The 60948-nt window shown below is 43.5% G+C and overlaps 1 pseudogene; it reads left to right on the top strand.

Annotated features, from left to right (window-relative positions):
* The first annotated feature begins 24548 nt into the window (after nt 1–24548).
* Nucleotides 24549–24666, top strand: LOC133363503 (5S ribosomal RNA; annotated as a pseudogene).
* The last annotated feature ends 36282 nt before the right edge of the window (nt 24667–60948 follow it).

Here is a 60948-nt window from a genome sequence, read left to right as displayed (position 1 = left end):
ATTTACATGTTACAATTTAATTTAAATGATTTATATGCAGGCAAACTTTATAAAGTAATGCAGATCCACATAATACATTTAAAGCACATGCCTTTTCCCAAAGAATCCTGGGATGTGTAGTTTCCCCCTCACGGTTATAGTTCCCACCTCTCTTAACAAACTACAGTTCCCAGGATTCTGTGGTGGGATTCATGTGCTTCAAATGTATGTTGAATGTGCTTTAAATGCATGGTGTAGATCTGCCCTGCTATGCTGTGCATTTCTTAGTGAATTGAAAATAACAATTTTAAAAGATACTTTTTTAAACGGCTGTAGCTCCATAGTACGGCACATGCTTTGCATGCAAAGGTCCAACATTCAATTTCTGGAAGAGACTATTGCCTGGAATCATGGAGAGCCAATGCTAGTCCAAGTCATCAGGACTGAACTAGATGGTACCAAATATCCTGACTCAGGATGAAAGAGAAAAGTAACCCAAGGGCCAAAGTGACTTCAAAATTTATTTATTTATTTCAAATCAAATCAAATTTTATTATGCAGTCAATGACCCACAATACAAGTGATTTAAACAATTTTCCCAACAAGTTAAAACTCAATACAATATCAACAATAATGCTTTGTTTAAAAATTCGAACTAGCACCGAGTTTCCTTTTTCGTAAAATCTGACCTATACAAAGAAACTTCGCGACTGATTCAGTAATGGCCTTATCCTTGTCGGATAGAAAATATATTTATTTATGTATTGTATTTAATGCTTTATTGTAAAAAACCTCAAAGAGGTTTATAGAAGGAATTAAAACAATAAAATTATTGGCAAAAACAGTTAGACGGGTATTTAAAACATTAAAAATAATAAAGCCAACAATGAGTTAAAAACAGTGAAAAACATAATATCTTCTATATGCCTGGGTAAACTTGCTTAAACAAAAATGTTTTTAGCAGGTGCCAAAATGAGTACAATGAGGGTGACTGCCTAATTTAAATAGGCAGGGAGTTCCAAAGCTGCCTCCCTAAAGGAACAATTTCTTACAAGAGCAGAGCAAGTACTGTGTGGAACCTGTAACGTGGAAAGCACATCTTGAACTTGGCCTGTTAGCAAATTGGCAACAGTGCAGATTTCAGAGCAGAGGTATTATGTGCTGATAGGGGCTCACTCATGCCAGCAATCGTGTCACAGCATTCTGCACTAACTGCAGCTCCTGGGTCAGATTGTGCTGCATGGGGATTTCTGTGACCTTGGCTGACTGGCTGCCAGGATTGTTTTAGTTTTGGTTAGGAACTCTGACTGGTTGTGGGATGCTGAGTTTTCTGTCTTACTCATAGGAATCTTGTTCTGGTTGGCATGGTATTGCATTTAGGAAATCATCACTGTCTTTTGTTTTCCTTTTTCTATTTGCATTTCATTTACTCTGACCTAACTCCCTTACATCCATAAAAGCAACAACAGTGGTTCCATGTGGTCAGCTCAACCCCCTTAAACCCACTGCTGATGCACCTTGCTATTTACATGATGATTTGTTTCTTGTCCAATAGCGGTAAAAGAAAATTCACATACTGGGAAGTGTGGCTTCAATTGCTGTTGTTCCCAGTCTACTGCCTGTGAAGTTAGACCAAAATATGTGTGTTTTCTCTCTGTCAATTATTACACACTGGAATTGGGTTGGCTGTCAAAATGAGTTTATCGCAGTCCACAGAGTAGGCAGGAAGAAATGGAGAATCTTCTTAACTCTTACTCATTTCTCAAACCTCTCTCTGAAGTGAAGGGTCAAGTCTGTAAAGAGGTTTAGAGCAGCCACATTAAAAGGCAGGCAGGGCATTCCAGGCAGGGGGTTGCCAACCTTGCTTTGATAGGGATATCTTTGCGGAGGATCCCTAGTCAAGTCTTACAAAACCACAGTCCTAACAGTATCTATTCAGAAGTAAGTCCTGTTGAGTTATATGGGGCTTAGTCCCTTAGTAAGTGTGTTAGAACTGCAGCCTTCAGGGGCATCCATCTTTACTCCTGAGTGTTCCCATCTAACATCTCCACAACATTAGGCTCCCTTCTTCCTACAATGGCTTTCTGGTGACTGGTGTGGCCTGAGGGCACTTAAGCCCTTCTTGCCAGAAGCAAGTAGGCTAGATTAAATGTTCCTTACCCTAAACTTTCTAAGCAGGTGACAGGAAATGATCCCTTCGCTTCAGCTGGACCTGGAAACACCCTCATTTAGCTAAGATTGCTATCTTAATTATCAGTCAGAGAAAATGTTTTGTTTGAGTGGTATGCTCCAAGCAACTGTTGTTGATGCTTAATGTATCATGCTTTATGACATCACTAGGGCCTGCCCCATGACAGTACTAGGGCCTGCCCCCTGAAATCTCAGGGTTTGGGATGCTTCTTACATGGCAACCCTAATCAGGGCCCAGGTGGGTCATTGGCAAATAGCATTGTTCAGTCAGGCCATTGGTCAGTGTTAGGAGCAGCCAGGCAAGAAGGCTGATGGCATGGTCTTCAGATGGGCTGGTGGTCAGATTTCAGTGCGGACAGATAAAGGGGAGACGTGGAGATGAATCTGTTCAACACCTTCCCTCAAAAACAAGATATCCAGCCTGAGAGCAACCCTGGTGATACAGGGATTAAGTCTGGGATTTTCTGCCAGTTTCTCCCCATTGCCTTACACTACCTCAGAGACAGCCTCTCCCTCATACACGCCTAGGTGCCATTTATGTTCTGCAGGGTGGTCTCTGCTTGGTGTGCTTACAACACATGAAGTTAAGTCCATCAGCATCAAGAAGCACACCCATTACCACGATTGTTGTAAGAGGACGGGCTAAATACTGTACCTTTCTTGGTGTTTCCACAGTGCCTGGAAAAGCTACCTATTCTGTAAAGACTATGGATGTTGAGTAGTCATTCTGATCCTGTAATAATGCTGCTATATAGAACACACACTTTTATTACTGTTTATGAGATTGATATTTTAAATTGGGTTTATTGTTATTGGCATTTGTGATGAAACCTATATGCTGAACAGACTAATAGTGCCCCCTAGAACATCTGTGATCAGATCACTGTGGAAGTCTCAGTGGTGTACCTAGCGTATTTGACACCCAGAGCGGATCGTTTTTTAACACCCCCCTCCTCTATACGACAAAATCATTTTCAGTAATAATCATGAAATGAAACAAATCATAATAATGGCCAGAAAAGAAACGCAGACAGTGAACATTTTCTTTTATTGAACTTCGTATATATAATCATGCCAGTAATAAAATAAAATAAAATAAATATTACAGTACAAAAAAAGAAAAAAGTAATGGATTAATACTTTTTAATTACATTAATGTATTTTTTGAAAAAATGGAAAAAAAACTTATACCTACATATTGGTCTGTCGCAGTAATGAAGAATAACATTAGTTTCTGTTTTCGAGCCTTAACTTCTGCAAATTTGTCAATGAGTTCGTCAAAATTGATCTTCGTATATTCATGTTCAATAGACAGTATAGCCAGATTTGTTAATCTAACTCCGCTCATAGTTGATCAAAGAACACTTTTTATTAATTTTAATTTTGAAAAGTTTCTTTCACATGAAGCAACAGATATACAAATAGTTAGGAAAAGTCTTAAAGATAAGGATAAGTTTGGCAGAGATTCATAAAAATCTCACTTCACAATAAATTCCAGAAATTGCAATACTGTCCATGTCTTTGTTTCTTCGGGATCGATTCTAGTGGCTTTCAAATGTCTCCACAGTCAAAAAATTTCCACTAAAATATCTTCACCAGAAAATTCACCATAAATTTCTATTATATTTGGCAAAAACTTCCAAAGTTTTTCTTCTGCAAAAATCAGAGAAAATGGCTGAATGACAGCAAACATTGACGTTATTCGATCCATTGCTTTAGAACGAGTGTCCAGTTCTTGGTGAATATGTTCAAGGCATTCAAACATTGCCCTTTTGATTTCTTCTGGCAATGTAAGACCAGCATCTTTTGTCGTTTCTCCTGACATTCTTCTTCGAAATTTGATTCTTTTTTCTATGTAAAGGTCCATTTCCTTACATTTTGTTGTTGCATAGTTAATGGCCTTAAGCTGCCTTTTGGTGATATTTCTAATTTAATGATTCCACCCCAATTTGGTGTAATGGTTGGACTTGTGTGGTTTTTTTTGTTGGGGGGGAGATATTCCTTTTAGCATTCAAACTCTGTTGCCAATCTGTTGTCTCTTCCAAATTTATGGTGCCAGCTATAAAAGAGCTTGCATACAGGGATGCTAACTTTTTCCCCAACATCCAAGCCAAGATATTTCACATCTGTCCACATGTGAAAATGGAAATTAAGCCATTTTTTATCATATTCTCACTTTCAAGTCCCCAGACTATCGTTATTTTGCAGAACGGATTCAATCGCATGCCAGCAAATGTGAGCATTAAAGGTGGTTTGGCACTGTTGTGCCACAAACCTGTTCCCTCCCCCCCCAAAAAATCACACCTTTTACAGTAAGGAAAGTGATGGAAAAATGCACTACAAAAGTGTGGGTTAACACTTGCTAGTTGCAACATCATATAACCTGGTCCCAGGATATGGTCTAAAGGCACATTAGGCCACCACCTTGCTGAAGCTAAGCAGATCTGGGTCTGGTCAGTTCCTGGATGGGAGACCACCTGGGAACTGTGAGGCGTCTTTCCCTGGCTCTCCCTGTCAGGTTCCTACCTGCGCGTGGCTACTGCCTGTCACTAGGCACCACCAGGGACTCCACCAGTCCGGACTGTCCTTTTTTATTGTTTCTTTCCCCGCTCTAGCACAGATCTCAACAGATCCCCCTGCTAGGCAACCACCAGTCACGTCCTAATACTAGTATTCCCAGAGACTCTGAATACTGGTATTGTTATTCTCTTCACCGCTGCCACCATTTGTTACAGTTTCCCTTCAGCCTTGGTCATTACCTTACCCTCCCTTCTGGTCTGTGAAACCCCAGCCAAGGATCAGGCCTTTGGTAAACCAAATTAAGTATTTATTCAAGATAACAAAGCTAACAAGATTAACAAGATTTCTTCTTAAGGCACATAAGCATATGGTTTTACTCAATACTAATCCGAACTCCACCTCCCTCCTGGCAAACAACTCTCTAAACCCCACCAAGCAACCCACTCAGTTCTCTTCTCCCCCCCAGATTCCACTCTCACTCTTCCTTTTATACATTCAGCCATTTTAAACACTCAGCCAATCATCTCGCATTCTACTGCCCATTCACTCCCCCTCTTTCACTCCACTTACCATGTATCTTCTAAACAACCAACACTTACCATATATACATTAATATAGGAACATCACATTTCCCCCCCTTAAACAACAGCAGAGTATTATTCCTGTTCCAGGATTTATACGTCACATTAACAAATAAAAGTCTCTATGGGGAAAATGTCTTTCTTTGTTCCTCTGTCTGGTCACGTCACTGCAGTCCCAGCCACTTGCCTGGAAAGTCCATCGGCCAGTACATTGTCCTTGCCTTTTATGAACTGGAAGTCCACCTGATAGTCCTGTAGGGCCCAGGACCACATCTGCAGCATAGTGTTATGGTTTTTCATAGTCTGCAACCATAACAAGGCCTGATGATCTGTAGTCACTGTGAATCTTCGTCCCCACACGTATGGGCGCAACTTGTTCAGTCCCCACACGACCGCTAGGCACTCCTTCTGGACCGACGAATAGTTTTTCTCCCTCAGCGTCAGCTTGCGACTCAGGTACGCCACTGGATGTCTGGTGCCTTCTCTCTCCTGTAGCAAGACGACTCCCAGCGACAGGTCCGACGCATCTGTAGCCACGATGAATGGTTTCTCATAGTCTGGTGCTATTAATATGGGTCCTTGGCACAAGGCTTGCTTCAGTAGATCAAAAGCCTTCTGACATTCATCCGTCCATACCACATGCTCAGAACACTTCTTCTTTGTTAATTCATGCAAGGGGGTTGCTATTTCCCCAAAATTTCTCACAAACTTCCTATAAAATCCAGCCACACCCAGAAATGCCCTTACTTGTTTTTTGGTTAAGGGGATCGGCCACGCTTGTATTGCCTCCACCTTGCTCCATAAGGGGGTGATTTTCCCACTCCCCACCTAAATAGATTACTTCCTTTAGTCCAAACTGGCATTTCTTAGCTTTTATTGTGAGGCCTGCTTTTCTTAAGGCCTCCAATACTGTTGTCAGGTGTTGGACATGCTCAGGCACCGACTTGCTAAAAATGGCCACGTCATCGATATAGGCCACTGCAAAATCTGACATGCCTCGCAACACAGTATTGATTAGCCTCTGAAATGAACTTGGTGAGTTCCTTAGTCCCATGGGTAAGGTCACAAACTCATATAACCCATCTGGTGTACTGAAGGCAGTTTTGGCTCTGGATTGCTCGTCTAGTTCCATTTGCCAAAATCCTTTACAGAGATCTAGTGTAGAGATAATGGTTGCTGCCCCCAATAATTCTAACATTGCGTCTACCCTAGGCATAGGATACGCATCTGGGACAGTAATTTTATTGATTAGCCGATAATCAATGCAAAACCTTGTCGTTCCATCTTTTTTCGGAACCAGGACAATACTTGAGGCCCAGGGACTGATGGATTCCCTGATCACTCCTAATTCCAGCATATCTTCCACCTCCTTTTTGATCTCATTCAAAACTTTCCCATTCACATGGTACGGAACAGATCTGATTGGGGCATGATCTCCAGTATCAATGGAATGTATAACTATACTGGTTCGGCCAGGTTTGTTGCTAAAGAGATTCCTATAGGTTTTCAAAACTCTCAGAATCTCCTCTTTTACTTCCTCCTTCACCTCCTCTGACCATTCCACTTGATCTACCCCTCCTTTGTCTTTGCTTTCCTGTACCAAATCTGGAAGTTCAGGCCCACTTCCCTCAGGGAATAAGGTAACTTGCAACACCTGTGCATCCCTGGTATGGTAAGGCTTCAACATATTTACATGAACCACTTTGCTTTTGTTTAATTGGTCTGTGGTAATTACATACGTCACTGTCAGGCCCAGGATGTGACTCAGGAACCAGACCAACGGCTGTAGTTAATTCGTGTTTTATTAGGGTAATGTTCAAACAAAGACTGCGTTTTCTCATGAAGCAATACAGGGATACAGGTCCTGCGGCATTGGGAGAAAGTTGACAGAGCAAGGGACTTCTTCCCGCCTGTTCTTTAAGAAGGGGCCAAACGGGCGCGCAATCTTTCGCTCCTCCTTAACTGCCCCTCAGGTACTGCCCGCCTTCCCCCCCTTCTCTCCTGTCTTTTCAGCTGTCTGTGTGTGCGCGGTGAGGGGGGAAGCGTCACCCCCTCCTGTTCTGAAGTTTCCGATTCCAGGATGGGGGATAGGGGAGGGGCTGATGGTAAACTGCCTCCCCGCTTTTCGGCTGTGAGCAGCCCTCCCTCTTTCCCCTCTTGCTCTGAGCCTGAAAGAGGGGGAGGCGTGAGAATGTCCAGGGAGGGCTCAGGCTCCCCGTCGCTAAGTGACCTTATCACTGGCAGTTCCTCTGTTTCGTCTTCGCTCCAAAGGGGGGAAGTTCCTCCCCCTTCCCTCTGCCATCCATCCGAATACTCTTCTCCCAACTCTCCGGGATCCAGCTCCCCGGGATTGGGACCCCAGCTCTGCCTTCCGACACCATCCCCCCTCCCAGGCTGTGCCCCCCTCCCCTTGTCTGGCTTGGGACGGTGGGGAAAACGTTGATGGAAAAGTTTTACCAATTCTGGAGCATGCACATCAGCTGCATCTTCCCGTGATCTGTCAGCCACCCCATAGCCTTTCCAGTGAATCAAGTACTGCAGCTTGTGGCGTCTGATCCTGGAATCTAAGATCTCCTCAACTTCAAACTCAAGCTGCTCATTTACCAGGAGTGGAGCTCTGGGAGGTTCCTCCGGCCGTAACTCACTGGGAGGGGCGGCTTTCGTTAAGAGGGATCGATGGAACACAGGATGTATTTTAAAAGTGTCAGGCAGCTTCAGTCGGTACGCCACGGGATTGATTTGAGTTTCTATTTCGAAAGGACCCACCCTCTTGTCTTGTAATTTTCTACATTTGCCCGGCATCTGGAGGAAGCGGGTGGACAGCCATACCTGGTCTCCCGGTTGAAGGGGGGGGGCTCCTTCCTGTGCAGGTCAGCAACTCGCTTGTACTCCGTTTTGGCTTCGTTTAACTGCTGTTTCAGTGTCTGTTGCGCCGCTTGCAATTCCTTAAGGAAGTTCTCAGCTGCCGGTACCAGCATTCCTTCTGAGCTGCTTGGAAAGACTTTAGGATGGAATCCATAATTAGTGAAGAACGGGGTTTGTTGAGTGCTGGAGTGCAGAGAATTGTTGTAGGCGAACTCTGCAAAATGCAAATATGATACCCAGTCAGTCTGTTGATAGGACACATAACTTCGTAAATATCTTTCCAAAACAGCGTTCAAGCGTTCCGTCTGCCCATCTGTCTGGGGGTGATGGGCGGAGGAGAGTTTTAATTCCGTCTGCAACTGTTTCCACATTGCTCTCCAAAATTTGGCTGTGAACTGAGTTCCTCGCTCTGAGACTACGCTGTTTGGCAATCCATGCAGCCGGTAGACTTCTTTTATGAATAACTTGGCCGTTTCTTTAGCCTCTAAGGCCCCTGCACAAGGAAGAAAGTGCCATTTTGGTAAGTAGATCCACCACTACTAAGATGGCTGTCATTCCTTGGGACTTGGGTAGATCAGTTATAAAATCCATGGAGAGGTCCTTCCAGGGTTCGTGTGGGACAGGCAACGGTTGTAACAGTCCTGCTGGTGTCCCTGTTTGTGTTTTTGTCTGCAGACAGACAGAGCAGGACTTTACGTAACTCTCAATATCCCGACACATTTTAGGCCACCAGAAGTCCTTGGCCACGTTCTGAATGGTCTTGTAAATCCCAAAGTGTCCCGCTGTGATGGAATCATGACACTGGCGTAGGATTCTGAGCCTTAATTCCCCTTCTGGCACATATCTGGCGGTTTTGAACCATAACAGTCCATTTCTCCAGTGAAAGGTTACTTCTGAGTCTTGACCTTGTCCCGTCTCCTGCTGATATTTTAGCATGTCTGCATCTTCTTGTTGTGCCTTTTTGAGTTCCTCTTCCCATGAAGGCTGGCATACTCTCAACGTTAATTTCTCTGGCGGGATTACGTACTGAGGCTGGTCCTCGGATTCACTTTCTTTGTATTGTGGCTGTCTGGATAAGGCATCCGCTCTGTGGTTTTTGGCTTGGGCGTGGTAAGTAATCTGGAAGTTAAACCTAGTGAAGAACTGGGACCATCTTATCTGTCTCTGGTTCAGCTTTCTGGCTGTTTGGAGGCTTTCAAGATTCTTGTGGTCGGAGCGCACTTCAATTCGATGAGAGGTCCCCTCTAGGTATTGTCTCCAGTTTTCAAAAGAGTCCTTGATGGCCAGCAGCTCCTTCTCCCAAACTGTGTAGTTCTTCTCTGCAGGCTTTAACTTCCGAGAGAAGTACGCACAGGGGTGCAGCTCCTTCCCTTCTTGGTCTAATTGTAGCAGGACCCCCCCGATGGCAAAATCTGAAGCATCTGCTTCCACTACGAAAGGGCGGTTCAGATCAGCAAAGCACAGAATGGGCTCAGTAGCAAACCTTCTCTTCAGCTCCTCAAAGGCCTCGGTGGCGTTCTTTGTCCATTGAAACTTTTTCTTCCCCCTTAAGCAGTCAGTCAGAGGAGCTGTTAATTTGGAAAACCCTGGAATGAACTTTCTGTAATAATTGGCAAACCCCAAAAACCGTTGTACATCCTTTTTGGTGACAGGTTGGCCCCAGTCCAATATGCAGCTTACTTTTCCTGGGTCCATCTCCACGCCTTCCGCTGAGATTCGATATCCAAGGAAGTCTAGAGACTTGAGGTCAAATCCACATTTCTCTAATTTAGCATACAGGTGATTTTCTCTCAGTCTCTTCAACACCGTCTTCACATGCTGGTCGTGGTCTTCCTGGTTCTTTGAGAACACCAGGATATCATCTAAGTAACAGATTACATACGTGTCCAACAAGTCTCTAAACACGTCGTTCATGAATTTTTGAAAAATTCCTGGACTTCCACAAAGCCCGAACGGCATGACCAGGTATTCATACTGTCCGTAAGCGGTCAAGAATCCTGTTTTCCATTCATCTCCCTCCTTCATTCTGATCAGATTGTACGCTCCTCTCAAATCCAACTTCGTGAAGATTTTTGCAGAGCGCAGTCGGTCCAGCAACTCTGAGATCAGGGGCAGCGGGTAGCTGTTGGGGATGGTGATCTGGTTCAATGCGCGATAGTCGTTACAGGGTCTGAGTTCCCCCGCCTTCTTTTTCACAAACAATAGTGGCGCTCCAGCAGGGGATTGTGAGGGGCGTATGAATCCTCGCCTCAGGTTTTTATCCAGGAATTCCTTCAGGGCCTCCCTCTCATTCTCTGTGAGAGAGTAGATTCTCCCTGATGGGATGCTGGCTCCTGGCACTAGGTCAATCGCACAGTCGTAAGGGCGGTGGGGGGGTAAAGTCTCTGCCTCTTTTTCATCAAACACATCTTTGAATTCTTCATACTTTGGTGGCAGGGTCACTTGCTCGATCTCTTGCACTGCCCCCGCTAGGGTGTTCTTGATTCCTTCAGGCTGACAGTTCTCCTGGCAATACTGTGAGGTGAACCACACCACCGCCTCCTTCCAACTTATTTTGGGTTCATGCTTTGCTAGCCAGGGCATTCCCAGAATCACCTCAAAGTTCGAGAGATCTGACACGTATAGCGAAATGAACTCTTCGTGCCCAGGGATTTGAAGTTTCACTTCCTCCGTGGCTTGTGTCACCCCTCCTGACTTCAGGGGTCTCCCATCGATAGTCTCCACAGCTAGGGGAGCGTCCAGTTTCCACCGGGAAATTCCATGACGCTTGACTAACTTTACATCAATAAAATTTGTGGAGGCTCCACTGTCAATTAAGGCAGTGAAATTAAACACCACTCCTCTGGAAGTTGTAATCCGAATAGGCAAGACCAACACCCCCTTTGAGGGAGGTTGGATCATTGGGGGGCCTTTATACAACGCTGCCCCCAGTCCACCGGCCTGCACGTGGACTGGGTGTTCTAGTTTCCCGACGGCTCGGCTTTCCCCCCTTTCAGTCCACAGTCTCTGGCCACATGGCCTGGCTTTGAACAATAAAAGCATAAACGTTCCCGGCGTCGTCTTTCCTTTTCTTCTTCCGACAGTCTTGGCCTAGCCCCTCCCTGTCCCTCAGTTGCATTACCTGCCATCCCTGCAGTGGGAAGGGTCTTGTTGCGGGATGCCGAGGCTGAGTATCTCGGGACCTCCTGCTTCCTTTCCAGGCGCCTTCCTTCCATCCGGTGATCTATCTGTAGGCATAGCCGGATGAGCCCTGGTAGGTCAGCGGGGGGGAGGTCCTGGCCAACTCATCCAGGATTTCAGCATCTAATCCACTCCGGTACATAAACATCAGGGCGGCGTCATTGTAACCAGTTTCCTGGGACAGAATTTTAAAAGCTGTGTTGTTGTAATGTTTGCTATTTGTTATTTTTTCTATTATGGTTATATTATTTTGCTTGAAATTGTTTTGTAATTGTTTGCTTTTGTTGCAAGATATTTCAATTATTGTGTTCTTGCTTCCTTTTTGTAAGTCGCTTTGAGTTCTATTGTTGAAAAAAAAGCGACTAATAAATACTAGTAATAAATAAAATAAATAATAAATAAAAGCGTTAGTGTACTCGGAAACAGTCCCTTTAGCTTGCTTCAGAGCGCCTAGTTGCCACGCTACTGTTTCAGCCCTTTGCGGGTCTTGAAACATCTCGGTCATCTCCTGTATAAATCCTCTGTACCTTCCTAAGACAGTATCCTTTCTCACGAGATACGGAGTCACCCATTTTGCAGCTTCTCCCTCCAGGAGGCTAATCACGAAAGCTACTTTAGCCCCATTGTCTGGAAATTCCATGTGCCTGACATCCAGATATAACTCACAAGGTTGCCAACTGATCACTTTGTCCTGCGTATTTTGGGGGCAATCCAATGGGAACCATTACTACGGCAGCTGGAGGGGCTGTTCGCATCTGGTCTATCGTGGCCTTCAAGGTTTGATTATCCGTCTTCAGTGCCTTGACTGCTGCTAGCAGGGCTTGAACATCCGTCTGCAAATCAGCTACCTTAGTCCTCAAGAGTTCCACTTCTTCTGTCTCAGAAGTGGGGTTCATCCCCCCCGCTGCTCCCTTTGACATCTTGTCCCAGTCAAGTGAAGAGAGCGTTGAGGGTGAGTTAGGTGGCTCTGTCAAGCTGTCAGGCCCAGGATGTGACTCAGGAACCAGACCAACGGCTGTAGTTAATTCGTGTTTTATTAGGGTAATGTCCAAACAAAGACTGCGTTTTCTCATGAAGCAATACAGGGATACAGGTCCTGCGGCATTGGGAGAAAGTTGACAGAGCAAGGGACTTCTTCCCACCTCTTCTTTAAGAAGGGGCCAAACGGGCGTGCAATCTTTCGCTCCTCCTTAACTGCCCCTCAGGTACTGCCCGCCTTCCCCCCCTTCTCTCCTGTCTTTTCAGCTGTCTGCATGTGCATGGTGAGGGGGGAAGCATCACCCTCTCCTCTTCTGAAGTTTCCGATTCCAGGATGGGGGATAGGGGAGGGGCTGGTGGTAAACTGCCTCCCCGCTTTTCGGCTGTGAGCAGCCCTCCCTCTTTCCCCTCTTGCTCTGAGCCTGAAAGAGGGGGAGGCGTGAGAATGTCCAGGGAGGGCTCAGGCTCCCCGTCGCTAAGCGACCTTATCACTGGCAGTTCCTCTGTTTCGTCTTCGCTCCAAAGGGAGGAAGTTCCTCCCCCTTCCCTCTGCCATCCATCCGAATACTCTTCTCCCAACTCTCCGGGATCCAGCTCCCCGGGATTGGGACCCCAGCTCTGCCTTCCGACAAGCCTTTCTCTGATGGTATATGGTCCTTCCCAGTTAGCCTGTAATTTGTCATGTTTCCTGGGTATGAACTCCATAACCATATCTCCCACATCATACACACGTTCCCTGGCTGTTCTGTCATACCAGTAATGTTGCTTCTCCTGTGCTTGACTCAAATTCTTTTCCACCACCTCCATCATTGATGTTAATTTATTGCGGAATTCCAATACAAAATCTACTACAGATGTTTTGTACTCTCCCAGGGCTCCTTCCCATGAATTTTTTAATAGTTCCAAAGGTCCCCTCACTTTTCTAGTGAACATGAGTTGAAAGGGTGAGAAGCCTGTTGACTCCTGAGGGACTTCTCTGTATGCAAATAAGAAGCATCCCAACCGTTCATCCCAGTCTTGTGGGTGATCTTGAACATAGCTTCTGATCATGCCCTTCAAAACGCCATTGAATCTCTCAGTTAGCCCATTAGTGGCGGGATGGTAAGTAGTGGTCTTTAGATGTTTTAGACCACAACATTTCCACATACATTGCATCACTTCTCCCATGAATACACTGCCTTGATCCATCAGCACTTCATGAGGGAAACCCAGCCTCATAAAGATTTTTAATAAAGCCTCTGCCAATACAGGAGCTTCCATGGATCTTAGTGCTTCTGCGTCTGGATACCTGGTGGCAAAATCCACCACCACCAATAGATATTTCTTGCCATGCCTTGTGGGTTTGGAAAAAGGGCCCACCAAATCTGTTCCCACTCTATAAAAGGGTTGTCCAATTATAGGAAGGGGCTTTAAGGGTGCCTTAGTCTTTACTCCACTTTTTCCCACCTTTTGGCATATTCCATAAGATAGACAATGTTGTTTTACATCTTTGGAGATGTTTGGCCAATAATAGTGTGCAGCCAATCTCCTCTTGGTCTTTTTTATTCCCAGATGTCCTGCACATGGGACATCGTGGGCTACCTCTAGCAATCTGGTTCTGTATTTGCTAGGTACTATTAATTGCTTCACTGGTTCACATTCATCCTTTCTCTCAGCAGGCATCCACAGTCTATATAAAATCCCATTCTCACACACAACTTGATTCCTCAGTTTGTCAGTGAAAGGAATCTGTTGGGTCAGGGTTTGTTCCTTTATCTGCTTCAAACATATCTTTTTGCAGCTCTTCCCTGAATTGATCTGCCTCATCATTATCAGAGACCACTTGATACAGTTTGTCTCCTTCAGCAGGCCTGCTAGTGGTTGCTATGGTGACCTGAGGCTGGCTAACAGATTCCACCCTGTTTGTTTCAGCCCCCCTTAATATGGCTTCTTTTTCTCTGCCAAGTTGCTGTCTGGTCACTACATAGATCTTTCCTTGGGCTCCCATTACATCCCTTCCCAGTATTACTGGTTCTTGTTGCTGGGCATTAATGCCTACTTTATATCGGCCCTCTCGGCCTCTCCAAGTCATTTCCACCAGGGCCACAGGCTAACCTTCTGGTTGACTCCTCACTCCTTGGATAGTCACAGTTTCCTGAGGTAATATTACCTCGGATTTTATTAAATCTGGCCTCAGTAATGTCTGAGCGGCACCAGTATCAAGCAATGCCCAATAATTTGCCCCTTGTACACTCACTTCCTCTCTCAGACTTGAATCAAGGTCTGTTACTTCTGTCCAGTTTATCTGGCAGAACTGAACCTTTTTCGCTGTTTCTAAAGCCTTGGGCTCTGTTTTCACTGTCCTTGTCTGAGCAGGATTACTAATGGGGTTGGCAACCTCACATTGAAAACGTAGGTGCCCCAGTCTACCACATTTGTAGCATAATTTCTCCTCACTTTTAGGGTACACAGATCCACTCTGGGGTGTCCTGTGCCCTTCAGATTTTACTGGAGGACTCACTCGCTGTGGTACCACATCCCTTCTGCCAGCATTATTTGGTCTGGGTTTAAAATCTCTTGATGTTTTCCCCACCCAGCCAGTTCTGTTGGAGGCGAAGTGATCCGCCATCTCTGCGGCCTCCTGCACCGATGTAGGGGAACGGTCTTTGACCAGGAGCCTTATTTCTGGTGGTAACTGATGGTATAATTGATCCAATATCATGAGGTTTTTCACCTCCTCCACAGACTGAGCTTTTGCACTTGTCAGCCATTTCCCAAATATGTCCATCAGTTTTGCCCCCAGCTCCATGAAAGACCTCCCTGTCTGTATCTGGCAGTTTCTGAAAAGCTTTCTAAAATAATCAGGCCCCAGTCTGAATCTTTTAAACACTGCTTCTTTGAATTCAGCATAGGTGACAGGCCTGTCTGAGGGGAAATATTGGTATACCTCAGCCAATTCCCCTTTGATCAGGTTTGATAAATACTGCATGTATTTATCTTCAGGTAGCCCCCACAACTGAGCTGCTTTTTCAAAGGTGCTGAGGTAAATTTGAGGATCTTGACCAGGCTCATAGACAGCAAAGTCCTTTGGAGTAATTTTTATTTTTGCTCCATCTCTGTCCTTTCTTGTTTCATCAGAATGAAACTTCTCTCTTTCCAATTTTAATCTTTCCCCTTGTATCTCCGCATCCACTCTCATTCTCTCAGTTTCCATCCTCAGTCTCTCAGTTTCCATCTCCCTCTGCTTGTCTTTTTCCTCAGCCTCCATCCTCAATCTCTCAGCTTCCAACTCTCTCTGTTTTTCCTTCCCATCAGCTTCCATCCTCAATCTCTCAGCTTCCAACTTCAACTTCTCTCTCAAGTACTCTATATAAGTGGGATTGCTTAAATATCCTTCTGGGGTCTCTTCCCTGACCGGTTGTTTTTGCTGGGCAGTAGCAAATCCTATAAGTGCTACCCTCAATTCATCTACCCCTTTACCCTCGTGAGGTAAATTGAATGTTATGCACTTCTCCACCAGCTCCTCTCTTTTCATTTTTATGTATTCAGCCATGGTGTTTGAGTTCACTCACTCTTTGCCACACACTCTTTGCCAGTCACTCTCACAAGTAATCTTGTTTTGTTATTTCTGTTTGCCACACAACTATTAGGGATTGTCTAGTATTCGTATCTCACTGCTACAGCCAACACCTGTGACGTAGTCTCCTTTGTCACCACGTGTCTTTGGGACTCTCTTTGGTTCGTATCTGGATTCTCTGTTGTTCGTATCCCACCGCTACTGCCACCACATGTGATGCGTCCTTCCCTGGCTCTCCCTGTCAGGTTCCTACCTGCGCGTGGCTACTGCCTGTCACTAGGTACCACCAGGGACTCCACCAGTCTGGACTATCCTTTTTTATTGTTTCTCTCCCCGCTCTAGCACAGATCTCAACAGATCCCCCTGCTAGGCAACCACCAGTCATGTCCTAATACTAGTATTCCCAGAGACTCTGAATACTGGTATTGTTATTCTCTTCACCGCTGCCACCATTTGTTACAGTTTCCCTTCAGCCTTGGTCATTACCTTACCCTCCCTTCTGGTCTGTGAAACCCCAGCCAAGGATCAGGCCTTTGGTAAACCAAATTAAGTATTTATTCAAGATAACAAAGCTAACAAGATTAACAAGATTTCTTCTTAAGGCACATAAGCATATGGTTTTACTCAATACTAATCCAAACTCCACCTCCCTCCTGGCAAACAACTCTCTAAACCCCACCAAGCAACCCACTCAGTTCTCTTCTCCCCCCCAGATTCCACTCTCACTCTCCCTTTTATACATTCAGCCATTTTAAACACTCAGCCAATCATCTCGCATTCTACTGCCCATTCACTCCCCCTCTTTCACTCCACTTACCATGTATCTTCTAAACAACAACACTTACCATATATACATTAATATAGGAACATCACAGGAACCACTTACAGTTGCCAGACTCGGGGCCTGAGAATGATTCTGTATCTTTAAGAGAAGAGAAAATTCACCCAAGTGCAGGTTTTCTTGCAACACTGTACAGTAATTGGAAAAACCACAAGATGAAATTGTCCCTTCCCCCTGCACAACTTTTAAAGATACAGAAGACCTCTTGGTTGCCAGGCCCAGCCTCCAAGAGGTCTTCTGTATCTTTAAAAGTTGTGCAGGGGGAAGGGACAATTTCACCTTGTGGTTTTTCCCATTACAGTGTTGCAAGAAAACCTGCACTTGGGTGAATTTTCTCTTCTCTCAAAGATACAGAATCATTCTCAGGCCCTGAGCCTGGCAACCCTAAACCACATGTATGCTGCCTTGGGTTCCATGGTGAAAGAAAGTTGGGGTATTAATGTAACAAACAAACAAACAAATAATAATCTCTCCACACAAACAGAGGGTTATAGCCAATGTTAGCCCTATTCAGAGGAGATTCATTGACATTAACAGACATGACTAACTTAAGTGCATTAATTTCAGCGGGTCTACTCTGCGCAAAACCCAGAGTAAATGCTCAACAAATAGCCACCGCTGTCTAATCGCCCCACAAGTTTTGTGCAAACAAATCAGGATGATTGCCCATTTAACAGGTCATCTGGAAGTGACCACAGACATTCATTTTTTACCTAAACAGGTCGACACTGTACTAAAGGTCGACCCTGCAACATCGGGCCTAACTTAATTCTTTTGTTGTTTATTTCTCCTCAAGCCCGCATCCTGCTTTGCATTAACACACTTTGCCTGATGAAGAGTTCTGGAGTACCCAAAAGCTTGCCGCTACTTTGTGACAGCTGGTTGGGTCCTAATAAAGGCAGTGCCCAACTGTAGACTTTGCATGTTTTTCCTCCAATCCTGATGGAGCGATGCGGCTTATCTTTGCTTTTGATTGTACTTCTTGACACGGCAACTGTGAGGAAGGAGGTGCAAGGGAGGTGCTCGAGGCCATCCCTGTAGCCCCACCGGATGCTTCCCCAGCACCCAAGGAATATTCATTCGGGTGGAAGAGAGTGTTCCGCTGAAGATATATGTAGGCACCAACTCTGAACCTTCCCAAATGGAAGGACTTTGCCACAGTGGCGTCACTAGGGGGGTGCGGGGGGTGCTTACCCCACCAGGTGACACCATCAGAGTGGGGTGACTCTCAGCTTTAATTTTAAAAAAAAGTTTCTAGGTGGTCCGGTTCTCGAGATATACATAAAAACGTCAGCCCACCCGTTAAATCTTTTTTTAAACTACTGTATAGCACTTCGTAGCTTTAACCCCCTCCCATTCAGGATTGCAGTGAAGTGTTTGTTTGACCTGTGGCAGTGTCTAGTAAACTTCATTGGAAGGCCAGAAAATGGTGGTCCCCCCCCCCGTTTATCTGAAAATCTCATAAATTGGGTAAGTATATATATTTCAGTTTTTTCCCCTCTTGTGTGTAGGAGTCAGATCCTGGGCAGTGTTTTCAAAACCTTCCCAATACTTGCTTTTGTGGGGGTAAAAGCATTGCTAATCCCATATCTCCAGAGTAAATCCTATTGAATTCAATAGGATTTACTTTTGAGTAGACATGGTTATGAATGTGCTGAAAATCAATGGGACTTTGGAATGAATGTAAAAAAGAATTGTGTTTGTGTTGTTTTCTGTCCCCCCCCCCTCCTCCAGTCCTATTTTAAAGCAAGTAGGCAGGGCTTACTTAGGTATTATAGTTTTTATTCTGTAGGAAAGTAATAGATTTTTTTAAAACTAATACTGATTTTTCTGCAGTGACTAACTGGTTTGACAATAAACTATTATATGGGCTGTATGTATTTATACATCTGCAGTGTGTGTGTGTAGTCTTTCCAACAACCCTGTGAGGTAGGGTTGGAAACCAAGGCAGCTCACAAGAAATAAAGCCATTTAAAATCCAATAACCATAAAGCAAGAATAAACAGTTGGAAAACAGCCTAAACAGGCATGATTCTGAATTTTGGGTTGGGTGAATGAAGTTTATTTATTTATTATTTGATTTATATCTTGCCCTTCCTCCCAGTAGGAGCCCAGGGCGGCAAACAAAAGCACTAAAAGCACTTTAAAACATCATAAAAACAGACTTTAAAATATATTAAAGCATCTTTGAAAATATTTTTTAAAAGCTTTAAAAATTATTTTTTTAAAAAAGAAAAGGCTTAAAAACATATTAAAAAGCAATTCCAACACAGACTCACTTGGATAAGGTCTCAACTTAAAAGAACAAGTTGAAAGAACAAGTTCCTTATCACTTGAGGCTGTAGTTCTCTGCACACTTCCCAGTTTGAGTAAGCCCCATTGAATACATTGGGACTTGTTTTTGAGTAAACAAACATCGGATTGCACTATAAATATATTTACAGATTGTGTAATTCATAAACATATTTGATAGTCATGTTTATATAAGTATTTCTTCATACTGTGTCCCAGTAAGTATTTGATTTCACACTATGGTTGTAGATGATTTTTTCCTCTACATTTTAAGTGTGCCCTTCTTCCTGGGGGTGGTCATGGTTCTCCATTGTTTTCATCCTGAGGGGAGGATGGGCTGAGAGATGGTGAGTAGCACATTTAAGGTCTCTTCACCTCTCCCCCTTTTTTATTCGTATTTATTTTATATTTCTCCAATATCTTCCCCTGGCTGTTTTTATGTATTTTAAATATTTTTAGATTAAATAAATAGGAAATCATAATTGTGAACCTCCCTAAAAGCAATTTACCTATCATTATGTTTTGGCAAAGTGATGGTGTGAAGGCATGCTGGTAGAACAAGGGACTATGTTTGAGGCATGTTATAAGGTGTTTGAGGACTTTGTCACACATTACTTTTTGAGACCTGTAGATTCATGTTGGAAAGAACACGTACACGTATTGAATGGTGGCTTGGGTGCTGTTTTTTCAGTCTACGCTGCATGCGTAGGGAAGTGATACATCATCTGGCAGCTAGCTTCATAACGTGAGAATGAAAAACATTTGGATCACCATTCACTTGTTTACTTTTCTCACTATTGAGACCACTTCATATATTACTTTTTCATACACAGAAATTTAATCTTTGTATAGGAAAAAGTATTTTGTAAAATGTGAAGGACAGTGGCTGCCCAGTCAGTATAACCACTGTACAAGATCTACTCAGCCACTGTAATTACCTTTTTGTTTTGAGTGCCCTTTTGTCTGGGTCTTGGTTCAGGTGTGTATCCAACTTTGATGTGCTTATGGAAGGGTGTGCAAGTAGTGCCCCCCCCAAGTGTGGAGGCTTGAACAAACATTGTGTTATGGAAAACCAAAGTCTGTGTGAAAGTACATATTTGGGAATGCCATCAGTGTAATCCTAAACACACTTAATAAATAATATCGAACTTGCACGTCACAAAATATATTACGGTCATGTCCATAAGCACCAGGAGGGTAGTTGCCCAGGGGATCTTAGTCCCTCTGCTTTTTTGGGAGCAGGGTCCCTATGTCTTCAAGCATCCTACAGTCAGCATGAAAAGGGAGTGTGTTAGTCACTGAGAAGAGTCTTCTAATATGCTTCCTTGCCTTTTCTGCAGATTGGAGCCAATCAGAGTGAAAGGAGGTGAGTCAGCCACTGAGAAGACTCTTCTCAGTTGCTAACGCTCTCCACTTACATGCTGATTGGCTCCTAGAGATGTTTTGTTGTTGTGAGAGAATGCATTAACAAAGATCTCATTCTTAATCCAGGAGCAAAAAAGGGTGTATGTGGCTATAACTATCATGAAGGGACCCTGCAGCTCTGAATTTTCTATTAAACAACTGATAAATACCTATGTAACTTTGTGTCTGGAGACTTATTATTAAGAATCGCTTTCCATAATTGTAAGGGGGTGTGTCCACACACATGCATCCCAGGCACCTAAATGAGGGGAGAGAGCAGCATAGGGACATAAGCAGGTGTCTTATTCCAGGGGTTCCCAAACCTTTCTTCCACATAGACCACTTGAAAACTGATGAGGGTCTGAAAGTATCTGAAAATTTACTATGGGCATATGCAAGATAATTAACTCCCATTAGTAATAAGAGCAAGAATTTGAGCTGTGCGTATGATATTGTAATTTAAAGGTGTAATTTTAATTTTGATACTTGTTTATGTCACTACTATTGCCATTACATTCAATGATATATGGGAATTAGGATTTACGAGTAACATTAGTACAAAAAACATTACTAAGGATTCTGTATGGTCTGATACGGGAGGAGGTCAATGGGGGTGACACCATGAGTTACCGCACCAGGTGACACCAACCCTAGTGATGCCACTGCTTTGCCAGGAATCTGCACCTCTCGCTCAGAGACCCCTTGATGCACACGCCACCCTATTCAAGCCCACCACCATCAGGAGCACCCCGTCTCGCTTGGAGAGTCGAAAGGCGCCTCCAAGGCAAGTAGGGGGTGGGAATGCGGGAGCAGGGGCGCAGACAGACCCTAGCCGAACACGGTCGAACAAGCGAGAGCAGAAGAAGAAACACTCCACGAGTTTTGTCCTGCACCAGCAATATCACCACCCCGGCACTTGTTCACCCTCTTTCCCCGCCCCCTCATGGGCTTCCAAACTCACTCGCCAAGTCCTGCAGCACCATAGTCTCCTGGCAGGGAGGCTGCACAAAGTCTTGCCGGGCTTTCCTTCCCGAGCCAGGAAAGCATCGTCTGAACCCCACCCCGCCCCTTGCGCCGGCTGAAGCTTCTTGCTCATGAGCAATGGCAGCCTTTCTCAGCCTCCTCTTTGCACCGCTTCTTGCTTCCCCCGAAGGCTGTCCAAGCCGTCCCTCTCGCTGCTATCCGCTCCTGCAGACTGGTCTGCTCAATTTGCTTTTGCTTGCCCTCTCCAGCTCCCACTAGTGATTGTAGAGAACCAAAGGCTTTAAAGAGAAGGGACTTTCTGGGGCAGCTCCTTCAACCCTCTCTCTCTCCCCCCTCTCTCTTCCCTCCATGCCCACAAGAATGCAAGCGCTCGCCTTCAATTCTCTACAGACCATGCACCCCCTTATTGCCTACACCCAGGGAGGATCGCTCCCACCGCTTTGTCCTTGGTACACCACTGAGAAGTCTACAACAGACATCCTGTCTTTCTTTCCCAATACACATTCAGAAGCTTATTTTGCTGTTGTTGCAATACCTTGGCTAATGGAAACTAGCCAGCTCTTTTATAATGTAAGTCAATAATCCTCAAGGAAGTGGAAGCAATCTCTAAGTAAATGTATGGTTGGCAGAGATGGAGCCTTTCTCAGCATTAGACGAAACAACAGTCCACCTCCATCAGGGGACTGGCTTTTACTGGTCTGAAATTCCCATAAATAGGCGAGGCACCACTTCAGTGTTTTTTCTTCCTAGAGCCATCTAATTAGAAGTTCAGAAATGCTCTCTTTCAGATCTTCTTCATGGCAAGGAACTCTGCACATTCTCTGAAACTCAAGACTAGGGTATTTTAACCTGTTTCAGCAAAGTTAGACTGGCTTTTAAATCAGTCTCTCTGTGTGTGATTCTGTTGTCTTCCCCTTCACCTTTTTTCTCAAATAAAATTTTATATGCTTTGACATTTGGTTTCACTTGCTTAAAAAGGAAAATTCTCTGCAATTTCTCTCTAAAATCTTCCCCGAATACTTAGACTGTGTGGTTGTTAAGCTGTGCCCTTGTATTTCACAAGGTTTTAAGTTCTCTATCCTCTGGAAAATAAATCCAAGCCTCCTTACTGTTTAATGTTTTACCTAGAATTGGGTTGAAGGGAGAAGTCTTTGGCATTAGATCTTAGAAACTCCCCCAGCAGCTGAACAGGATAGGATCAATCTGTAGTGGTAGCCTATTGCAATTCTTTTTGTGTACGGGGAGCCACCCTAGTCTTCCCCCTCCTCCCCGATCCATCACATTATTGTTTTAGTTTTCATTTGCCACCCTAAACCTTGGACTGCCTTTGATTCCAACTTATGGTGATGCAATGAATAGTGTTTTCATGGTAAGCGGTATTCAGAGGCAGTTTGCCATTGCCTTCCTCTGAGGCTGAGAGGCAGTGACTGGCCCAAGGCATAGAACAAATGTTTTCAATAAATAAATAAGAAATTGAGATTCCCAGCTCCTGATGATCGCAGTCTTTGGGAATCATGCTTGCTCATATCTATCTCCAGGGTTCTGTTTCTATGGCCCCATCTACACTACATATTTAAAGCAGTATCATACCACTTTAAACAGTCATGGCTACAGAGTGGTTTAACAGTCCATCCCTCATCCCAGGGGACTCTGGGAGGGCAATTGGGGTCTCTTAACAACTCTCAACAAACTACAGTGCTCAGGATTCTTTGGGGGAAGCCATGGCTCTTTAAAATTGTATGATCCTGCTTTCACTGTATAGTACAGATGGGCCCTTGGTCTCTCTAAAGCAGTGTTCTTCAACTTTGGGTAGTAGTAGTCCAACAACATCTGGGAGCCAAAGCTGAAGAATGCTGCTAAAGGGTGACAATACACATATATTATATCTAGTCATAAATAAATAGGTTGTTTGTTATTTTCTAAATATACATAATATAAAATGTTAGCCATATTTTACCTTGGAACACTTGTTTATATGTAATTCCATGACTGCAGTCCATTGCCCAGAGCAGTCTATGCAATAATACAACCTCCACTTTAACTACAAACACAACCTAATAATTCTACTTCCGCTAACTTTAATCTGCTTAAAGGATGTCACAGGGAAATAATAATAGTCTTTGCTGTGTCTTTCTGGTTGTCATAACTTTCTAGACGTCATGGAAACCAACAAACAAGGAAGGAAAAGGATTCACCTCTAAAACTGATGTTGATGTTGCTATTAAAGAAATGCTTAACTGCCAACATTTCACTGAGTTGGCAAACAGAGATACCATCTGCTCTGAGAATATTCTGCTATCCTTGGAAGGAAGTAAATATGTTGCGTTTAATGGCTGATGTGCTTCAACAGCAACCTTGGCATTCAGTCAGACTGGATAATCTCACATCACAGGAAGAAACAGCCTTTCTGCTGTTAAACCAACATTTTAGAATTGTATTTGTAAACTGCAAGGCCTGTTAGCCAGGGAAGAATGTGGAACAACTCCAGGTTTCTGTGGGCCCTTCTTTCTACTGCCGAGTCTCCCTCTTCTGCTATTTCTTATTGCTTCTGGTTGGCCTGCAGGTTGCTTCTCTCCCCTCTAGTAGTATCACAACCACAGAAGCTGATACTCTCTCCTCCACCAAGGCCTGCCCAAGACGCTTTGTTGCCTGAGACAGAGCAGTAAATACATTTCCCCAACCTCCCAACCTCAAGGTGCGTAATACCCAAGGCTGGTCAAGTTATTTTGGCACCTGAGGCAGAAAATCCAACAAGTGCCTCTCCCCTTCATTGGCAGCACAAATACAATAATAAACAATAACATTTGCTGCTCTTTGATGTCACCCAAAAGCATTGGCCTGAAGTAGCCACCTCACTCTGCCTGGGACTGAACCTCAAGTGGAGCCTGAAAGACAGTGCATGCAGCTCCCCAAAACAAGACTGGGAAAAGTGGAGCAGTTGCTCAGGCCATTGACAGGGTGATAAACAGACACACTCCCAGTGCAGCACTGGGATTGATGCAGGACTGGGGATTTGCTCCTTGCCAGAGTAAGGATGACACACTTATGTATGTATTTATTTCCTAAAACATTTTTATACTGCCTTTCATATTATGTCTCCAGGCAATGTACAAGAACTTTTAAAATATATACAACCGTTGCAGATGTAATACAAATAAAATGCAACTAATAATACTGGGCCTACAGCCATACTATTCTGAATGCTCCCGATCTCATCTGATCTTGGAAGCCAAGCAGGGTCAGCCTGGTTAATACTTCGATGAGAGACCACCTGGAAATACCGGGTCCCGTAGGCTTAGAGGAAGGCAATGGTAAACCACCTCTGAATACCTGAATACCTCTGAATACCATGAAAACCCTATGAATACATCCAAAAGATTCATGACAAAACAATGGACTGCCTTCAAGTCAGTTCCGACTTATGTTGACCCTATGAATAGGGTTTTCATGGTAAGCTGTATTCAGAGGTGGTTTTACCATTGCCTTCGTCTGAGGCTGAGAGGCAGTGACTGGCCCAAGGTGGGGATTTGAACCCTGGTCTCCCAGGTCATAGTCCAGCACCTTAACCGCTACACCACACTGGCTCTCAAAAGATTCATAGAGTTGCTATAAGTCATAATCGACTTGAAGGCATATAACAGCAACAACAATAGTTCTGGACAAGGTAAAAATCACAGCCAACCCACTGGAGTTAAGCACCCACAAAACCCTGGAAGCATAAGACTGTTTTTAATAAGTGCCCAAGTACTGTAATGTTGGCACTCGCCTAATAATGTTGGTAGTTCCACATAAAAGGCTGTCCCATTAGTTGCTGCTAAATAAACCACTGGTTATGCTGCAACCTTATACCAGGGCAGATGCAGCATCAGGCTTGTCACTTGGAAGATGATTGTGTTGGGCTCATGCCCGCTGGTTGCGTTATGCCCTGTTGCTACGCATTCATATCTGATTGCGAGGCCAGAGAGGCCTGGGTATCTTTTTATCCACCACAAAGGGTCCACCTTGACTAAGTTTCAGTTCTGGTCTGTGTTACGGAAGGTCTTGTTGGCTTGCGAGCGAGATCCTGTGGTTTTTGGACTACATTTCAGGATTGGGGCGCCTACTGCTGTGGCTCTCGTGGGCCTTCCCCCGGTTAACATCCAAGCCATAGGCAGATGGCAGTCTGCAGCTTACCAGGCCTATATCAGGTTTTAATAAACAGGTTCACAGTTGTTAATTGTTTCTTTTGTTCTTACAGGTTTGTCTCGCCTCCCAGTCCCGGCTCATGTGGTTTTGTGCGGACATTCCATCCTTTTTTGGGCATGGCGGGGGGCTAACTCTTCCCAGGTCGGGACCCAGCTCAGACTTTCAGTGTGGGCCAGGGTGCATTGGAAAACTAGGAGGGGAATGTGATTTGCTCCTTGCCAGAGTAAGGATGATGAATTGGATAAAATGTAAATTTCTGGGTTTGTTTGTCGTGTGGTCTGATTTGCTTGGAGGGTATGGAAGAGGGCATTGCATCCCAGTTGTATTGATAGGGCCCGCAGGTGGGTGAATAGGAGCATCCATAAGCTGGTTTTGGCATTGGGGTGGGCTTTCATTTTGCATTCAAGGATCAGGTATGATGCTCCGCATCTCTTCAGAGATGACGGTGTGTATCTATCAGCACAGGGGTGTGATTGGTTTTTGGAGGACCTGCAGAGAGGTTTGACCGATCTCTTTTTGGTGGGTGGAGGCGACCAAGCAGCTGTTGATTGCCTCTTGTGGCATGGAGTCCGGGCAGGTGAACAGGTTGGGGCTTAATGTAGGTATGCTGAAGCATTTAGGGTTCAAGGACACCGTCCAGGGATATCCCAGGGCTTCATGCCTCGGGGTCGAACTGGGGGGTGCCCTTGCTGGCTTGGCTTGTGCTTTTCAGGTGAACGCCAGTATGGCAGGGCCTGAGGGCACGGGTGGGGTCAACATCCTAGGCTCACTCAACAAGGAGGGGGGTAATTCCTCTTCATCCTTGGTTGGGGAGCCACAGCCTACAGCTGTTAACATACTCAGGAATTGAAGGGTGGTGTTTCCCCAGAGTTTGAGTTAGGTTCACCTACCTGGACATTTGGATTTTGGCATAATTTGGTTATTTCGGTGGAATTGGAATGCAGGTTCTCCAAAAACATGTTATATTTTAATAAAATATGACATCAACCCATTTCTGTGTCTCGAGTATTCCTTGGGTGTGGGAGCAAAGAGCCAGCTGACAAGGCCCTGGAGATGGCTGGGAATCATGTGCAGAAGCAATGACCAGCGATGACTTATTCTGGTTTGTAGCAGCATTAGCTAAGGCTGTAGTGCTACAGGGCTTGCAATGGCAATATACTGTAAGAGGTTCTGCCTGGCTGTGGGTCCCCTGTTACAGCATGGCCCCCAGCACATGCTGAATGATTTGGAGTGGATGGCTTGAGAAAAGCCAAATGATGAATACCCGTGATTATAGATGAAGGTTCAAAGGAGACAATCAGGACTCGTTGGAGGTGCTTATCCTGTAAGGTGGAGATTTTAGACCACATATTATGGACTGAAAGGTTTGACATCTATTTATGTAATTCACTAATAGGCAAAAAACTCTTGTGGTTTAAGAACATACCTATAGCCAACAGATATTTCTATCAAACTTTAAAAAGCAGGGAAATTGGGCAGCTATAGTGAATGCACCAAGAGAGCAGGAGACCTGACCTCTTCTCTGAAATATCGTACAACCCTACAAATTTGTAAGAAATGCAAACACAATATGGGTTGGTCTTTCACAGTCCAATACACTTCCTGTGTAGCTTGGAAGAATTTGGTAACGTGCCTCTGAGCATATGGTGGGTGGTTGGCAACACCTGCCATCTCCAAATATGGAGAATTACATTTTTGTAAGTTTCTTGGTGTTCTTATTTTGCTTCTTTCCTGTGTTACTACTGTTTCTACAGAGAATCTAACCTAGAAAATTATGTTTCTCTCATTATTCATCTTAGAAATCTGTGTCAAATTTATTTTTATTAATTTCAATGCCTTTTTATTGGATAGTGTCATATGATGGAGAAGACAGCTTTTTGTGTTTCAAAGTGGAGGTTATGCTCTATTTCTATTTTGGGTGCATTAACAGTTGAATCTGAAACTGCAGTTTGATATAAAAATCAGGCTGATTACAATACGTTGCTACTTCAGCAATGACTGTAGCTGTTGGAAAAAACAAAGTTGGCCTGCTCACGATGCATGTTTTCAGCCTGCTATGCTTAAACCACTCCACTTAAGGAAAGGTCGGTATGGTCAATTAAAAACACAGAGCACACCTAGAATTTTGCTAGAATATATTTCACCTCCCACTGTTTTATCTTGTGCAAATTGAGACATTCCTCATGTCCATTGGAAACTATTCTGCAGAATTAGGGCTGGCTCCAGGAATGCCGGGGCCCTTGGGCATCAGCTTGCCCTGGGCCCCAGCGTGTTTGTGCGCACGTGCACGACTGCGCATGCATGCGGACCCCCCATGCCCCACCTACCTGTCTGCTTTTACCATTGCCCTTAATGAAGATGGTGGCCGCGGTTTCCCTAAGGGGATGATACCTCCACCGCCATCTTTGTTGATGGCACGCATGCGTGCTACATGCGTGCATCTCTGCCATCAACTAAGATGGCGGCAGGGGCTTCAGTACCTTAGGGAAACCGCGGCTGCCATCTTCATTAAGGGCAATGGTAAAAGACAGCAGACAGGTAAGTGGGGGTGTGGGGGGCATGCAGATTACGGAAGGGGAGCAGAGGGGCAGCTGAGGGGCCCCCTGTAACTCCAGGGGCTGTCAGGCCAGTGCCCCACCTGGCCGCCCTTTAGAACCAGCTTTGTGCAGAATAGTCAGTGCCATTATTCCATAATTGTTTTTGGAGCTTTTTTAGTGTTGCACAGTGTTGCTGTACTTCACATATTCACAGAAACAGAAGCAAAAAAAATCATTTACTATAGGAAACTTCAGTAAAATTGCAAAGTAAATCAAACATATTTGAACTATATCAACTGTCTTAATATTGTTGCTTACTCCCTGCTAAAACAAGATCAGCACAGCACATGTCTTGTTTCTGTTATTTGCGCTGATTGCAGATGTTGCCACCACTCACCATATGCTCAGAGGCACATGTTACAATTCTTCCAAGCTACACAGGAAGTGGATTAGACTGTGACAGACGAACCCAAATTGTGTTTGCATTTTGACAAATTTGTAGGGCAGTACAATATTTCAGAGAGGAGGTCAGGTCTCCAGTTCCCCTGGTACATTCACTATAGCTTCCCATTCCCCTGCTTTTAAAAGTTTGATAGAAATATCTGTGGGCTATAGGTACGTTCCTAAACTGCAAGATTTCTTTTTGCCTATTAGTGAATTTCCCTGCTTTTTATTCTGGGAGGAAAGAAATAGAATCCTGTGCAAGTTTGCTGAGAATGTATTGATCATTTGCTTGCTTATTGAGTTCAGTGGGATTTACTCCCCTGCAATCATGCTTAGGATAGGTGAAACAGACCACAGGGGATGGGGAGAGGAGGAGGGTGGGAGGAAGGGCAGAGGGAAGGGGCAGGTTTGATCATTTGCATGTTTATTAAGTTCAGTGGGATTTACTCCTGTGTAATCATGCTTAGCATATGTAAAACTGACAATGGGGGGAGGAGGAGAAGATGGCGGGTGGACTAGAGTGGGCAGGGGAGGAGGAAGAAGAAAGAGGGGAGGGGAGGAGGAAGGGAGAGGAGCGGAGAAGGAGGAGAAAGGCAGGTCTGATCATTTGCATGCTTATTGAGTTCAATGTGATTTAGTTCCATGCAATCAAGGTTAGGATAGGTAAAACTGACCATAGGGGAGGAGGGGGAAGGGTAGAGGAGAGGGAAAGAGGAAGGGAGGGAAGAGGGGAGCGGAAGGAGGAGGGGATTGGAAGAGGAGGGGGAGGGGCAAGAGGGAGAAGATAGGAGGGATGAGGAGGGTAGGGTAGGTTTGATCATTTGCATGCTTTTTGAGTTTAACGGAATTACTCCTGTGCAATCATACTTATGATAGATGAAACTGACCTGGGGGAGGAGATTGGGTGGGTGGGCACTGGGCAGAGGGGAAGCCCCTTTCCTTTCCAAAAGGAGAACATTGTGACCAGTATCATTGCTTTTCAGCATTTTCCCCACCTTTTTATTCTACAGCAGGCATATGTAGCCACCCACCCAAATTTAAACCAAAGCTGTCCCTGGCCACATCCACACCAGACCTTTATTTCACTTTAGGCACTTATGGCTTCTCCCAAAGAATCCTGGGGAGTGTAGTTAGTGAAGGGTGCTAAGAGTTGCTAGCAGACACCCTGTTCCCCTCACAGAGCTTCAATCAGAGAGACTGACTGTTAAACCACTCTGGCCACTGGAGCTCTGTCAGAGGAATAGGAGTCTCCTGTCAGTATCCTTCACAAACTACACTTCCCAGGATTTTTGGGGGGAAGCCGTGACTGTCTAAAGTGGAATAAATGTTTGGCGTTGGGTGTAGCCCCCTGATAAGCCAAGCCAAGAATCTGTGAGTCTGGCTTTTAGAACACTGACAGTTGGTTCTTACTGAGCATGCCCAGCATTATCATTGACTTTTTTGTTACATTTCTTAAATTAATTAAAATCAGCTAGGTAATTTTTTAACTTTTAAACTGCGGAAGATGGTCAGAGTATGGGGCAAGGTCAGTAATTGGATTACAGGTATTCTGAGCACAGCTTTCAACAAATTATGGGAACACTGACAAAAAAGTGCAACGGGTCTGTTTTTTGTTTTGTTTTTTGCTTTGTTTTTACAGTTTGAACTCTTGATTCTCTCTGTCTTGTGTATTGCCATTAAAATTTAGAGGGTTGTTAAGCAAGCGTTTCTGAGTTCAGGACTATAAGTTTTGTAAGAGCTTGTTTTGAAATGAGCTTATGGGAAACATCAGAATGGCATGGGGGGTATTTTCAATTTAACATTGCAGAATGTGAAAAATCCATGCTGTTATAGTATTCAGCCACTCTTGTGGCTGTATAATAAGCCATTCCACAGTACACAGGGACACATTCCCACTTCTATATCAGTCTATGCTCCCTCTTCCCCTTTCAGAAAAAACAGAGGTGCCTTCACAGACAATAGTGAGGAAGCTGGTGTCACTTGCCTGTGGGCTCATTCACATGGGAGCTAAACTTCACTTTTGCGATTGCAATAGATTTTCAAGGTTCGCACTTCCTACCTTCCAATCCGCTGTTTTCCATTCACACTGAAAGGAAATGATCAATCACACAGCTTCCTAATGACCACTTCGTCTTAAGGTCAAAATACCACTTCCCTTGGTTCCCTTGGCAACCGAACATGCTCAGTTTGTTCCAGAGTAAGTTTCATTAAAAAAAAAAAATCCCTGCAATTATTTGTATTTTCACAATCCAGCTGAAATACAATTGTTTGTTTGGACAGTTATATGCTTTTTTGCACAAGTTAGCGGGGAAAGAAAAATAAAGCACCGTTTGCAGCAGGCTTGCAGAACAGAAGCCAACAGCCAAACCTTAAATAAAAGAAGGGAGGAGAAGGGAGTGGGCATGGAGAGGGGAATGACTGACACACCCACCTAGAAGCATTGGAGCACAGCGTCTGCAAGCACTAGAAATACAAAATGGAGACTTTTTCCTTTCCTTTTCAGATTTTAAAGGATTGGGTTAGTATGGATTTATGGGGGGAAACTGCTTGATAGCTTCTGCTTGCCAGTAATGTCATGTGAACCATGAGGATTAAAAGGGGCTGTGAGTAGCACCAGACTCACACTAGACCCCCATGTGAATCAGCCCTCTGTTTCAGATCACTTTTGATTATTCCTCAGCAGCATCTATACAGCTGCATTCAGATAGCACTTTATTCTGTTTTTCCAATGCTTCTTTACCTGTTAATGTTTGCATTGTATGTGGTGGTGGTGGTGGTGATGGTGATGATGATGATTTAAATTTATATCCTGCCCTTCTTCCCAAAGGGAGCTCAGGGCGGCAACAGATGGTAAAGCACTAAAACATTTTAAACATGTGATTTTCACACAGTGTAAAAACCACAACTGGAAATCTAGTGCAATCAAGTGGAAGTTTTTCATTTCTGTGTTAATTGCTTCTAGAAAAAAATCCATTTGCAACCCTGTTAACCCGGAAAATTGTGGGAGTTTGGTATTTTATTTTCCCCACAGTTTTCTTGGCCCCGTGCCACCACTGCTCACGTAACAAAATGTGGAATGGTATTCCAGCATACAGAAGTGTGCATGCACATAAAGAGTGGAGGGGGTGACATGTCTGAGGATGTTGTTGCTGTGTCACACCATGCCCACTGGTGTAATGAAAGTTAGCACAACACGGCAATATACTGAAAAATCAGTTCCATAACACAACAGGTACTGCAGTGTGAAAGGAACACTCGAAATTGGAACAGAAGTGCTAGCATTCCAATAAGGAAAACAACACAATAAACCCCATGTCTGAGTGCAGTCTATCTCTGGTTAATATTACTTGGCATAAAAAAGGAACTACAAACAAGTGCCCTCAAAATATATATTACTTTAACTGTTGCAATTTATTCCAGAATAAATCTAGAAGCAGGTGTTTCATACTTGCTGTGAATCTTGTCCCCTGCCCCATGATTTTATTTATTTATTTTATTTATTTATTGCACTTGTATACCTCCCCATAGCCGAAGCTCTCTGAGCAGTTTACAGCAAACAAAAACATTAAAACAAATATACAATTTAAAACACATATTTTAAAAACAATTTAAAACACAATTTTAAAATTTAAAACAATATAAAAACAATTTAAAACACATGCTAAAATGCCTGGGAGAAGAGGAAAGTCTTGACCTGGTGCCGAACAGATAACAGTGTTGGCGCCAGGCGCACCTCATCAGGAATATTGTTCCATAATTGGGGGGCCACCACTGAGAAGGCCCTCTCCCTTGTTGCCACTCTCCGAGCTTCCCTTGGAGTAGGCACCCAGAGGAGGGCCTTTGATCTTGAATGTAGTGCATGGGTGGGTTCGTATCAGGAGAGGCGTTCCATCAGGTATTGTGGTCCCAAGCCGTGTAAGGCTTTATAGATCAAAACCAGCACCTTGAATTGAGCTTGGAAACATACAGGCAGCCAATGCAAGCGGGCCAGAATCGGTTTTATATGTTCGGACCATCTGGTCCCTGTTACCAATCTGGCCGCTGCATTTTGCACAAGCTGCAGTTTCCGAACCGTCTTCAAAGGCAGCATTGCATCATCCATGATGACGACCTTGGTTAAGTTTTGCCTTTGTTTTTTCTTGCCATGGCAGTAGTTCATTAATAATCATGTCAGCTAATGGCCTTTCAGTATAATGAGAATGGAGTGTTTTGACAGCCCTTCCAATGTGGTTATCAGGTCTCAGATCCAGAGGCATCTATTGACAGTCTCGCCCTGTAATAAACTGATGCAGGACAAGTGGCAATATGATCTGCATACAGAGGTTTGGGTCCCTTGCTTTACTGAGGATGATATCAGTATATTTCTATTGTGTACATTAAATTTGGTACACGCACAAGACATTGCCTTATACATATGGAACAACAAGAATCAGAACCATGGCAAAGGAGAAAATCCTGCCATGTCTGTCCAGGGATGGCCAGCAGCTTCAACATTTTAGATGTAAAATTTAGGATTTTGTACTCCGCTGTTGCAGAGTAATACTTCCACGTGTCCCATAAAGAAAGACTAGAGCTCCTAGGTTCTCAGCATCCAGACAAAATAATCCCTGGGCCAGATCCCGCCAGTGAGTCCCTAGTTTGTCAGCTCTTTGCTGTACCAAAACAAATATTCATCCCAAGCAATCAGGCAGAATCTTTCTGCTTGCTCCTTTCTCTTTGAGCACTGTACTTTAGCCTTCCTGCAGCACAACCTTCCTCTTTGTCCATTATCATTAACTGTTATTTGAACTCTTTTGCAAATCTAATTGGGGCCATTCTTTTCATATGTCGGAAGCACATTATGCCTTCCCTCTCTTATTTAGCCAGCCAACCCCTCTCATCACTGATATACTTCATTTCTGTCTGGCCTCTTCCTTATTAGCCTCTACATCCATCAATCACAGTTTTTTAGATAAGGGGAAAAATAAATACAGGCAAACCCTAAAAAGACATCAAGTAGCACATTTTGAGCAGGTGTGTAAATTCACATAAACTGCTGTTGGCCTCTGCAGATTAAAGTTACAAAATAGATCCTTCCCAGCCCAAAGCTAAGTCTGTATTTCTCCTTGCTGAACAAACTGGACCTGTAGAGAATTTAATAGCCCCTTCAGAGAGAGTTATTGTTGCTGAGGGGGAAAAACACTTAATTGCTGGCCATGACCTATTTGACTAGTCTATCTATTTTACGTCTGTGGCTCAGTTGGAAGGCAGGTGGAAAATTGTGCTAGATTCTTTTTCTGCTGTTCTAAAATCATTCATTTCTGTGCCATTCAGTCTTTTGAAACTTGCCTGTCACTTTCTGAGAAAACAGGACAGTATGAAGGGACCTGGTTCTGCTCTCTTGCATTAATCCAAATTAAATTACCACATGTATTTGTATACTTTGTGGAGAACCCCTCACTCCTTTTTTTATTACTGAGAGGTATCTTACACTTTTAGACCCCCCATGACATATTATTTATTTTTACTTAACCCTTTGTTACCACTGCCACCATGTATCTCAATACCATTTATCATGTTTCTCAGTTTACCCAGTAGCTATGGTTAAGCGTTGGGCAACATAGCACAAAGACCCAAACATCAAGTAAAAACAAAGTATATTGTATGGTATTTAAAATTCTTATTAAATGAAACAGACGGTGATGTTTATATATGGAAATGGACTGCCTTCAAGTCGATTCCAACTTATGGCGACCCTACGAATAGGCCAGGGTTTTCACGGTAAGCGGTATTCAGAGGGGGTTTACCATTGCCTTCCTCTGAGGCTGAGAGGCAGTGACTGGCCCAAGGTCACCCAGTGAGCTTCATGGCTGTGTGGGGATTCAAACTCTGAACTCCCAGGTTGTAGTCCAACACCTTGGTTACTTAAAAACTAGGTGGTTAACTTTACTTTGTTACGGTGACTTTAAATAAGAATGTATACACTATTAGGCAATTGCCACCTTAAGTGGTATATCGAACACAATATAGAGAGGGTTCTTGTCACTAACAGGATAATTAACAGGATAGTTAGTCAAGCTTCAGTTCCTCCTCCTATCCAAACCTAAGCCAATTTGCCTGTAACGCTCCTTGCCAGTTAACACTAATCAGCTAGGCACTAGGGATGGGATCCGCTTGTTGGTGGAGGTTCAATGGCATTCTGCCAAACTGCCAGGCAGTTCCATGTTCGTTTCTCTTCTGCTAGCTCTGCTTTCTCCAGTTCTTCTTCGGCCCACAAAGGAGGCCATGGAGAGAGATGGAGGCACAGAAGCAGGAGGGACATCAGAAAAGCACCGGTGCCAGACTGCAGGATACAGCTGCTGGGAGAGGAAGAGAAAGCAAGTGTGCACCCTGGTCCACCAATGCAGCTGCTTCTCCTCTCTTTCACTTGCCACTCTCTGAGGGGAGCTCTTTGGACTTTGGGACACCACTGCCAGCTGCCACCACTGGTCCTGCTGCTACTGCTGCTGCTGCTTTTGAGGGTGTCACATTGCACTAATGCCTGATTGTGCCTGCATGGGGAGCCAACCTGTCCCAGGTGGTTGCCGGAATGCGGTTGCCACACAGACATTAGCTGCCCCTTTGGAGCTCTTCACTCCAGTCTTTTTGGCACACTTTTCTCTCTGTGTTTCTTCAGTTGGCTCCAGCCTGAAAGGGGACTGCGGTAGAGGGAAGGGGGAGGGAATCATAATGCCGTTTTGCATCCTGCCTGCTGGGCTAGCTCTGCTCTGTGCCTGTCCAACATGCAAAAAGAACACAGCCAGTTCACAAACATTGCCTTGCCGCTGCAAGAACTGCTTGCTAGGGACAGCATCACACTAGCCTGAGAGAGAGGGAGACTGGGGCTCTCACTGCTGCTGCCTGGTGGGGTTCTTTATGTCCCCTTGCTGGGTCTCCTCTCTCCCATTATTTGTCGCTTTGTTTGTGCCAGGAGAAGAAGGGGGAAGTGGGGCTGAGGGAAGTGGCTCTCCGACTGCTGCAGGAGCAGTGAAAGGAAGTAAAAGTCTTTCTCCGCCCTCCCTATCAATGACAGCCATGAAGAAGCAGCAGCAGGTGTAGCCTAGTCGGGAAAGGTAAACTGGTTAAAAAACACACAACCCAGTGTCAGGAAAACTCAAAGACGTTTACAGCCCACGAGATCAGTCTGCCGAGATAATGAATGTGAGGAGTATGGGGAAATCTGGTGCCAAATTTGAATGCAGCAAAATCCTCACCCATCCCTACTAGGCACTGAGGACTATACTTGCAGTCTTCAATTCAGTCCGCTACCTCTTACCTCCGAAATCTCTCAGGCTTTCTGTTGTGATCTTCCCCCTGGTCTGGTGACCACTGTTGCCTCAGGTTCACGGTAATCCTGCTGACATTTGGCTATAGAACTCTCCTGAAGGCTGCCTCTGGATGGATGAATCTTTTGATTCCTTTCACTTTCCATTTTTTTCCAATTTTAAGTTCAGTTCTCCACCTTTCCACATCACTTTGCAATTTGTGAGTGTAAAAGTCCTAATGAAAATTCATCAGCATTTTAGTCCAAATTTCTCCTAATATGAACAATTTTGTATGCAATTTTGCCTAATAGACTCATTTTTGCAAAGTAATTTCCTCTAACATAATTGTCTAGAGCAGTAGCAAGATTGTGAGGCAGCTCTGAATCCTATTATTTCCTGTGAAAATGTTTTAGGCAGAAGATGTGCCAGGGATTCTGGAGAACTGCAAGTCATAGTAGATGGATCATTGATGGCTTATCTCATAATTCAAACATTGGACAAACAAGCTTTGGTTTAGCGAAGTATCCAGGGCTTCTATGGATACATTGTGTGTCTCTGGGCAATTTTCTTTCTCTCTCTCTCCGTTTCAGATACCCATCTGTAGCAGGGATGTATAAATATATGTATATATTCCCTTTGTTTTCATTGTTAAAGACTTCATTCATTTCATCAATATTTGTGAAAATACATTTCTTTTGTTATTTATTCAATGAAAGTACATCTGTTTCATTGTTCATATTGGTGTTCCATTTTCTTCCCTCCCTTTCTTAACTCTTTTTGGTTGATGAGGATATTTGCATCAGCAGTGGCAACAAAGCTTCTCTCTGCCTCAGTTTCCCTGTGGCTGCCATTTTATTTACTGAGAATGCCCTAGACGTGTTGTTTGGCGGCATTGTGGGAACATGGCTCTCACTTAAAAAAATTGCACCCTGTACTGGGTGGACACCATTCCCTCCCCTCCACAGTGCCTCAGAACAATGCAATGTCTGTGACATTCTGGGTAAATAAACTGGCCACTGCCGGCAAATAACTACTGAGAGAAACTATGCTGCTGCCAGATAACACCCCCCCTTGAATGGTACTAAAGGCAAATAATGGGGAGATGGACACATCATCTCATACCCATACATTACTAAATGCATTCGTTTCAGTACAAATGAAAATTAAACCAAATAGGATGTGTTCAGTTCATTTTTTCATTAATTCTGAGGCAGCATTCAGAGACAGCATCCCTGAGATCAGACTCCCTTCTTCAGACAATTAGGCTGTGGATGTGAAGTAGGAGAGGAAGGATGATGATTTCAGTTTCTTACCTGCCCCTCACCATAACTTTCCAAGGCAGTTTATACCAATATTGTCCTCAGGGACAGCCTCAGAAAAACCTAATCACCCACAACCACTTGTGCAAACAGAGCCTATGGTGCCAGGAGCCCTCTGGCCCATGGATGACGCATTGCACTCCTGTGACTCAGAGGCGTCTAGCTCAGTAATCCTAGTGGAACCATAACTTCTCCTGCTGCATCCAAGCAAATGACTGCTAAAGCAGACTGGGCCCCTTTAAATGGAGAGCTCCTCTTATCAAAAGTGGAGCTAGCTACTGAAATAGAGCTGCAGCTTCTATTTAAGACTCAGGCTGAGGCTGACTACTGCTAATACAACACCTGAGCATTCCTCTTATGACTGAGGCCTGGCCTGGCGTCCATGCTCAACCAGAACAAAGTGGGCTAATGTAAGACCTTTTGCTGCCTGAGGCAGAGTAGCAAATGGTGACCCCAGCCTACTCCAACTCAAAGTAAATAGTCCTCAAACCAGTTAAGTTATTTTAGCATCTGAGGCAAACCCCCACAAGCACCTGCCCCCCTCCCTGGCAGTAAAAACAGTAAAAAAGTTTTTCCTGTCCATTCATGATGCTCAGAAGCAGTGGCTCAAGGCAGCTGCCGCACACTGCCTAATAGTAGAGCCAGCCCAGCTTTTGAGAGCCAATGCCTCCCTGTTGTGAATTCCAGGAGTGGTGCAACTGCACCACTGACTTCCTTCCAGCTGAGTCACTGCTGCACACAGGGAAGAAGAGAGTAGGAGGGGCAAGGTGGTGGCAAGATGGACACAGTGCAAAGGTGCTGGCAGAGCCAATCCGGCACTCCTGCCAGCATGTTTGCACTGCACTGACCTCACCCTTCCCTTTCTCCATCCCAGTCTGCAACAGCGACAGCCGGAGGGAAGTCAGGTGAGCAGCATGGCCCTACTACAGTAGGGCCCTGCTTTGCGGTGCTCCGCTTTACAGCGTTCCACCAATGCAGCGGTTGTGAATTGCAGAAAGGCCCCACTCCTACAATGCTTGTTTTGGTTTTACGGCATTTTTCGGGCGTCGGGCACCGTTTTTGTCAATGTTAATCAATGCGTTCCGCTTTACAGCGGATTTCACTTTACAGTGGCGGTCTGGAACGGAACCCGCTGTATGAGTGGGGCCCTACTGTACAGTGTCCACTACTGGTGAATTCCCAGGAGCAATTCCCTTGCAGCTGATGGAAACAGAATTCTGGACTAGATAAAGCTTTTGTTGGGTCCAGCTGAGCAAATTACATGCCAAACACTTTGCAAATTCAAAGTCCTGTGTGCATTTGGAGGAGGAGGAGGAGCCGTGTAACCAAGGGAGTGAACGAGGAGCATGGGGCACTCTCCTGCAGTGATGCCATTATGGGCTGTTGACATGTCTGTAGTCCAGACTGACTGATTTATGAGCAAAATTGCAAGAAACACAGTCTTCTCAATTTGCTGACAGTGTGTTCTCAGAGCAGTGGGGCTAACGCAGGACTTCACTGCAGGATTCCATCTCACATAGCCCCTCTCTTCTACGCCAGATGGAAATAATGAAGGAAACACCAAAAATAGTGCTTGCCGTTGTGGGCTGCAACAGCAGCTTTCTTCATTATCCTGCCGAGGCTGACTTTAAGTACAGTCGACTGCTCGGGAGGGGGTGGGAGGGGGAGAAGGGTTATTATTTTTTGCTGCATTTCCTGGAACAGATTGTCCATAGGATGAATAGGCTGTTTACATAATGATTCGAGCACTGTGGGGGAAAAAATTAGAATGTAGGACAGAAAGAAAAGAAATATACACCCTGAAATAGGAGTGCCATTGTTTGGCATTCACAGCCCACACGTTCAGTCCATGACATGCAGCAGTACAAGAGTCCCTTTCAGAGAAATGACTAAAGCTTCAGAGGCTGACCCAGCCTCCAGAACAGCAGGGGGTGCTCTGATCACAGTGGTGGAAGTAGCAAAGAGTGTCACTGTAATCAGAGGGCAAAGCACCACAAGGACTGTGGAGAGGGGATGTTTATTTCTCTGCCTTCAGCTATAGATTGTGGACAAAAAGGGCTATATGTTATGACACATCCAGGCGGTAGATGTGCTCCCTTCAGGTCCAAGATGGCTACTTCCCATTTTAAAAAACAAGCAAGTAGGGAATCAAATACAACTGAATACTAATGTCCATAAACAAAAACTTGTTTACAAAAAAGAAGTCTATAAGACGGAAATAAAGCAAGGGAGGCTGATAAACAGAAGGATTTTTAAAAATAGGGTAGCTAGATTCTCCCACTTGAGGATAGTTTCCCCCCATTAAAAGTCTACTGGCACCCACATCTGGCATCAAATTGTCTACAGGGTGTGTGTATGTGTGTGGGGGGGATGACCCTCCCAGAGAAGAATTTGGTCTTGAAAGATTTATCAGCCTGCCATGCTTTATGGGGTAAGCCAATTGTGCTGCTAACCCACAAGGAGTTCAGTGCACTTTGAGCACTATAGTAACATAGGAAGCGGCCTTATACTGAGTCAGACCACTGGTCCATTTAGCTCAGTATTTTCTACATGGACTGGCAGTAGCTCTCCAAGCTTTCAGACAGGGTTCTCTCCTAGTCCTATTAGTAGATGCCAAGGATTGATGTATTTTATTGTTAGCCATTTGTGATATCCAATTCTGTCTGGAAGAGGCAAGTTGCACTGGCAAAAGAGGGCCAGATTCCTGTACCTTCAATAATTGTGCAAAAGAAAGGATTTCATCAAGTGTTGTGTTTGTCATCATGACATGACAACCTTTGCCTGCCAACATTCCCTCTTGTGTACCCAGCAAATATTGCTGACGTTTTAAAGGCTTCCAGAGGGAGAAGGATACATTTCTGGTGGTCACTAGCTAACAGCAGTGGGCATCTCTGAAACATCTGCAATGACGTTCCAAACAGCACATGGAATTGCTAGCTATGCAAAGACAAGAGAAGGAAAAATACAATTTCCTGGCAACTAAAGTGCTGGCTGGTCAAAAGAGATTATTCTGTCTGTCTATTCAGTCAGCTAAACTCACGTCCAAGCCACAGTCACTTTCATGTAAATCAATCTTCACCTTTTCTGATAACACAACTCGAACAGCAAACTAGTAAGTACAGAGGATCAAATACTCAGCTGTAGAAAGAGGAGTAATGGAAGACTGAACCTAACTAATTAAGTAAGCCCTAGGTGCTCATATAGGATAGGGAGCACCTCTGAAAACACCTGGCTTTGTTTTTACAGCTATTCCCCGTTTAATCCCCTTTGCATGAATATCTGGAATATCTGACAACAAAGAAAAGCAGGTACATTTTAATGCTTCTAATATATGAATGAACCCATAACCTTTCTGTCAATATGCTTTATGTTATCCAGCAATTGGACCCGGGGATTAATCTTTGCTGTGACAGTAACAGTGCTGCTAGTTTCTTCTTTAAGACTATTATTCAAGAATAAGAGGACATCGGCAGTGGCTGTCTGGTCTTCTTGACCAGAGATTTGTTGGAAATTCCAAGTATCTTGTTCTGTAGGAAAGGTAGGATACAAGCGGATTCTTGGGCATAGTCAAATATATACTTTGATACTCCCAGCTACTGACATTAGGTAGGCACCTCGCTGTACTGTTTTAGATACCTGTTGAAAACTTTATTATTTCAGCAAGCCTAGCCAGATATATCATTTAGTTTCTATATTTGTCTTTTTTTTTACATTTTTCTGATTTTATTTGTTTTATTGATAATTATTTTATGTATATTTAAGTGTTTTGTGGGTATTAGCAGGGTTTCATTGATAAATTTATTATGTATACTGCTTAAAGTGTTTTGTGATTAAGTGGTCTACAAATATAAATAAATAAATATTTATTTTTATTTTATTTATTATTTGTTTTATATCCCGCCCTTCCTCCCAGCAGGAGCCAAGGGTGGCAAATATCCACTACTCAAGTGGAAAGTTACCACAGTGTGCATTTAACCACATCATAAACTAGTCACCTGCAATTAGGGATGGGCAAATCTATCCATTCTGGTTTCTCATTTTCATAATCTTAAATTCAATTCTCCACATTTCCACATAACTTTTGACTTTTTTTAAAAAAAAGTTCTTGTGAAAATTCAGCAGCATTTTAGTTAGAATTTCCCCTAATATACATATTTTTGTATACAATTTTGCCTAATATACACATTTTTGCAAACATATTTATCCATATATCATGTGTTTTGTATGCTAGTTTCACTAATGTATGCATTTAGATGGATATTTTACCATATGTCACCCTGGGCTCCTCCCAGGAGGAAGGGTGGGATATAAAGCAAATAACAAATAAATAAAATAATAAATATGCATTTTGTACATATGGAGAACTGTATTGCAAAATTTGGAGAAGTGCACATTTTGAAGGTTGGCTGTGTTTCAGGTTTTGCATTGTTTCAGAAAGTGTATATAGGTTGGTACACCTTTAAATGTAAACTGAATAGAATTCCTCCTCTGTCCCTGCCTGTAATACCTCACCAAGGGATGAGAAGAATTTTCCACATAGCAGCAGCCAATCAGAAAACTGAGGAAACAGAAATGGGCCTTACCACTTGGAAGATGGGAACAGCTTACCATGTGTCTGCATACATACCATGCTAAAAGGTCACCTGTAGAACCCTACCTTCTCCCAGCAAATGCTCCACCAGTTCCTCTTTGTTTTCAACCCAGTGTTTCCAAGATAATTTTTTTGACATTCTTACTCTATTTCCTCTTACATTCTGAATTCTGCAAAAATATTTCTCTAGCCATCATAACAGGATTGAGTGCTACAAGTCTCACCCTTTGCATCAGCTTTATCTGCCAGGCCATAAATAACTGTTTGTGTGCTATAGCAGCTGGAGCCATACTTGGCAAATGAAGCAAAAATGCCCTGTTCGGTCTTGTCACAAAATCTTGTTTAAGTGCAAAGCTGTCTCTCCTTTTCAGCTCCAGATTCCTAGCTTTATTTGAGCTCCTGTGAACATGTGAAATGGCAAGAGACATCAGTGTGTGGATGTGCAGGGTGCATTTTAGTCTCCTCTCTTCCCACATTGTCATCCATGTCAGGTGGTGTGAGTCCTACCAGGCAATCATGAACCCCAGTGGGCTCCGACTAGGAGGAGGGGCGGGATATAAATTTAATAAATAACAACAACAATAGCAATGCTGGTCCTTCCATAAACATGGTGCCCTTTCTTCTCATTCCTGTAGTAATTGGCAAGATGGACAATGGAACCTGTCTTCTGTGTGAGTGTTGCCCTTGCTGGATCAGGCAGTGGTGGCTGGTGTCCATTGAGACTGGTAGGGCGGAAGGCAGAGAGTCCAAAAGTAGCGGAAGTCAGAGCCAATGATAGACAGAGTCAATTAAGTCCACTTTCACATGTGCCGAGTTCTAGAATGGCAACATTGCATTTAAGGAGGACAACAGGAAGTGCCACCCCCTGGACTGGATGTAATTAAGAAGACAGGCAGGTGGAGATTAGCTGGGTGCGGTTGGTGGGACAGTGCCCCATTTGCCCTAAGAGACCAGTCTCCATTCCTTTTGGAGTCTTTGTAGGCCAATATATTTGTATATCTCCAAGGGGTGTGTCTGTGTTTTAAAAACAGCTGATCCTGATATTTACCTGTCACCTCATGGTTATTTTATTTATATATATTTATTCCAGACCATATCCTCGCCAGATAACTCTGAGAAGCCCAGGAGGTAGATGCAACGGCAAAAGCTCTCTCCTGTTGTTGCTCTCCAGCAACAGATATTCAGTGGCATACTACCTCCCAACATGGAAGCTGCATATAGCCATAATGACTAGTTGTTTTTGACAGCCTTATCCTCCAGGAACCTCTTGACTCTTGGCTGCCTGTTACCATATCTTTTGGCAGAAATCCCACCAATGAATTTTGCATTGTGTGAGGAAAGTAGTGGGGTGTATTCAGTCCAAGGGCCGTATTCCCTTCTGGGCAACCCTCTGGGACCACCCTCTGGTGGTGGCACACCAGTGGCAAAAGTTGTGGTCGTGTGAAAAAACGAGTGCCCAGTTCCGGTGTTTATGTTGCAACATATCTGGGAAGGTATGGTGCTCATGTGAGACTGAAATAAGTTGGATTCTGGAAAAAAAGCCAATACTAGCCAGGGTCCACATTTGAATTACAAATGCCTCTCTTCCATTCCCTGTTCTGCATTAACAATGAATGCATATTTACTTAATACAGTGTGTGAGAGGTTCAATGGTAATTTAAGCCTGAGATATGAAAATACTCTCTATATTATGCAGCCTGAAGAAGTTAAACCCTATGGCACATCTCACCCAGAAGCAAAATCACGCACACACAAAAAATCCTGAGCAATGTTGAAAGGACAGTCATGTAAACAGAACCAGCTGAAAGTTGAAAAGGAGGCAGATCCCCACCCCCATGGAATTAAGCTACTTTGAGTTTGGAAGATATAATTCCTTTCAAAAGTTTGTGCACATCACTAGAATGAATATAAATATTTTAGAGAGGGATTCACTACAACCATTAACTTAGGAATATGTTCAGTCTTGACATTCTTGAAGACTGTTTTTTCTTTTCTTGATAAGCTTGTTGGGGTCCCCTCTGTCCTGAGCCATGGGAATGCCCAACGCCATGGATAGGTCATGGACCAAGCAAGGGGGAGGTTAGCAGTCCCAGGGATCCAGGCAGACAGGTAGGCAGAGAAAAATAGGTCCAGCTCCTTGGAGAGGGATCAAGGTGTGTGTCACAGGACCATAGATAATGATCCTGCCACTGGGGTGGAACCAAAATGTTCTCTCAGCTGTGTTCTGAAGCAACTGGCAGAAATTTATAGCCTGGACTACATACTTGTTGACTAGAAACCCCACCCTTGAACTCAGGGCTGGATTATCCATTAGGCTTAGTAGGCTGAAGCCTAGGGGCCCGGAGCTCTTGGGGGTCCACGATCTGTGGAAGCAGGAGAGGAGCCGTGGATCGCTGGACAAGAGCTTCCGAACCGCCTGCCATCCCCCTGCTTCACTTACCTTTTTCTCCGCTGTTTTTTGCGTGTTACACGTGCGCATTGCTGCCATCAACCAAGATAGCGGCAGAGGCTTCAGTCCCTTAGGGAAACCTTGGCCGCCATCTTGATTGATGGCTATCATGTGCGCGCAGCCGCAAAAAAAGCGGAAAGGTAGGTGAAGGATGGGATGGGATGGGACGGCAGGAGGCTCAGAATCAGCCTAGGGCCCTCCTCAGCTTAATCCGGCCCTGCTTGAACTGTCATCTGGTCAGTTAAAGGGCTGATGTTCTCCTCTCTGCCCTGGAGTTTCAAGTTGGAAAAATATATCTGGGCTCTCCTGATCCTCTGAGGACTCTGTTGACTAATTAGCAGAATCTGGTGACAGAGGTGTCTCCTCAGGGTTCAGGAGAGAAGATGTGGGTGCCGGTGGCTGTATCTCCACATGGGACAGACCGGGGCGTGGATCCAACTCATCAAGGCTGCCATCATCAGATGACTCTGCCTCTGAAGATTCCTGGTCTTGGATCATGACATTGTCTTCCCAAAGCCACTCTGTGAATCAGAACAGGGGACATGTTTATCCATTACATTTTATCCCACCCTTTCTCTCAAAAGCTCCATGTGGCATATATGGTCTCCACATTGTATTACCACAAACACTCTGTAAGAGTCAGAGAGAAAGAGAATGAATGCCCCCAGACTCACCCAGTGGACGTTATGGCTCAGTGGGGATTTGAACCTGGACCTCCCCATGGTCAACATTCTAACCAACATCACTAGCTGCTTGACAACACTGCATCTCGCTTTTCAAGCTATCGTTTGGGTTTGATGTGCAAAAGAAAAGAAAAACTCTTTCCCTTTGGTAACAAAAAAAGCAATGCAAATAGAATTGAGGCTTTGTTTTGACTAGAAATCATAGAGGAAACATCAAGGCAAGACATCAAAAAACCATTGTTATAATAGGGCTTTCTTAAGCACAGAAAGGACTCTTCCAGCAATGCTGTAGCAAAGGACAATTTCCCCTTGACAGACATTTTTCGGTGCTGCTTCAGCTTCTCTCTGCCCCTCCAATCAGCTCTTCAAGTAGCTAATAATGCAGCCATTAGTTGCTCTCTCACACCAGTAGAATCACTCAAGTTAATTGTATGCCAGTGTTCAAGATTTACATTAAAATGCCACCCACAGGCAGTGATACAGCTAAAAGTCACCCATGTAGCTTGATTAAAAATAATCTTTGAGATTGAGGTTGGTTTCTTTCAAAAAGTTTATTACTGTACCCAAGTTTATTACTCTGTGTGTGTGTGTGAGTGTGTGTGAGAGAGAGAGAGAGAGAGATTGTGATTAAATGCCACACACACACTCCAACAACTCTGGATTTTACTCTGGATTTAATGATTTTACAGGAGGGGGAGCTGTCTTCAGGTGGTCATCTGTATTGCTTCCCTTACTTCAAAATGTGAGCCAGTCTTGCTGCTGCTGCTGCTGCTTTTGGGGGGCCTTGCTCCGGATTGTTCTCCTGAGCGGGGATCTGGACTTCTGCCCTCTAGTCCTGCTCTGATAGCACAACTGGAAGCTACAGTATCAGGGGAAAGGGTCCAGCCTACTTCTCTCCCTTTTCCCTATGCTAGGCATTTAAAAAATAACTAATAATAATGATAATAATTTAGCCATCTGATTTTCATCACTTGCACCATGACCATGGAATAATCCCAAGAAGGGTGGTGAAGATATAGTTTCATAGGGGGAAAGTGACCTTTAAGCCCTAAAGCAGGGGTGGGGAACCTGTGGGCCAACTTGGACAGGTGGGTGGGGCAATCCACCTGTCAATCATATGATGCCATGATGTTGTCCCCACTTGTCAAAATCCTTTCTGCCAAGCTTGAGAACCACAGCACAAGGGAGTTGCTGTCCCTATGCTTTGCAAGCCTCCCCATCAAGCAACCCTCGATGTTGGAGGCGGAAAGGAGTCATGTGAGGAGGCTTGCAAAGCTCTTTATGATCCTGCCTGTGCTTCTCCTTTCCGCCCCTTCCCAATGTTGAAGAGGCAAAGGCTCCTTTCCATCTCCAATGCTATGAGTGGCCTCAAAAAGCAACGCTGGAACGGGGAAGCAGTTTCCACTGAATGGAAACCACTTTCCCCTCCTTGAGCAAGAGGAGCTCCTACTGGCCATCAGAAACATGCCTTGCTCCAGCAAAGGGACCATCGGGAGTCTGCTTTCTTTATATATCATTTTTATTGACTTTATCAAAAGCACAACACCTGGAGCCTGTGACCACAGGAATCAGGGTAAAAATACAAACAGTATAGGAATACAGAAAAATTCACGAATAGATTCACATATGAGACAGCAGTCAGTTTCAAGCAGTGTCAAAGGAAATAGAGAATACTGAATACCAAAGAGAATGTGACAGCAATCAAGAGGATACATCCCCATTAGTGTTAACATAGCCTCTCCATAACGTAACAGCTTCTGATTGTTCCTTTGAAGCCCCGCCCTTACCCACCCCACACCTTGATGACATGTATGACATCAGATGTAGGGTGGGTGGGCATGGCTTCCCCAAAATGACTAAATGGGAAGGCCTAGGGGGCCACTTTTGGAGGTTCCCCACCCCTCCCCTAAAGGCCCTGTATAGAATCTGAATGTCAGCTGTCTTGAGTAGCCCTAAGAACTAACAGAATTAACAATTTGTTAGCTTTCAGCAAGTAAATACTGATTTCCTATTCGAGTCTAGCAACTGTTGGTATTCGCTTACACGTAAATCCACTTCTTGTCTGCTTGAAAGCCCTGATAACTTTCCCAGGGAATGTATTGGGAGAGTAGATATGCTATGATTTTATATAATCAAATATATCTTTGTATCCATGACTAAGGTTGCCTGGATGTCATTTTTTAAAACTGAAAGATCCATAGCATACTAAAATCACAGGGTTAACTTTCCATCAAGGGTGCCCTCCCCAATATTTCTGTGGACACTTGAACTCCACCTCTTAAAAATGGTGAAATTGATTTCTAAAAAACAAAAAAAAATAATGAGAATTTGCCATCACAGTTGAATCCAGTTCTGGACATGGCTTCCTGTATATCTGAGTGGGGAACAGGCTCTGGCAGTGGGCTGGATGCAGAGCTCTTCCCCCCACCCTCGCAGGCCATTTTGAGAAGTCGGTGGGGCTGCCAACCTGTGAATCACCTCATGTCACCCAGCTTCAAAGGAAAGAATCGGGAACCTATTCGAAGTGCATTCCTATTCTTTCCTTTCTTCCTTTACAACCTAGGTTGAACTCAAGCCACGATGCAAAGGAAGATCCTTGCTGGAAATGGCAAGCCCAGCTTTGGGCAGGGCTTGGGGTTTGCAGGAGGCACTGATAATGCAATGCAAAGGAATGCTTTTTTCCTTTGCGGGCTTGGTTTGAGCTATGCCTATAAAGGCAGATCATTTACAAACTAGTGGTTCAAAGGAAGAACTGAAGAGTACACTTCCTTTGCATCAAATAGTGCCAACATCTCTGGGTCAGAGGTTCCTCACCCCCTGTTGTATATGGTTATACACTTCTAGACTACCCATCCACCAATGTCCTCTAGGCAGCTTATAGAAGCCGTTAAAACACAGTGGTAACTGGCTGAAATTTGGGGATGTTGTATGGGTGACAATTTCTGACAATGTCCTAAAAGGACAACCCTGTAGGTCTACTCATGTGCAAATTTACACAATAAAAGGCAAAAATGTGCCCCCAGTGTTTTTTTCTGGGGTATTTCTGGCATCCAGTGGCTTTTGTTTACAGAAGGAAAATGGTAAATAATAACTAGCTGAAATTTGGGGACGTTGTACAGATTAACGTTTGTGCCTGTAGATATACTTATGTGTAAATTATACAATGAAAAGTGCACCTGGGGCCAAAATGTGCCGCACAAGTCTGCATGAGGGTTAAACCATTACCAAAAACAGAACAGCACAAAATTAATATAAAAACCAGCCTTAAAAAGGCAAAGAGAAAGCAATTTGTGTCCAGATCTAACTGCACTAAAACATAAAGTTGACATTAAAGGGGTTAGTTTGAAGCCCCTCTTTCAACAACAATATCTTTCTAAAGAATGAAAAGCCGTCTTAAAGCCCTCTCCTCAGTGAAGGCCAGATCCTCTGGTTCCAGTACAAGCCTAAAGTAATTTTTTCCTTCTTCCAAAGGCTGCTGGGGAAAAAAGAAGTGAAGAAATGCCAGAGCTTGGAAAAGTTACTTTTTTGAACTACAACTCCCATCAGCCCAGCCAGCATAGCCACTGGATTGGGCTGATGGGAGTTGTAGTTCAAAAAAGTAACTTTTCCAAGCTCTGAAATGCCCCAATTACCTGGTCATTCATCATTTAATGGGTAATCCACACAAATATGGATCCAAATGTAAACATTCAAGATCTAAACACAAGTAGACAAAAAGGGCAAACAAGACAATAATTAAAGTTGTCATTATGAAACCATTTACTTGTGATACTTCTAGTGGTGTAGGACAAGTAAGCAGTAGTAAGTAGTTTTTAGGATCACTGCAATAAGTTTCTGAATAATAATAAAGGATATTAGAAAACAATAATAGCTTCAAAAATTGTAAGTACAATGGAAAATAATGGGGAAAGAAGCCTCTCGGCCCATTTATTATTATTATTATTATTATTATTATTATTATTATTATTATTATTATTATTATTATTATTGCTACAAATACATTGTATAGGTGGATGGAAAATTGCTGGGACTGAGATAAAACAGGGAAACAAAAATACAGAAGGAGTAAGTTTTCTCCCTTTTCTCTAGTAAAAAGCATGAAAGCACCCACACACAAAAAGTATTTTCCTTTTCAGGCTCCTGGAGTAGCAGAACTAAATTATTTTATCTGGGTTTAACAAAGTCAAATGGCTTGAAGAAGAGTACTTCTGTGTAGGCATTTTCAAAAAGATAGGAAATCGGTGGGGACAGATAGCCAAATGCAGAAAGCAAAATATTGGAAGCATGCTATAGCACAGACTGCTTTAGCAGTATTTGCTGACTGCATAAAGAAAGATACCAAATCTCCCTCCATCTTTTGGTATTTGGGGATTTAAAAAAATGCGTTCCTCATAAAATAAATGTAAATGTACTGCCTTCAAGTCGATCCCGACATATGGCGACCCTATGAACATGGTTTTCATGGTAAACGGTACTCAGAGGTGGTTTACCATTGCCTTCCTCTGAGGCTGAGAGGCAGTGACTGGCCCAAGGTCACCCAGTGAGCTTCATGGCTGTGTTGGGATTTGAACCCTGGTCTCCCAGGTCGTAGTCCAACACCTTAACCACATATATTTTTTGTTATTTTAATGCATTATGCTATAGTTTCACTTTAAAAAAAAGTTACCCTTCAGATTAATAGATCAATCCAAAGATTTGTTACACTGGCAAATATATATTATTGTAGTGACGATGGTGCTGGTGATAGAGGTGGTAGTAGTAGCAGAAATATGTGTGGATTTATATAAAGGTAGGGTGGTGCTCCTGAGGCTACAGGGCTGATCTAAGGACACCCACAGAACTCATAACTGTGCTAAAATTTGAACAAGGGACTTTGGTTCCTGGATCATGTTCTTAACTGCAATGCTGCTTGATCCTTCCCTCTTCCTTTTTTTTAAAGGATAAGTTGTATCAAAGCCCATGCTAATGTAAACACAAAAACCTTAAATTTTCACCCTTATGTCTTACTCTGGAGATGTAGCACAGTACAAAATAAAGGTTCAGATTTTTAGAATGGCTGTGCTATTCAATTTAGCTGGAGGAAAAAATGTTAAGGTTAGGCCCATTATGGTCAATTCCTCTTCTTCCCATGCAGAATGCACTCATAAAGAAAATTCATAATCCCTTTACAAAAAATATGTTAAATATTTGGAGAAGATGGCAATCTAAAATATCTCCAGTATGTTCTCCTTTCTCCCATGCAAAAATATATGGAATTGATGAACAATGCACTTACGTAATCTATAGTTAAATGGGAAAATATGTTTATTTTTGGTTAAGGTATTTCTATAGTAATGATTCTCCTGTCCTGCTAGCCCAATTTAGGATAGCTTTCCAGATTTAGGACTGAGTTGGCTGCAGGCATATGAATTAGAGCATTTTCTTAAAAGTCCTCTGGTTAAAGCACATGGGAATAGGCCTTATACTAGTTTTAAGAGGGCTATGCTGCATAGGGGAAGGGAAGGTAAAGGGATAGTTTCAGCACTTTATACCAGTTTAATAGATAAAACAATGGGTCAACTAACAGGATTAAAACAGCAATGGGAAGAAGACTTGCAGGTAGAAAATTGAAAGGCCAAAACAGATTAGTTTATATACATTTAAACATTCTAAGACTGTGTCCGAAAATAATAGATAAATAGAATTAAAAATATTCCATAGATGGCATATGATGCCAATTCGTATGTCACATGTCTCATGTACAATAAGTCCATCATGCTGCCGAGGACATCCAATTAAAGGCACTTATTTTAATTTCTGGTGGAACTGTACAAAGATAGCAGGGTTCTGGAATATGGTACATAGAGAAATGCCTAATATAATTAAAGAAAAAATTGACCAGACTCCAGAACTATTTTTATTATCTTTATTTGTGGGTGGAGATGTTGATTTAAAAGCAAAACCTAAAATTTAAAATTTTATTTATTTATTTAGTATTTAATTTGTATCCCACCCTTCCTCCCAGCAGGAGCCCAGGGCGGCAAACAAAGCACTAAAAACACTTTAAAACATCATAAAAACAGATCTTACAATACATTAAAACAAAACAGCGTTAAAAACATTTTTTTAAAAACAACTTTAAAAAAGTGTTAAAAACATTATTAAAAAACATATTAAGCAATTCTAACACAGACGCAGACTGGGATAGGTCTCAACCTAAAAGTCTTGTTGAAAGAGAAAAGTCTTCAAAAGGCGTCGAAAATATAGCAGAGATGACGCCTGCCTAATATTCAAAGTGAGGGAATTCCACTGTGTAGGTGCACACCAAATGGCAGCACACCAAACAGTAGTACAGAGGTGGAAAATGCAGAAGGATTAGACTTAGATGCATGGTATAGAAATATATGGAATATAGCAGTGTTAGATAAAATTACACATGATCTTTGGTACCTGCAGGATAGGATAAAAGCACCGGCTTTTGATGCCATTGGGTGGAAATTCATGACATACATAAATGAAAATGATTTAAGCGGACAACTATCTGCTGCTAGAATCATTTCATTTTCATAATGAATTTAAGGTAATAACTTGCTGTATATTTATATTTGTAAGATATACTTGCTGTCTATGTTATTTTGATTGTAATGAGGATAATAATTAAAAGAAAAAAGTAAAGAACAGAAAATCCCTCCCAAAGCCAATACCAGCTTCAGAAGGGAGATTTTCTTCAAGAGAAATGCAAAGGAAAAGGTTAGATTGCCCTGCTCTGCTCCCATTTATTATCAGCTGCTCAGCTTGTGCAATTTACATCTTTAAAATCCTGCACATTGGATACAAAGACGGTAAGTCTCAGTTTACCCCTGTGTTCCTTGATTCACTAAACAAGAGAGATCAAAGGGGACTGCAAGAAGCAACAGAAGATGATGGGTGTGGCAGGGTACACCTGATGCCAGGCCACGAAGGAAGTGTACAGGCAGGTATCACGGAATTGCAGGGATGGTGTCAAGAAGGCTAAAGCTGAGAATGAGCTGAGGTTAGCGAGGGATGCTAAAAGCAACAAAAAAGCTTTCTTCAGGTATGTGCGTAGTAAAAGACAGAGAAAAGAAACAGTGGCACAGCTACTCAATGAGGATGGCAAAATGATAACAGATGACAAAGAAAAGGCAGAAGTGCTCAATTCCTATTTTGGCTCAGTCTTCTCCCAAAAAAGGGTCTCTGACCCTCCTGGGAAACATGAAGTAGAAGGGGCAGGATTGGAGCTTGAGATTGATAGACAAACAGTCAAGGAATGCCAAAATACTTTGAACGAGTTCAAATCAGTAGGGCCCGATAAACTGCATCCTAGAGTATTGAAGGAGCTGGCTGAAAAACTCTCAGAACCACTGTCTATTATCTTTGAGAAATCATGGAGGACTGGTGAAGTGCCAGATGACTGGAGGAGAGCTAACGTCTTTATCTTCAAGAAGGGCAAAAAGGAGGAACCAGGGAACTACAGACCAGTCAGCCTAACATCAATCCCTGGAAAAAGTCTGGAGCAGATTATAAAGCAGTCAATCTGTAAGCACCTTGAAAACATTGCAGTGATTACTAGGAGCCAACATGGATTTATGAAGAACAAATCCTGCCAAACTAACCTTATCTCATTTTTTGACTGGGTAATCTCCCTTGTACACTGTGGGAATGCTGTGGACATAATATATCTCGACTTCAGCAAAGCTTTTGACAAAGTGCCCCATGATATTCTGATTAGCAAGCTAGCTAAATGTGGGCTGGATGGAACAACTATCAGGTGGATCCACAGTTGGCTCCAGAATCGTACTCAAAGAGTGCTTATCAATTGTTCCTTCTCAAACTGGGCAAAAGTAACAAGTGGGGTACCACAGGGCTTGGTCCTGGTCCCAGTGCTCTTCAACACTTTTATTAATGACTTGGATGAGGAGGTACAGAGCATGCTTATCAAATTTGCAGATGATACAAAATTGGGGAGCATCGCTAATACCATGGAAGAAGACAGAAACAAAATTCAAAGGGACCTTGATGGGCTGGAGTATTGGGCTGAAAACAACAGAATGAAATTCAACAGGGATAAATGCAAAGTTCTACACTTAGGAAAAAGAAACCAAATGCACAGTTATAAGATGGGGGATACTTGGCTCCGCAATACGACATGCCAATTTTATTCTCAGTGGGAAGGAAAGGGAGAAGGAGGGGGGGTGACACGTTTCTTGCTTTTTTGGAGAAATAAGTGTAATTGCCAGTGTGTATATCTCCTTAAATATCAATAAAGGCAGAAAAGCATACATTCATTTAAGCATAATATCGCAAATACAAACAAGGCAGGCGTGAAACCGACCAGCAGCCTTTCCTTCCGAGGTGAGAACTCCTTTACAGCCATATTGTGCTTCGTTGCAAAAGGGGAGAGGAGCATAAGTAATTTTTTTGCTGACCAATTGGTTGATAGGGGGAGGTTTTAGAGGCGGAGCTTGGAAAAAGCAAAAAGAATGTAGGGGTCTTACCGCTACGGGTGCGGGTGCAAACAAGCGGTTTTTTTAATTGGGAAAGAGCGAACTAAAAGGCAAAGTGAGAACTATCAGATGACAAACCGAATATGGAAACCATGGATTATCCCGCTCCATTTGGATAAGCCCATAGACTCCTCTTCCTACTATAGATACAAGCCAGAGAGGGGATGAGCTAGGGCTTTTGCAGGAAGTAGAGGTGGGGGAGATGAAAGCAGCTGGGGAGAGGAGAGGTCACAAAATGCTAGAAGAGGAAAAAGCATGAATGGCCTGTCTTTTTCTTCTTTCTTTCCTTTCAATTGGGGTGATTAACATGTGGTTCTCCAGATGTTGTTGGATTCCCATGAGCCCCAGCCAGCATAGCCAAGGGTCAGGTATGATGGGAGCTGTAAAACATCATCTGGAATGCCTGATCCCTGCTTAAGATTGCAGTTTATACGCCCCAAAGGCCCTGAAAACAGCAAGCAACAAAATAAGATACAACTGAAAAACATCAATAATCAAGAATTAAACAACACCAACAAACAAATATCCTAAACTCACAATCTGCCCTGGAGCCAAACAGCAATCTAATTGAGGAGAGCAAATAATCTAACACTGAAGGCTTGTTTTTGCTGAATTCCTAAAGGTTAACAGGGAAGGGCCTAAACAAGCCTCCCAAGGAAGGGATTTCCAGAGGTTCACCCTTGTCCCGCATACCCACCAACTGTATTTCAGATGCTGCTGGGATACAAAGGAGAGTCTCGCCTGAAGATTTCAGTGGGTGGAAGCAAGTGGTCCTTTAAATACCTAGTCCCAAACTATTTGGGGCACTAACGGGGATAACCAGCACTATGAATCGAGCTCAGAAACAAATTGAGAGCCAACTTGGGTGAAAAAATAAGAGAACTGAAACTGACAGATCCTTAATAAAGTCCTAACAGGGAGTTCTCTGTATAGAAATCATGACAAAAGCAGGAAGCCCACTTATCACACATATGTAGTAGATCCTACGGTTGGTTTCTGCCTCATGGGTTTCTGTCTTTATTTGAACATTTAATGAGTGACATTTCTTCTTCTCCCATTACATTCTCCTGTCAACAAACCTCATGGTTTTTACCAGTGACAACTCTATAGGATGTCTGTTCTATTTCCTTTCAATTAATTGGTGCAATAGATTTCCCAGTCTTTCAGCTGATCAGGTGCCAGCTACTAATGTAATTGCAGATGTGAATTCCTAGCACTTCCAAACATTAATTTGCCATCATAAATTATGCAGACCTTCAAAGCGACTCAAATTTTTGCTGCATCCAGATATTATCAGTTAATCCAAGACTATTGATTGTGCAGGGGTCCTGGTACCAGCAGAGCCAAGCAGTGTTCCAGGTTTCTTGCCAAAAACCCACAGAAAAGCATTAGGATCTTATCATCTAAGCTTGGGAGCTCTGAGGTTTGGTGACACAGTTCTGAATCCATTCATCTTATGTAAATAGCCATATAGCTCACAAGATGAGGCAATTTGTTTTAATAAAAGGATGTGCTACCTATAATTTGCATGTTTAAAATATAAATAATTTCCTGGCTGGAGATTGCAAGGGAAAGGGGCAGCACTGAAAGGCAAGGACCAAAAGGTCAGAGGGGAGACCTTGTATTTGTTTTTAATGCGTGCTCAGATTTATTTACTAGTTTGTTTAAATATTTTTATTCTGCCTTTTAGGGCAAAAAAAGGGGGGGGCTATCAGAGATGCAACAATAAAAGTATAGAATGCAGCTGAAATTCCAGCATAAAAACACTTTACTCCAAACCAACAATTATAATACAAGAGGTCAAAGAAAACGTAGTCGCGACAATTAAAGCTACTGCACCATGCTGGCTGGAGCTGTTGGGAGATGGAATTCAAACAGGTTGGCAAAGACTTTGATGGACCATGATGGTAGCCCCCTGCAACCAACCCTAGGGCCTGGGCAGGTCCGTGTAAGTGCAGGTAATCTTTCAAATATCCAGTCCCCAACCCATTTACGGCTTTAAAGGAAACAACCAGCACTTTAAATTGGCCCCACACCAGGAACAAACTGGCAACCAGGGTAGCTGGTACTGAATTGGTGTTACATGCTCTGATCCCTTGGCTCTCACTGAGCAGCTGTATGCTACACCACGTGAAACTTCCAAAACATCTTCAAAGGCAGCCTCTCCCGACCCTTCTCACACTTGTTCTATGAAGCTAATCTCCGGTTGCTTTTTGCTGGGCATAGTTTGGTCACTCCTTTGATTTCTTGCATTGTTTGATCTCTATTCTGGCCCCTTCTATTCCAGACAAATGTCTTGTCCCCGCCAAAATATCAGTATGGCTTTCTAATTGTAGACTAGGAACAACCTGGCTGTAATTTCAGAGAACCATACCCTGGAAATCATTGTGCACACACAGTGGGTGCTTTTGCTTACATTGGTGCTCCCGCAGCCACTGCCAAATGCAAACCCTATTTTACACACAGTGAGTTAGAAATTTGGTTTATTCATTGGAAGAGACTGCTTGAGTGCCTGTGATTTGGCTTGCAACCTCGGACGAGCATAGGAGCCTGAGAGGCTCAGTTGTTAAACAGGAGATTCCAGGACTTAAATCGGCCTAAAAACTCTAAACTGAAATGCATGAGGACTAAATGTGATTACTCAGTGCTTAGGCAAATGTGCTCTACATATGCTCAGAAACACTGTCCTATAGCCAATTTATGGAACTGAAAAAATGCCCAGAGAATTGCTGCCAATGCAGGTAATGATATGATAGATGAAAACCCTGACATCTAAAATTGTTCCCATGGCTGAATCCTTGTATGCCTTAATCTCATGGTCTATACATGTGTGGGTGCTTCCAGACAAGGCTTTTCCTTCCACGTTGGTGCCATTTGCTCACATGCATATTGTGAATTTATTCCTGAATATCCAGAAAAAAGAATTCCCATTAAAAAAATCCACATCTGTCAGTTTTAATCCACTTGTTAAAATTGCTGGGTTTTAGCAGTTTCGGAGCTTCCATTATAAATGTAGTACACTTATTTTTATGTATTTCTTTATTTGCACATTTATAAACTGCTTCACAACCTAAAGCTACCAAAGTGATGTATAATAAGATGAAACACAAAATATTACAGACTTAGTAAACTAAAAGCAATACAACAATTTCAAGTCTGAAGTGGCAGAGGGTTGTTGCCTCCCCTGGTTTAGAGGTGTGTCCTGTGACATCCTTCATGATGATGTGCAATGCCACTTCTACGGACAGGAGAGATATTTGATTCAGTTTAAACCCTACCAACTTCACACTTTCTGAAACAATATGTGAACCAAAACACAGAGATCCTTTGTAATTCTCAGTTCTACAAATTTTGCAATCCAGTTCTCTAGCCAAGTATACTGTGTACAAAAATGCATATACAAGGGTAAAATGTGCATAGAAATGCATACATTAGTGAAAATAACACATAACATGGGTAGCAGTGGGGTGGTCCTGAATGGATGACACCGAAGAGAATGTGCCCCTTTGGGTTTGCTCCTTTGGGGTATGATGAGGATGAGGGCACTTCCCTTGGGCAATTGTGTGTGATGGAAACTGCATTTGTGGTGATAGCACAGAGCTTGTAAATGTTTAAAGTGTGATTGATGGCGGGTCTGTGTTTTACAATTTTATATTTTTATTTATTTAGTGTATTTATTGTGTTTTGGTATTTGCATTCACTGTGCTTTTATTGTATTTTCTTTTGCATTAATCTGTTCAGCAGCAGCACCCATAGTGGCAACGGACATTTTTTACAAGGAAAAGGGTGGGCAGTTATGTTTCCCCAGCAGCAGCAAGTACTCACTCTAACTCACTTTAAGAATGAGGGATGGGCAGATAAAGTTTCCCTATCATAACAATCCCTTATAAATTGTGGCCAGGATTTGTGCTTGGGGCAGAGTGTATCCAGCCAGTGCTGAAAGCAGGAGAAAGGGCAAAGAATTGGGATGGTTTGGAGGATGCAGGACGGATTCAGAATCAGCAGGGAATCAAAGGAATCAAAGGAAGTGGAATGGTTAAGCCAGACTCAATTTATTTCAGAGCTTGGAAAAGTTACTTTTTTGAACTTAAACTCCCATCAGCCCCAGCCAGCATGGCCACTGGATTGGGCTGATGGGAGTTGTAGTTCAAAAAAGTAACTTTTCCAAGCTCTGATTATTTCCACCTAAAGAAAAAAAGAGGGATGGTATGCATTTCACCATTTTAGCACTGTTTCTATTGTCATTACCCAGGAAAACATGAGGATAGGAAGTTGCAGAAAGAAGTGCTAGTGGCAAATGTCCAGATAAGAGTTGCAGTTTCTTTCCCCTAAAGTTCTTTCTAAGCTTCTTAGAGTCCATTTTGTATAGTCCCCGTGGGGTATGCATGCTGTTGACAAGGGCAGCCTACTGAGGCTTTCAGGACAGATTTTTCTGCCGAAGGGTTAGATTAAAATTTACTGCCTGCAGTGAGGGGAGGGGGTTTGGTCTTTTCCAAATGCTTTCCTAGCTCTCCTCTCTTCCACCCATTGCAAAGGCGGCCTCCTTCTCCTTCTGACCCCAGCTCCTCATTCCTGAATCAGGACTGTTTGATATTTTCCCCCACAACACAAAGACACCCATTGCTGATGCCTTTTCAAGGTGCTGCAGACCACGGCCAAGCTAGGTGAGCACTTTGGTCATGTGGGTTCCTGATCTTCTGCCACGTTGTCCCATTGTTTGGGAAGCACATGTAGCAAAGATAGCATTGCATCACACTAGCATTTTATAGGATAGCAAAGATTTTAATTTTGTGTTGTCATCCGGGAGCACTGCATAAGTGTGTGCTGCACATAAGCACAGGAAATCTATGAATCTTAAACATCTGACATTCTTGACCCCACTTACACAGATAAGCCATCTTGGGGATCATTTTTAAAATTCCCATTGCAAGAATGGGCTGTCAAGCAGGGTCACAGGGGTAATTATAGAAATAATTGCTCTCTGTGCATTTTTTACCCACAGAGTTTGAATGCTCCTCATCAGAGGAGAGTGATGAGTCATAGGCTAAAATGCACTGCTGCTCTTACCTAGGTAAAATTTTGTTTCCCAGAGACTGCCCAACTGTCCGACACAACTCTACATTAGGCGGCTATTAATAAAGCCTGGTGGGAAGAAAATCAGAAGTGGATTTTTATGTGATAGGACAAGAGCTTTTTTTGTGTGTGATGGTACTTACTGGCATGGAGTAGCGCCAGCGCTTTCCCCCCCCTTTTTTTGCTGCCCTTGTTAGCCATTTATGCTGGCACCCACAGCACTTTTATCAAGATATGAGTACTGGTACCTCATTTTTCACACACACACAAAAATCACTGGACAGGACAGTGTGAGTTCTGGCATGGAAAAACAAACTCCTGGTCTGAGCATATGCTGAACGATATCCAACTAAGTCATACTCAGTTAGTTATGTCCATTGATTTCCAAGACTTTACTCTGAATATGACTAACATAAAATATTGCCCCATTCCTTAATTATGTTCTCCAGCTGCTATTTTGCTCCTGGCTGCAGTTTCTATAAAGATAGTTCTGACCCATACTATTTATGGTATATGTTAACATAAATAGGGTCATAGGTTCGGTGGAGATTGCACATGCGTCTGTTTGCAACACTATTACAAGAAGCCATTGTTGACTGTGCCATGTTGTATCTGATTAAGGTCTCATGACAAAATGAAAGATTGCAAATATATTATAGTAAAGAAATCGGTATCTAGATACTTATATGACAACATATGACAGTAGGATTTGAAAAGATGAAACGGTAAATTCAGCATATGTCACAGATGTGGCACTGATATTTTAATTTTAAATTCAAAAAAGGGAAGTTAAAAATTTTTTACAATGCCATTAGCTATTAAATTGACCCACACACACACACATGGGCTCCAGACTTTTAGCAATGCCTGTTAATGCACACTTCTCCTCTTGGCATTTGAACAATTTACTAGGGGGTAAATTAAAACTTAACTCGCCTACACAATAGATGTTTTTAGAGAATGAATGTCAGCAGGTGAAAAAAATCAGCTTCCATTGGATTTTTCTTCTGCCATAGATAAGGATGTTTCATAATGGACACATAGGCACAGTTCAAATGTAAACCTACATGGGACACAGGCTCTCATGCTCCTCCCCCGTCTTCACTTTTGCACACCAGAAAAGAAGATCAGAAGCATCTATTTACTGTTTTAAGCTAACCACAGTTTCCCATGAACTCCACACCAAAGGAGGAACTGTGGCTTGTTTAAATGATGGTTTGAGAACAATCCAGGATGTGAAATAGTAGTTTGACCCTGACTTATTCTCAGTAACCGTACTTTCAACAAACCACAGATATTCAGATGTCACAGGGAGCTGTGGTTAGTATAAAACTAGAACTGGCATGTGATAAATGAGGAGACAGGGAGTGCACAAGCTTGGTGCTCCATGCAGCTCATTCAAGTAGCAGGAAACCATAGTTTCTCTGAACTAGGTCATAGTCTGTGATCTAAAGGTAGCAAGGCCCTGAAAAAGGAGGACAGATGATGGGGGAGAGGTTAAAATAATTCAAATAGTTCCTTTACTATTGCTGGTTATTCAGATACAAATTTCTTGAATTTGCCCAGGGGCGTCACTAGGGCGGTGTGGCAGATGCACTGGGTGACACCACGAGACAGAGGTAACACCACGAGCCACCCCCCCAGGCACTGCTGGGCAGTGTCCCACCCCCGGGCAGAGGTGTCACTAGGGCGGTGCAGCAGGTGCGGGCCACACTGGGTGACGCCCCAAGTCGGGGGTGACACAATGAGCCGCCCCCCAGGCACCGCCGGGAAGCATCCCACCCCCAGGCAGTGTGAGAGTTGCATTCGCGTCTGGGCCGGCAAGATGGCGGCAACGTTGGGGTCCACCACAGAGCTGCCCTCAACTCTGGGGGAGTCCGTCACGGGGGCGGGAGTGACGCCTCGCCCTCTCTCTCCTGAAGAGATCGCCAGCAGGCTCCACAGCACAAGACGGGAACTGAGCAATAGGCGCAAGATCTTGCTGAGGAACCTGCCCGCCGAGAGCAGCAGCCAGGTGGGTAAAAAAGCTTTCTTCCCCGCCTGGGGCAGCAGGGGAGGTGCAGTTCAAGGGAGAGTTTCAGAGGCGAGGATAAGGACGAGCAACGACCCCGGCCTGCTCCCCAGGGCTTGAAGTCCAGGAGAGAAGGTGGCAGCCAGCATAAATTTAACTGCCTGCAGTTGTGGGAAGAGCGAAGGGAAAGACCTGAAGAGTTGAGAAGAGTTGGTCACGCAAGCTGCCCTACTGTAGGAGAGAAGGGAGCCCTGCCCATATGGGGAGAGAGGTTGGCCTGGGGTCCAGAGGCAAGGTGGAGAAGGGATGATTGATATCTATCTGGAATAATGTAGGCAGGTGAGCTGGGAGGGAGACATATATGGGCACACCCCACCCACCCACCGTCCTGGAAGAAGGGTGGTAGGGATTTAAAAAAAAACACTGTTGGAGGAAGAATAATACTCCAAACTTTGGAGGTGATACTTGCTTCCTGGAGTCACTAGCATTATTATTCAGT

This window comes from Rhineura floridana, chromosome 8 (genome assembly GCF_030035675.1).
Source record: "Rhineura floridana isolate rRhiFlo1 chromosome 8, rRhiFlo1.hap2, whole genome shotgun sequence".
NCBI lineage: Eukaryota > Metazoa > Chordata > Lepidosauria > Squamata > Rhineuridae > Rhineura > Rhineura floridana.
This window is presented reverse-complemented; position numbering and strand designations above follow the sequence as displayed.